Here is a 71,735-nt window from a genome sequence, read left to right as displayed (position 1 = left end):
GGAGGATGAGCGAGCAGCCCTACATTTATGCAGAATCAATGGGAATATGCACTTACCTTTAACCGGAAATGGGTCTCTACTAAAAAGCAGAACTTTTGCTCACAGAGGTCAGATGTAATGAACACTTTTGAGGCCTGTGAATTTTTCTCCCTGCAATAGATACATAAATGCAGTAACTGTCAGCACTGGTTCAAAAATCTACCAAGGTAACTATTAGAAGTATTAAAGTATTCTGTAAAAAAACCTAAAAACTACATGGGCCAAGCAATAACCTTGAAGACCCAAAAACACTTCTAGGATTTCAATTTCATGATGCTGAGATTCCTTTCAGCTATTTGCATCTGAGTCCACTCCACAGCTTTTGGGGGATGAAAATCACAATAAATTTAATCAACATTAATCCACTTTCCACTTCCATAGTACGAAAGTCACCTGCTGCTCAAGTAACACAGATGTGAATTCCTATCCCTTCAAGGAATCAGACCTTCCCCAGCATGCCCTTCCTATCTCTCCTCTCTCTCAGATTGGGTTCTACTTCCTTACTCTTTGTCAAGCCATACCTCTAACTGCCAAAGATGTCTTCATAGAATGGTGCAGAAAACCAGAAATCTGTAAAATAGGGATCTGCAGTATATTCAACTTACCAATAGGTCTTAAAAGGTTGGAATTTTTTATTTTATATATGAGGACCGAAACAGAGACTCTACTTCAACAGTGTATTCTCACCTCTACTTTCTTCCAAAGCCCCTCTAAGAACATGCATTTGCCTCTGTCTCAGACAAGAGGCTCAGCCCCTGCCTGTCTGATAAACATTGCCTTTTCTCCCCAGGCCAACCTCTCCACCTGTGCTCCTTGCTGGTTCCTTACCCATCGGCCATTTCCTCTCCTCTGTATGTTCAATGCTTTCCCTGCTTTGGGTATGCTCCTTAAAAGCTACTCTCTCATATTCAGATAAAAGTCTTAAAATATGAAGATGGGCTATTAGATGACATGAAGGACTTACTGTTAATTCACTAGGTGTAACAATGGTATTGTGGTTGGGTAAGGAATTGTCCTTACATTTTAGACACACACACGGAGGTACCTAGTCATCAAGACAAACTTTCTGTAAGTTGGTCAGCATAAACAAAGCTCTCCCTTGACCCAAAGACTCTGTCTGGCTGGTTTTGTATCCCCATGGCCATTCAAAGGCAATCTCCCTAAAACAGTACCTATGTCCATGTTCACTTCCTCAGCCCCACTTACTTCCTCCACCCCATTCAACTCTACCACCTTGCTCCCCAAGTGTTCTAGCCAAAGTCACCAGTGAAATCACTGCCCTCCAGGTATGTCTTAAGCCACACTTTACCAGCAACAAGCAATATTGGCACTTTCTTTGTAAAGCCTCTTTTCTTGGGTTCCACGACATTTCTTTCCTGCTGCTTCTCCCATCTGACCTCTCTTGCTTTGCTCTCTGCAACAACTCTCTCTTTTCTTTTTTTCACCTCCAAAAGTTTAAGTCTCTAAGCCTTCAGTCCCTAGCTCTCTTCTGATTCCACATCACCAGGTTTTAACTATATGGAGGTCACAGGCCCACTATGAGACTCTAATGAATGTGAAACTCTATCCTTAGGAAAAGGCCTACACACTACACATACACACAACTACTATGCACAGTTCTAGGGGTTTACCAGACCTTCTGCAACCCCAACCTCATCCACAGGCCCCCAGGAACCTGACCCCTACAAGCAGCCTCCATCCCCAGTAGGGGGCATGCAGGAGGCAGCCTGCCAATCAATGACTCTCACCATTGATGTTTCTCTCTCTCTCTCTCTCTGAAATTAATAAAAACTTTTTTTTTTTTAAAAAAAACACACCTTCCTACAGCTCTTATCAAAGGGAACAGCCCTAAAGGGAATCTCTTTCTGAGTATCTCCTCTTTCTCTCGGCACTGGCACAAGCAGCGTGAACACATCTGTGGTTTCCTGAACATTCCAAACACTCCTCCTTCTGAACTTCTGTTCTGATGCCCTCTGACCACTGTGCCTTCTCCATCTTTCCAAAGCCCTACCTGCAGAATAGGGACTGTCTCCTGTGTCACCAACCTTCCATGTCTGAGGACATGGACAGTGACTAATCTGCCTGCTAACCCACAGCCACTAGCACACACACTGAGATTGGCAGAATTAAAAAATGCATAGTTAACGAGAACATAAAAAGAGAAAGGTCACAGGGAACAGAGATCTGAACTGTGTTTCCTAAAAGGAACAGCCAACACTCAACTAACATTTTTTTTTTTTAATGCTTTTTAACTGCCAATAATAAAAAAGAACGTTTAATGTATTGTTCAGTCATAGCCAATGTTTTCAAATGATGCTGTTTTGCTGTGCCCACCAAACATCAGAAAATGAGGAAGCATTTTCCAAAGGGAGGCTTTTGGTTCTGAATTTCTATAAACCTTGCTGCCTTTTTTGCCCCTGTGTTTTCTCAAAGGTGCTTTCATATCCCTACATTCCTTGGTCTGTATCTGATTCTTGTGAACTCAGCAAAGATTCTTGAGCAGTGCTAGGATTTAAAAGGGGCCTTAAATAGCTGAATATAACATAGCCTCCTACTTGAAGGGGCTTAGGCTTCAGAAAGTATGGATAAAACAAGCATATTATATCTATGGCAGAAATATAAATTATGGAAGACATGAGCATGGCACAGTGTGGTTTTGGGAATTTGGAACTAAAATGACAGCACACCTATTTGGGGAAGATTGCAGAGAACTTTGTGGAGGAAAAAAAAAAACATTTGAGATGGGCTTTGAATGACAGTGTGTCGTTGCTTGTTAATAAATGCTTAGTGAATGTCTAAAAAAAAAAAAAATGTTACCAAAACCCCAAGTTCCCTACTCTACAGAAATTAGTTGGTTCTCCCTATACCATCAAACACCTCCATCTGAGAGATTATCACTAAGTTAAAAAAATAACAAAAAAATTTATTTTTAAGATCACTTTAATATAATTTATGACCTCTACTGAAAAAGAGGTGACTTCAATACATGTCTATATGTTTTTAAAAGTATTAATAACTGAATATACTAAGAGAGAGTTTAAGCAAAATACCAAGTATGTTCTAAAACTTTTAGCAACATTTTTCTTTGAATATAAAAATATGTACTCCAAACCTTGTATTAGTAATCGCCTCTGTCCATAAATGGTCAATACAAAGTTCAGGGACAATTCGCTCAGTTTCTGGTGCAAGAAGAGAGCTATTTGAATTACCATCTAGAGAACGAGAAATACTGTGTCTCCATGGAGATTGATTGTCTTGAAAGGTTGAAGCTTTGCACCCTGGTGAAAGAGTGGACTCCTAAGGCAGGGGAATGATCACAACTACAAAACAAACAGAGAGAGAGCATCACAGCCAATATAAAAATATTTCTGCAACCAATATTCATCAAACTGCTGCCACTTAGTACAAATGAGATAACCAATTTTATGACAAACGCAGGCAGCCTCCAAATATGACTCCTTGAGAAAGAGTAACAGTACAGACCTGGAAGTCTTACTAATACAACTGGAGTAACAGGTATCTTCCCCATAAGCTACCCAAGGGCAAGCTACAGAAATTTCAAATCCCTCAAATCTAAGAGAAAGTTTCAAAAAGGTTATCTTCTTCTTGGGCTATCTTGGTAAAACTAGGAAACACCCCACACTGGATTCCCACACTGGAGCCACCATGTTGTAGATAGAAGGAGAGCGAGAGTGCAGACGGGGAGAGGAGGTGGAGCGACTCTGACTGGATGTTGGAGTCATTCTGGAAAGGGGAGGTCACGGGGAATCTCCTTTGAAGAGGCTGCTGAGGTTCCCTGTAAGGGAGCTACTCAGGGCCACATTCTGAGGCGTTCACCCAGGTTCAGAGAATTTTAAAACAGCATTCTCCTCAAGACAAAATGATAAGGGAGGAAAGATAATAATTAGATAAAAAGGGCAATTTCCTTGTGAAAGTTACAGGTAGATTCGAGTTGTTACAGACGCAATCTTTCTTTTTCCCTAAGAAGCTCTATTTCACAAAAATATGCCAAGGGTTTCAGTATTAACTACCATTTATCCTTACCTCTGCTTTGACTTTCCGGAGAACCCACACAGAATGCAAACTCTAAACAGTGTCATAGGTCATTACAATGGAGGGGTCAGTGCTGAGATAAACTATTTTTGTCGCATGGTCTACAACATATCGCACCCGTGATGAACCAAAAAGACCTTAGAGATAAAATAGAAATGATCAGATTTTAAACAATGGACTTTACAAAACTTTCTTTATAAGAAGACTTCTTGCAGTTCCTAAAGATCAAGAGAAACCAGGCGAATGAAGGCACAATATCCACTACTATATTAATTCATTAACCCTGTATTGTTAATATATGTACTTTGGACATCAACTTCTTCAGAATACACTAAAGATGAGAGTGCTACCAGTTTCAATTTCACATACACGCTATTAAAAGGTGAAGATGTGTGCTCATCCACCATCAAATTTATGAGCCATGGGTAAACGATCCACAACTCCAATAACCAACTTATTTACCAATTTCAATCAACTATTCTTCAAATTTTGACTTCCTTTACTGGTTCTCTTCTTCTGTATGAAGTCTGTCCTCTATAATCACCATTCGAACAGTGCTGAATAGTACACCTGTTCCTGCTTTTGTGACTATACACACAAAAGAAGGCTTTCCTAGTGAGCTCAGTTTATCCCTCTATAGTACCATGAATTGACTTCTCTGTCCCTATCTGACAACCTCCTAAATGTTCCCCTTTTAGTTAAATTAGAAAATAAAAATATACAATTATTTTATAAAACTAAGTATTTCATTAAAAAGCTTAAAATCACTCATAATCCCACCATCTCAAAATAGCCACTTCTTAGGTCTTTACACAATCAAAATCGATTTGTATTGTTTTATATCCTACTTAACGTTATGAATAAGCAATTCCTAAGGATATTAAACGTTATTCAAAAACATGATCAATAATGGCTACATACAATTCAGTCACAGGTGCTAACATGTTTATTTAGTTTGTCTATAATAGTTAGCAATATAATATAGAATTATCAAACTATTTTCTGTAAAAGACCAAAGAGTGATAACTAGTTTAGGCTTTGTGGACCACATACTGACTCTGCTGCAGAATCTTTTCTGTTGTTTTCTACACCCTTTAAAAAGGCAAAAAACAATCTCAGCTCTTAAGCCTTACAGGCCACGGTTTGCAAGCCCTGACATAGAAGACAAACACCTCTGTGATATTCCAGAATATGTGCTTGGGATAAAGTCCTAAAAGTAAGAGGTAAAACATGAATTTTTTTTAGCTTTCTATCCTTGTTAGCCATGATTATCTATCATATTTGGCCACAATGAAAATTTTAAAATACACATCCAAAAATGCCTGCAGCAAATATTGAAAGTTCTGAGCCCTAGGAAATCAGGGTATTATGAGCAGGGAAAATGAAGTATTAACATTTACACACTATAGGCCTAAGAATCTATTTCTTCAAATAAAGTAACAAAGAATTTTAATTTGTCTAAGTATCATTCATTCACTTATTAATCACTGAGGAACAGAGTCTAGCAATTAGAAACCTACCCTCTCAAAAAGAAAACCTCTATACTTTCTACATACTGTTTTTCACAGTCTCTTCTACTTCATTCCTAGAAATCCCTCTTATGCAAGAGATTCTACACATACACACACCCAGGGGAATCAATGCAGCCCAGGGAACAGCAGAACCAATGGGGTAATGGGCATAAGGCCGTCTGTTTTTTGTAACTTCTCTTAGGAGCACTGTGTCTTTGGAAGCTAAGAGACCAATTTTGTCTCCTATACCTATTTACACAGGAGTGCATTTAAAAAGAAAAAAAAAAAAATTCAAGTCAATAAAGAGTGTGCATGTTTTTAAGGAGTGGTTGAAAAAGGGAAAGGGGCAGGCCTTCTACCTAAACACAGAAAGAAATTAAAATCTGTAAGCAATTTTCTAAAAATATAGCATGACACTGTTAATGAGGCACTGTATGCCCCTTCCCTTCAGTGACCTCATAACTGATTCCAGAGGCAGGAAAACATACCATCAATGAGCACCTACCATTTCTTGTGCTTCTAATGCCTACTAAGCCCCGTATCAAAGGTTATACACATTAGCTCATTGAATCCTTCATAAATTCTAAGAGTTGAGTGATAGTATTTCTTCTTCTTTTTTAATCCTCACCCAAGGACCTTTGTCCATTTACTTTTTAGAGTGTGGAAGCAAGGAAGGGGGCGGGGGAGAGACATCAATATGAGAGACACTGTGCCAAACAGGCCAAGACAGTGATAGTATTTCTGTAACAGATAATGAAACTAAAGCCAACAAAGCTCTAATGTTTTACTCAAAGCAGCACAAGATGGCAGAACAAGAACTGAGTATTGTTACCTTTAAGCCTTATGCTTGTTCAATTTTGCAACTTGTTGGGAAAAGCTGTAGATGGCTCAGTATCAAGTGAGGAGTAGAACTCAAGAGTGTGCATCACTGAGATGAGGGAAAATGGCATAGGTCTACTTTGGTACCATGGAAATTATCATCATCTCACACTCATAGGGAAGCATTTTCACCTCAAAACCAACACAAAAAAGCCCAAGTAATAATACTGGGAACTGAGTAAACTGGATACCTGGGTGGACCTGAGGTACCTCATGTGCAGAACTGATTCGTTCGAACAACAATCCATATCTGGTGGGTCAAACATTTGCAACCTGCCAGGTAAAAGGGCGGGAAAAACAGAAGTAAAGAAAGTTACTCTTTGTAACATGTTTTCAGGAAACAATATAGAACATTAAATGTTCTTCCAATTTAATAAGAGCTTCACAAAATAACATGACCGTTAACTATAGCATTTTTAAAAAGTAATTCTAATGAGCAAATGTAAGACAAACTCAAATCTAAGGAAAAATTCAATCTAAATTTCCTGCCAGAGTCAGCAAGTATCAGAAACAAAGTGACAATGTGATAAAACTTCAACATTAGCCCTAGGCATGAAAAAGGTGATGAGAAAGAGGAAAAAGACGAATACTGTCATGTGCTTACTATAACCAAACTTATTTCCTATGAATCACTTCAGATGAAAAGAAACCTCAGAAAAGACTTCATAATTCACACCACTAAATTACTTTTTCTGCAAATGGAAAAATGGTAAGCACTAAATCTGCTAAATTTTATTAGAGAAAAATTACATTCTTGATAAGACATAATACTAGCAAAAGTTCTGAAATCAATTAATTCAAGAATATTCTCCAACCAAACACAAAAACATGGAAACACTCAAGTTTACCTGAAAACGTAAAGAAGCTACGTAATCCTTTCCTTCTATGCTATGCATATTGATACATGAGTTTATGCATGTTGATACATGAGCTTTGCAATACACATATACATTTTTCTACTTCAGCACTACCTGCAAGAAAGGATATAACAAGGTGTATGCTTTTTCCCCCCTCACAAAATCCCAGCAATCACAAAATACACTTCCCAATAACACAAATTCTTTAATAAGCAATAAAAAATGCTTTGGCAAAACCACTATTATTAGTGGCTACTTATTTTGAACAAACAAACAAAAAAATGAGATACACATTGGGAATCAAAAAGTACAATAAAATTTCAAAAAGAAACTTACTGTAGGCTTTTTCAGACTTATCCTGTGATATAACGAAGTAACAACACAATGCCTAAAATTAAAACAAAATTCTTACCTAAGAAATCTGTATATAAATAATAACCCATTAATGAATGATATCTAAATAATAATGACAACTACATGAAAACTGTCTCCTCATCAGCTCAACACATGCACATGGGAACAAAAAAGAGCAAGATTAAATAAAGTTAGACTAATTAATAATAATATAAGGAAAGATAAACTATGTGTGCAATAAATTTTATGAAAAGGGAAGGCTTCTGTGTAGTAGATAAAAATCTACAAATGTGGCCTCAAACAGTGGATCAACCTGTATTAGACTGTATGTCTTATATAAAACTAAAGATTATCAGAAGAGCTATTTTATAATCTCCAGACTTACTTAATGGTCTTATCATTCTTAGACATTCCTAGGCTCACTTTAGAAAAATATTTAGAGAAACTACCCTTTCTCTTTCACCTTACAAAATATAAACTGGGAGATGCCATTCACTTTCACTGGCACGCCTGACAAGCAATTACTAGTTATTTCATGGCATTTTATGGTGGGTTTTTAATTGTGGTTAAAGATACATAACATAAAATTTACCATTTTAACCATTTAGGTGTACAAATTCAGTAGCATTAAGTACATTCACAAAGTTGTGCAACCTGTTTGCTATCCATTTCCGGAACTTTTGACTGGCTGAAAATACTAATAAAATAATAAAAGCCTTTTAAACATTGATTCCTCTCTAGAAGAGTTCTATCAATGATTTAATGGACCACTTTGTCTCATTCCCTGGAGACTCCTCCACCAGGAAGCAGTAACCTTCTCTAGAAGGACAAGCACAGTAAAAGGCAATGCAAATGAGCATCTCACTTTGTTTCTACCAAGTAACAGCAGTCTGACACTGGGTAGTTTACCTAACCCTTCTCAGGGTTACATCTGGTTCCCAGCCATATATAACCAACAGCCTTACCTCCTGAGGACCAGATGGCTTATACCATGGAAACGGATTTGCCCAAAGTAGGTTAGCTGGTTCCATAATCGCCTATGCTATGGTTTACAGACAGAATTAACCTAGTTATTGCTAGAAGTAGGACACTTTGGCCCTGTAGCTTCTTTGAGCATCCATCCTTCAGCATCCTCCAGCTTAGATCAAGGACCCTGAGCTGAAAACCACAGGGAGCAAGTGGTCACCTCCCTGTGAGGAAGGGGTCTGTAACAGGGCCAACTTAGAGTCCACGGATGCTGGTTGATCCCGAGTTTACAAGAATGAACCCAAAACCTAAAGACCTTCTATGGGCTCTTACTGAAGGCTGTTGCTGTCAATCAGTTTCTAAGACATCCCGACATATTCATTCTTTGGATGAGATACTTGAGGTTCCTGTCCTTCCCCAACAAATCCCCTACTGTCTGGATCGTCCCCTTTCCAATAGTTGCATAACAAATGACCACAACTAGTGGCTTAAAACATTTACTACCTCACAGTCACCCCGGGTGATACGTCCAGCTTGGTTTTACCTGGTTCTCTGCTGGGGGTCTAATACAGCTGAAATATAGGGGTGTCCAGCCCGCTCGTACTGGAGGGTCTATGTCAGAAGCCACCTCCAAGATCCTGAGCTGCGGGCAGGGTTCAGCTCCCGGTCAGAACTGAGGTCGGCACTGCTGGACCTGACGACTGCCCACCTTTCTCGCCATCATGGCCCCTCCATCTAAAAGACAGCTTCAGGGCCCCCTGGCGTGTCACAGATCCTCACGGCATGGCAGCCCCTCCCGGGGTGGCACCTCCCAGTGGGTCAGAGCTCTGACCTCCTCTGGAGCCCGCCAGGGAAACCCCGCTTCTGAAGGCCCCCCGGTCCTGGCTCAGGGCCACCCAGGGAACCCCTGTACCTCAAGCTGAACGCATTTGGGACTTTAAGCTTTCAAAACCTTCCGCAGCAGGTTTCTGTGCAGCGCCGCCTCCAGGACGCCCCACCTCAGCTCACGGGTGGGGCACGCCGCTCCTTCCCGGGCGTGATTTCGGCCATGCCCTGGCCTGGCCTTTCCTCCTGGAGCTGCCCAGATGTAATTGTTCTCTCCCTGGGAAGTGCCTGCGTCGCCGGAAGACCCCTGTTCCCTCAGGCCCCACCCTCGGGCTCCCCTGACCCGCGTTCCCCACAAGCTCTGAAAGGAGCCACTGAACCAGCAGGTAAGTACACGCGGGACACTTTAGGGACTGTACCTGAGTGGAGTCCTGTGGGTCCGGCTTCAGGACAGAAGCGCCGCTGGGGCCAGGCCGCAGGGCAAGGCCAGGGCGGAAACGGAACCGCAGGGAGTGGGTCAGAGGTCGCGGGAAGTGGGCCTCCGGAAGGGAGCCTGTGGCGCCCGGGCTGCAGTCAGGCCGGGGAGGGCGTGGAGGCGCTTCCAAACCGTAGCCTCCGCGCTGGCCCAGGAGGGCGGCCAAGCGCTGCTCCTCCATCCTGAGGCCCTATAACCGGTGGGTTTTTCACAGAAGGGGCCCTTTAAACACCCGGCCCTTTCAGCAGGTGGGCCATTTAAGCCGTGGGCCCCTTAAATGCGGGGCTCTGGATGCTCAGCCTCCCAGCGCCCTGCAGCCCAGCTCGGACTTTTCTCATTTCCTGTGGGCAGAGCCGCAGGCTTTCCGAGCCAGGTGTTTGGTGAGTGCCTGTCTCAGGGGAAGGTCTCACAGGTCTGCTGTTCTACCCTTTGCTCTCCAGGCAGCAGCTCCGCAGCTTGGGACTTGGGTGGGTTCTGGGGAGATCTTGCCCCTGCCCCGCAGGCTCCCACGCGGTGTCCTCCCCTCACTCAGGGGCAGGATCCCGGGTGCTGCTGCTGGCCTTTCTCAGGGGACCTTGTTCCCGTTTCAGCAGTGGGTGCGGGGCGGCCTGGGAGCAGGTGAGCTCAGCCGGAGGGGAGCCCCTTGTTATTTGCAATGTGACTTCGGAGGACAACACCCGTGATGGAAACGGGGTTGACACCTTCTTACTGCACCTAACACTCGTTCTGCAGCAGGTCCACCTAGCGAGGCTTTTGAATGCACGTCAGATACGTTGGTTCGGGGCTAAGTTCGCACTAATCGACTCCTTGGCTTTTGCACACAAGTTGAGAAATCCTGGTCGCAGACATTGCTCTGTGGACCTTTGTATTTCCAGGCAGTTCCCCCGTGTCTTCTCCCCACTTTGAGTTCCACAGTTACAGTTGCACACACCTGAGTAGCATCCTCCCCAAACTCAAGGATGCCCCGGAGCTCAGAGGGGGATCCTATTTGAAAGTACAGTGTTTGCAGATGGCATTAGTTAACACTAATTAGTACTGCATTAGGCACAGTCCTCTGTCACTGCCATCCTTAAGAGAAGGCCTCCTGGGGACACTTAGACTTGGGGAAGTTTAGGTGCCGGACTTGGCTTTGCTGACAGGGCTGAGAGGCGGAGCCCAGGCTTCTCCGTGTGTTTGTGTGGAGCAGGTCGGTTATTGTCTAAAAGGTTTCTCCCTTGTTAGGCTATCCCCTTCCTGATCCTTTGCTCAGGGAGAGCAGTATTTCTTGGGCCTAGTTTTTTGGCTGTTCCTATGATGAGATTGTGCCTGAACTTACCTGAAACCCAGAGCCCAGTCTGAAACCCGAATGGTGTTACAGAGCAGTGTTTAGTTCTCATATCTTTTACTGTGTCCTTGTTGTTAGTTTCACACAAGGAACTTGGGCCTGCCCAGGATTTCATGCACATATTTAGAAACTCCTTTTGTCCATTTCCTTCCCTCCATTTCCCCCTTATGCCCTTCAGCACGCAGGTTGATGCTCTTAACTACTGAGCTAAATTGCCAAGGCATGGTACAGAGGTTTTTGTTGTAGTAATTAGTGGGAAGAATAGCATGGAATGTTCTTACTCCATATTTTCATTAGTGGAGTTCTCTGATAGCTTGTTAAAAACATTATATGTATACACTGTGGGACAAAAGTAGACTTACAGTTGTTCGTACAGAAAATAATACAATAATAAATAAAAATACAAAAATAAACTTTATGTAATCACAGGTGTAAATGTACTTTTACAGCATCCTGTATGCATGAGTTTTCATCGTAATTTTGTTTTTTAATTCTATGGATTTTCTTTGGGCACTTTTGGAATTTTATTAGCTTTGGGGAAGCATATTGACATAGATATGTATATTGATAAAATTTCTCTTTAGTTTTGAGTATTTTCCCCTAATTCAAAAACATATGTGAGCATAGCTGGTTTAACTCAGTGGTTAGACCCTTGGCCCCAAAACTCAAGGGTTCCGGGTTCGATTCCAGCCAAGGGCACATCCTTCAGTTGCAGGCTTCACTCAGTGCGAGGTGTGTGAGGGAAGCAACCAATTGGTGTGCATCTCTCACATCAATGGTTCACTCTCTCTTTCTGTCTCCTTCCCTCTCTTCCACTCTTTCTAAAAAGAAAGGAAAAGAAATCCTTAGTTGAGCATTTAAAAATACAAAATAGATATATGTATCCCTGTGTTTACTGCAACGTTATTTACAATAACAAATATGTAGAAGCAACCTAAGTGTCCATTGATAGACAACTGGATAAATAAGATGTGGTACATACACAATAGAATATTATCCATCCACGAAAAAGAATGGCATTTTGATATTTGGAACAAAATAGGTGGTCTTTGAGGGCATGATGCTGAGTGAAATAAGTCAGATAGAGAAAGGCAAATACCGTATGATCTTGCTTCTATGGGGAGCCTCAAAAATAAACAACCTCATAGATACAGAGAAGAGATTAGTGGCTGCCAGGGGTGAGGGGTGGTAAAAATGGGGAAGAGGGGGGAAAAGGGAAAAAAGTACAGGGCACTACTGAGCAAGAGCAGAAAATCTTACTATTGGCTAGTGATTTGTGACAAAACCCAAAAAATCTGTCAAAGAAGAAAAACAAACTCAAATGTGGTGTCAGTTACTTATATTCTGAAACTAAGCAGTGGCACCAGAGCCAGACCTCAAGTCCTAAAGGTACCTGCCAGGAAATACATAAGTTATCCCCAGCAGTTTCCCTCCGTCCTAGAGTCAGAGGGCACGTAACCGCCTGAATGAGGGTTCTAAGGAAGGGCCCTGGCAGGGTGATGATTTTTTAAAGGGAACACAGGAAACTTGGATTAACTTCACATCATATAAACTATTGAACCAGTGGGTGTGGGTCTCTGATAGTAATTATCTCTCTCCATAGTCCAATAGCTTGAAAGCTGTAGCATACATACTGGGCCTCATGGAAACCCAGAGAGCCCCCTGTTCCTGCACTGATGGCAGTGTGCCATCCTTTCATTTCTCTAAGGCAGATTCATCCATCTGTGTAGTGTGGGAAGGACAGGAGAGGAGCAGGGCCCCCAGGTGGGCCCCAGTGGCCACTGACAGTTGACAGTTGGACAAAGTTCTGAGCAGGAAAAACCATGGAACAATTGAACTTGTTCATTTATCTGCTTATCTATCAGGGAGACAAGGCTTCCTGAGCTGTGCTGTGGACGTGACATGGCTCTTTCCATCACACGTATCACTCAGGGGACTCAGCACCAGCTGCCACATCCTCAGCCCGGTGAAGGGAATTTCAGGAGCAATTTAACTGGATGGGGTTGCACGTCACCAGGAGCTCTGTGAGTACAAAGGAACCCCTGTGCTTCACTTTATTTTCTGTGAGAAGTGTTTAGTCTAAAGTGAACACTAACTTTGTTCCTGTAAAAGGACCTGGTATGTGCTTATAAAGGTGGCTGTTTCTGAGGCTGTTCTATCTAAGTTTTCATTTCCCAGTCAGCAGGTGAAAAGGAGAATGAAGCTGTGGGTGTTCCTTAAACATTTTGATGCCAGAGGGACTCCTGATCCTGTAAAGTAAGTTGGCTATATGTTCCTTCCAAGTGGGTAACTTGGTAGAAATTCAGTCTTTAGGATCTAGATACCTCATCTTTGCCAAACATGCTCTGTTAGCATTTCAGTAACTTGCGGGGAGAGGGCTTTCAATGCTGATTTTATGGCCCCTTAGGCAGTGTGTGAAAACAGCATGTACAGTCTCATGCTAGGGCAGAGAAGTGCCACATGAAAAAGGGATGTAGAGAGATGTTTGCACCACTGCCTGCTGAGAATATTCTCAGTGGGATTAGCAATTTCCATGGCACTGAAACAGCCCAGTTCCCTCCAAAGAGAGGGAAAGCTAAGTTGGAGTCCCGAGGGCCTCTGTGACTCTGCCTTTCTTCTGTAGGTGGGATGGTGACATTGTCATGGCAGCCACTGTAAGCATATTTAAAAGTTAGGCCTGAAATTCAAACTTGTAGCAAAAATTTTGCAATTTGTACATTACAGAAGATTTCAATCCCTGATATAAAAAGAGCCCTCAAATATTGAAGAGACAATCTAAATTCTAAAATAAGCACACACAGAGACATCTATCTGTAAAGTGGGCACACACACAGACATCTAAGTCTAGGATATGAACAGGAAACTCAAAGGGATATAGGTGGGCACATGGGAAGAGAGTGATGAAGATCCAGATTTGCATAAAATTCAGGGCTCTAGTTCCCCTGGGTGTTTTTATCTCAATCCCCAAGCCCCAGTTTTCCCAATTACAGAATGGGGATTATCATAGTCTCTAACCCAAAGGTTTAATTCAGGTCATTCCCTCCCTTCACCACTGCTGAGGTCACAGGGTGGATGGGACCTCATTCATAAATGATCCTGTTTAGTCATCTCTTGCTGTGGAGCAATATCACCACTAACCTAGTGACAATACACACTCCTGCCTATCTGACAGCCTCTACAGCCAGGAGGAGGGCATGGCATCAGTGGTTCCACTGACTCGTGTCACACAAGACCATGATTTGGCTGAGAATGTGCTCCCTTCTCAGGTCTACGAGGCAATGTCCCTACGGGTGTGGATACAATCCAGTTTCCTGCAGGTGGAGGACTGAGAGTTTGGATTTTTTGCTGGCTGGGGCTACAGGCCGCCCTCAGCTCCCAGAGTCCACAGGAAGCTTCATGACTCATGGGGCTCCCCAATATGGCCACTTGCTATTCCACAGTCCACAAAGGATGGGGCCAGCAACCCAGCAAAATGGGCTCTGCAGGGTTTGTGAGTGAACCTCGTCACTGTGTCAGTGCCATCATGGGGCACATGTGCTTTCCTGCTGGCTTCAGATGTGTTCCTGGGCAGGGTGAATGGGTTCAGGTAACTGGGGTGGGTTCTAAGGTATCTTATCAGGAGCCACCATTGGGGTTGAGTGACAGTGTTTGAGGAGGGTGCGAGCATGAGGTGCCCGTGGACTTTGAAGCTTGAGGAGTAGCTGCCCAGTTGTCATTTGGATGATCTCACTGGGTCTGTCTCTGTCCTGGAGCTGACCCAATGCTCTGAAAGTTGGCAAGTAGAGCAGGGTCCCAGGACAGGAAACACTTACTGAGCTTTCTCCCCAAAGGCCTTGGATGCGATCCCAGTGTCACAGTCCATGGAAGCACTAGGGAGAAGGTGTGTTCTCCTGAGATCTGGGGCTGCATCTTGAATTGTTGGGGGCAGGAGTCCTGTAGCTGGTCGGTACATGGTTTGGGCTTCCTCCAGGTCACACTCTAACGCCCAGAAGAACTGTCCCTGACCCAGGCCTTCATGGACGTCAGCCCTCTGCTTTGTCCACAGATGCATACCCAGGCCCAGTGCAGCCCACTCCAGGTCCCTGGAGCCACCCCAGGGAAGTTCCTGTGCCTTGGAGAGCAATGGGTGAAATATTTCTGCCTCAGCTCCAGGGGCCAGGGATGTCTAGGACATGTCCTCCCAGATGGGTATCCATGTGGCTACAGCTTCTGAGAGGTCCAGATCATTAGTTTTAATAAAAAATAATTGTGGGGAGACAAGAAGATGGAAGCTAGGTAACTGCAGAACCCACCGCCTCTCGCAACCACATCAAGATTACAAGTAAAATACAGAACCACCCTCACTCAGAATCTCCTGCTATCTAGCTGAAGAGAAGTCCTACAACCAGGGAACTGAAGAAGCATTGAGAACAGTCAGAGGGGGGAGACGCGGGCAGATTGGGGCTGAATCCGAGAGAGGTGCCACAGGCCCACGCAGGATGCCTTGGTTTAAAACCAGGAGGGACAACTCAGTTGTGGAAGTTTCCTGGATGAGTGGGGATCACAGCCCCATGCCAGGTTTCCAGCCCAGGGTTCCAGGGCTGAAAAGAGGAGTCCCACAACTTCGGTCTGTGAAAACCAGGGGGGATTGTGGCTGAGGGAGCAGAGGCTGCGGGAGTCCCAGACAGTTCTTCTTAAGGGGCCTAAACACTAACTCGGACATGCTCCCTCTGAGCTCCAGTGTCATGCAGAAGCTGGAAAGAAATCTGGGACATTCAGGGAGGAACTAACTTGCCTGGAGCCAGGGGGAGAGGTGGAGGGGCAGCTTGCCCCCAGGCAGAACAGCTGGCAGAGGCCATTGCTCCTTTGGCAAGCCCTCCCCCCACAGAGCCAGCAGGCAGTCAGGCAGGCAAGCACTTCTCTGAATCTCCAGCACCTGACTCACAACTTTGGCCCCACTCTGGTGATTCCCAGAGACCCCGCCCCTCCCTACTTGCAAGCTCATCCAAGCCATTTCCAGTGGCTTTTCTATGCAAGTGACCTCTCTAGCCTCATTTTTATGACTTTCTTAAAATCTCTCAAACAAGCAACAGTGGGCCTTTGTGTACCCCATACCTCTCAATAAGTGACCCCAGGCCTGGCACTAGTGGAAGCCTGCACTAGTTCATAGCTTGGACTCTCTTGGACACCTCCAAGCCCAGCACAATAGCAGCCATCTACAGCTTGCTGTGTAGCTCAAGTTGAGTGGCCCTGGTCAAGACTCAGGCAGAGGCTAACTTTGCATCTCTCAGGAGGCCCCAGAGACAATGCACCTGGTGGTCAGCTTTGACCATGCTACAGTACAACCCTACCACATTTATGAGTGACACATTCAAGGGGTGGACTCGGTGAACACCAAAGGTCCACTGAAGTAAATCCTGCTCTATAGGTGTGTGTTCAGCACACCAGCTCTTCAGCTGTAGCTGCAGATTGTTCTCAAGGTCGATTGGCCTGAGGGTGAATTCCTCCCAGGGACGCCAATAGCAACCAAGGATCAACTACAGCAGGAAATTGCACAGAGCCCACACAAGAAAGCACCTAGAAGGGCCAGCTTAGGTAGCTGGGGAGGCTAAGCCACTGGACCCTACAGAACATCTACTACACAAAGCCATTCTACCAATTTCGGGGGATATAGCAGCTCTTCCTAAGACATAGAAACAAACACCAGGAAGTAGCTCAAATGGGGAGGAAAGAAAGATGTCGCAAAGGAAAGAAGCGAAGAAATCTCCAGAAAGAGAACTAATTGGAGCCAAGCAAGCTACTAGGGTTCAAAATAATAGTTAGAAGGATGTTCAGGGATCTTAGTAAGACTATTAAGAAAACCACTGAGATCATCAATGACATAATAAAGAACCAGTCAGAAAGGAAGGCTACACAAAATGAAATGAAGAATAATTTATAGGGAATCAACAGTAGGGTAGAGGACACTGAATATCAAATCAGCAATTTGGAATATGAGAAAGAAAAAACCACCCAACCAGAAGGGCAAAAATGAAGACCATTGACCCTTTCCGCCTGCCTCCCACACCCACCCAAGGCCTTCACCACATATGAAGATAGTCTAAGGAATCTGGGAGAACTTTAAGTAGCCCAACATTCACATTATGGGGAAGTTAGAAGGAGAAGAAAGAGAGCAAGAAATCATATAGCTATTTGAAAAGATAATAACAGAAAACTTCCCTTAACTGGCAAGAATGAAATAGACTTACAAGTCCAGGAAGCACAGAGAGTCCCAAAACGAGGAAACCAAAGAAGCCCATACCAAGACACATGAGGAAAATACTAAAGTTTAAAGACAAAGAGAATGTTAAAAGCAACAAGAAAAAAGTAGTTAGTTACCTACATGGGAGCTCCCATAAGACTGTCACCTGATTTCTTAACAAACGTTGCAGGCCAGAAGGGAGTAGCAAGAAATATTCAAAGTGATGAAAAGCAAGAACATACAACCAAAATTACTCTACCCAGCAAAACTATCATTTAGAGCTGAAGGTCAGATAAAGAGCTTCAAAGATAAGAAAAAGCTAAAGGAGCCCATTACCACCAAAGCAGTATTACATGAAAAGTTAAAGTGTCTTCTTTAAGAAGAAGGCAAGGAACAAAAGAATCTGACAAACAAAATAGATCCAGAGATATTGAAGCATGCAACAGATGTTTATATCTCAGAGGGAAGAGGGAACGTGCTTGGGAGGTGGTAACACATTAATCAAAGAAATTATATGCATATATGCATAACTCATGGACACACAGACAATAATGGGATGAAGGCCTGGGGTGGGGGTGGGAGTGAGGTGTTGGGGTAAATGGGGGGGGGGATGGGACACATAATACTTTTAACAATGAAGTTAAATTAAGAAATAATAATAATTGTAGCCCAGCTGGCACTGCTCAGTGGTAAGCACCGACCTTTGATCCAGGAGATCATGATTCGATCCCCGGTCAGGGCACATACCCAAGTTGTGGGCTAGATCCTCAGCAGAGGGAGTACAGGAGGCAGCTGATCAATGACTTGCTCTTATCATTGATGTTTCTTGTTCTCTCTCCCTCTCCCTTCCTCTCTCTGTGACCAATAAAAGCATATTTTAAACATAATACTTGGGGTTAAATACATGTAATACAAAACTGATCATCTTAGTCATTTTTAAGTCTACAATTCACTGGTATGCAGTATATTCAATCTGCTGTGCAGCCATCATGACCCCCACCTGCACAAATCTTTTCATCTTGCAAAATGAAACACTAACTACCCATTCCTTCTCCTCCCATCTTCTGGCAGCTTCCCTTCCACTTTTCATGCCTGGGACTGTGATGCAAATAGGATGCCATGAAAGTAGGATCATCTGTATTTGTCCTTTTGTGGTAGGTTCACTTCCCTTAGCATAGTGTCCTCCAGATGCATGCATTCGGTCCTGGCGTCTATCCGAATTCCACTCCTTTTAGGGCTTAGTAATACTGTGGGAGAAAGTAGTTTTAAGGTGGAGAGGGTGAAGGGGCTGGCAGCTGCCTCCCCACTGAACCTGTTTTGGGCTCCTTCCTTGGGGGCTTCGGTTTGCTCCTGCAGGGATTCAGGTTCCCATCCAGCAGATAAAGATCCTGGTCTGGGTATTAGGAACAGAGCTCCCGCTCCCCTGGGAGAGGAGGTCCTTGCTCTGGGCCCCCTGACAGCCCTGCAGCTTTCACTCAGCTAGTTTAAATATTAGGCACATGTGTAATTTTAAACAAAAGTTGAATTTCTAGCATCAAAGGGGGTCATTTAAATATCTCTGCCCAGGTCCTTCCATGTGGCAGGAGTAGCTGGTGAAATGGAACCCAAAAGTCTCCTCCTAGCCACTACCTGTTCCATCTGAGCATCCTGGGCAGTGTCTGATTCCTTTCTTGGTTTCCAGGCCCAGGGCTGGGGCAGGTTCTGTCTTCAGCTCAGTGCTCCTGCCCTCCCCCAAGAAGGCTTGGTTGACCCTGATGACCACCCCCACCCCCACCCAGGGGGTCCCACCTTTCTCCATAGGTCCTTGGGACCCTGAGAAGTTCTGGCCTCAAACCATGAACAGACACACACAGATCTGTGGTCTGACCCAGCTGTTCACATGGGCGATGTGAAGCCAGGGCAGGAGGGAACGTTTGCAAGGCTTCCAAAGTGTCTCCCATTCATGTATTCATTGTATGTTGAGGAGTGCTTCCTACCTTGGGCCAGGCGCTAGTCCCCACCCTAGGGTGCTTCCAGACACTGGAAGAGGAATGTTCAAACTGATTTATAACATGTAACCACCACCCTTGTGATTTGCCAGGTGTTCCCACCATTAATTCTTAACACTTTCCATAACCTCAGAGAGTGTAAAGTTTTTATTATTGCTGAGTTCAGATGGGAAACCGAGGCACAAATAAGACTGCTCTCAAATTTGCATCTGTAAAGTACAAGTATTGACACCTCATAACTGCTATGGACCAGGCTTCTGGGCACGGTTTGGTGGGGTACCTCTGCCTCAAGGTCTCTGTGAGTCAGGAGATGGGTTTCAACTGCAGTTCGACTGGGGAGAGATCTCCCAGGATCACTCGCCTGGTGTTCATCAGGGTGCAGTTTGGACTGAGAGCCCGGGTTCCTGCCTGTTGGCCTGGACCCTCCCTTGATTCTCTCCTAAGGGGCCTCTACATAGGGCAGCTCAAACCATGGGTGCTTTCTCTCCCTGTTCCAGAGATATGACAGACAGAGACAGAGAGACAGAGAGACACATCCAGAGAGGAAGTGAAATAGAGGCTGAGAGAAAGGAAGGTAACTCAAGGATAAGAGTACAAGAGAAGTGACAGGACCTCACATCCCATCACCTGGGTTGTGCTGTATGTTGTTCAGAAGCCAGTTACTGAGCCCTCAGCTGATACACAAGGGTGTTCCTAGCAAGAGGCTGGAATCACTAGAAGCCGCTGTGAAGGCTCCACCACATGAGAGCCTCCGAGTAAGTCATGAGGCACTTGGTCTGATTCTGGGCCTAACAAGAGGCCACTGGAAGGTTTTAAGACAGTGAATGACAATGTCTGAATTTCCTGTCATTTCAGCCTCTTAAAGGAGCAGACTTGAAAGTGAGGCCAAAGTGGGCAGTGACTCCCCCAAAACCACAAGCTAGACCCAAGGCTGTTTGGCGAGGAGTTCCGTTCCATGTCCCCTCATTCATGTCCCTCTTCCACCTCTCCACTTTGCAGCAGATTCATGGGAGACCAGCCCACAGGTATTAAGGACATTATGTCATCCACACCTGATGGTGTCCTTGGGACATGGTGTTTAGCGCCATCCTCACTGTGTGGGTTGGGAGACTGGGGAGGCCCTGAGAGGCAAAGAGGCTTCCCCAGGACACGGAACTTGGGGGGAAAGGAGCTGCGAGCTAAGATTTCTCCTCCCAGCCAGGCCCTGGCCCATCCCCAGGGAGCTGTGGGAGGGCTGGGTAGGTGCTGGTGTGCAGGTGTGGACATGACATGTGCGAGGAAGGTGAGTGGTCAGAAGCCCAGAGGTTCTTTGGATGGCTCTGATTGGAGGAAGGGGCCCAGGTCACGGAACCTTGAGAGGTGACCTCACTTCCTTGGTGACAGGTCCCCAATAGTATGTAGGGCTCTGGTAACCAGGTACCCACATTCTGGAGACAACTGCCTTTCCTACTCACTTGACTGGAGCAGTCAGGAGACTAGGATGTCTCTCTGTTGCTTCCCGTGCTTCCGAGGCTCTGGGCACAAAAATGCCCAGAGTAAGAGATGTTTCCATTGCTGTAGAAATTGGTGCAAGTGCCACTGCGAACACTCCTCACCCTCTGGCCTGAGGCACCCTCAGGTAGCCAGGGACAGCCCAGGGCAGGCCCATCCAGGCCAGTCCCCAAGTGGGTTCCCACCTTGGGCCCCACAAATCTTACCCCTCATCCTGGGTATGTGTGTGTTTCGGGGGTGGTGACGGGTGCTCATCCTAAGCAGGAGCAGGTTGTTGGGTGTTAGAAGCCTCGAGGGTCTGTCATGTTCATGGCCCAGGTCATGGCTGACAGGAAGGGAAGCTGAGAGCTGTGGACCAAGCTCCTCTACCCACTTGTTACTCAGAAGTCCTCCAGGGGTCATCGTGCTCCCTCCCATCCTGGAGGCCTTTGCAGATGGCACTCTGTGCCTGATCTGGGGAGCAGCTTTTGTGGTAGGCATGTCCCCCACTGGCAGTGCCCTGGGAGGCCCCTCATGCCCCTGGTCCGGGACCGGCCTCTGTCTCAGCAGAGCTTCACGGAGGGTGCCATAGAAGAGCTGGCTGATGGGTTCACTTATGCCATCAACTGGTACCAGGTTCAGGAGCACCAGGCTAGGAAAACCATCCAGTGCCAGTGCTGGTCTGAGGTGAGAGCTGGCCCACACCCAGGGCCTCCAGGTGGCTGGGGTGGGACCAGAACCCAGGCTCAAATCTGGGGCCTCAGTGTTTCCACAGGCCCACTCCCAAAGACATCTGTACCTCCAGCCCTCCCGATCACGTCTCTGGTAGGGTAGAAATTCAGGCTTCACGTATTTCCTGGAGTAGTGGAGAAAATATTCTTCTGTCCTTGCTTTTTGCTCCTTTCATTGTTTAACTGCCTGCCCCAGGGATCCTGGGGAGCAGTCAGCACGACTGTCCTTGGAGACTGTCTCTGAGCCTCACACATCATCACACTGACAGATGCTGTGTATTTAAACAAATGGAAAGGGATGCAGGCACTGCATAGATTTCTCTGCCATTTGTCATCTCAGAGAGCACGGCCAACCAGTGGAGGAGGCCAGGTCAGGAGCTGTGGCCTCACTCACCGCCCTCACATCCCATTAGGAGGGAGTTTTCCTCAGTGACCCAGCCTTTCACTGCTGTAGACCTTGACGGGATTCAGTTCTTGCTAGTGCAGCAGGGCTGTCAGGAACATCCTCACTGTGTCCTAACAGACGGTGTTAGTTTGCCAGGGCTGCTGTTACACAGGACCACAGATGGGGCTGGAGGTTCCTGATGCCTCCTGGCTCAGTTCCCGCTCTGTCTTTGCAGAGCTCCGAGGATGACACCATCGAAGTGCTGGACCACGGGCCCCACTACACCACCAACTGGGTCAGGGTGCAGGTGCACCAGGCTGACAACCATGTCCAGTGCTGGTCTGAGGTGAGAGTTGGCCCAGGTTGGTCTCCACATTCAGGACCCCAAGATGACCAGGGAGGGCCTAGAACCCAGACTCACATCTGGGGGTCTCCAGGGCTTTTCCTCCAGAGTGTCCTTAGTCCCATGACAAAAGAATCTGGACCTACACTCCTCCCTCCAGCAACATGGGAGAGTGAAAAATCTCTCCTCACATACTTGTAGGAATATTAGAGAGAGAAAATCTGTAGTTTCATTTGCCAGTAGGCCACAAGCACATTTACATTTGCTGTTTTCTTGTTTGAACTCTCTGCCCGAGTACCCTAGGGAGCAGTCAGCTCCAATGTCCAAGGAGACCTCTGAGCCTCACACATCATCACACTTGACTGGGTGGTTTGTCAAAAAGATGGGAGGAACAAAGTATTGGATACCTTTCTCTGCAACTTGTCTTCTCCCAGAGCTCAGCAAAGTTCTGTAGGCCGGCTGGTCAGGAGCCGTCACCTCACTCATCTCCCTATCACCCCATAAAGGTCGTAGTTTTCCTCAGTGACCCAGCCTTTCACTGCTGTAGACCTTGATGTGATTCAGTTCTTCCAAGTTAAGCAGGGCTGAGGGGAGCATCCTCACTGTGTCCTAATGGACTGTATCAGGTTGCCAGGGCTGCTGTGAGATAGAACCACAGAGGGGCTGGAGGGTTCCTGATGCCTCCTGGCTCGGTACCGGGCTCTGTCTCTGTAGGGCTCCAACAAGGACATTGTCAAAAAGATGCTCCATGGGTTCAACTACTCCACCTCCCTAGACCAGGGGAAGGTGCATCAGGCCACAGACACCATCCAGTGCTTGACTCAGGTGAGAACTCACCTCAAAGGTCTCTGCACCCACAACCCCGAAATGACCTGGCAGTGCCCAGAACCCAGACCCAAGTGTTGGGACTCCCAGGAGCCCAACCAGTGCTCTCCCTAGAGTGTCCACAGTCCTATGACAAAGGAATCCGGACCTCCACTCCTCCCTCCAGCTACATGGGAGGCTAGAAAGACACTCCTCACATATTTGTAGGAATATTAAAAAAGAAAAAAACACTGTTTCACTTCATAGTAGACCATGAGCCCATTTGTGTTTTGCTGATTGTGTTGTATAAACTACCTGCCCCAATATCCTATGGAGCAGTCAGCTCCACTGTCCTTGTCCAGTGATGGAGGTCGTTTGTCACAGGGATGCAGCCTTTCAGTGCTGTGGACATCGCCCTAATTCAGGTCAGCTGCCACGTCGGCAGTGCTGCCAGGGACACTTCAGTGTGTCCCTGTGGACTGTGCTAGGTGCTCGGGCTGCCAGGACACAGGACCACACTGGGTGGTGTGAACAGCAGACATTCATTTTCTCACAGTTCAAGAGGCTAGAAGTTAGGGCTGAGGACATCAGCAGGGCTGTTTCCCTGAGGGGTCTCTCCTGGGCTTGTCATCAGCCACCTTCTCTCTCTGTCACATGGGCTCCCCTCTGTGCTTCCACGTGTCCCCCCTCCTCTTCCAAAGACACTGGTCCTATTGGATTAAGACCCACCCCACTGAACCCACTTAACCTTAACTACGTGCTTAAATTCAGGCATGTTCTGAAGTTCCAAGGGTTCCAAAGTCATGGAATTTGGGGGACATAAGTCAGAGCACCATGTCTACTTTGCCCCGCTGGAGATAGACGCCCCCTGCTGGTGGAAGAACATGCACATGTAAAACCTGCCCAGCTGCAGGCCGATTCCAAATCCAAAGGGCTGTGGCAGTGAGGTTGTCAACAGCACTCTGTGATGATGGCTGCTGCCTTGCTCGCAGATGGCCCAGGGATTTCTCACTCACTGAAATTTTTATCTATCCCATAACAAGTTGTCCAAGGCCATTGCAGTGCTCCTTCATTGGCAATGGCCTCCCGGGGACTTTGGCTCACCTGGCAGCTTTGCACTGGCCACCTGGATTTGCGCCTTCCTGAGTCACCTGCTCAGACTCCTACCTGGTGATCGCCTTTCTCCAGTCTGGGGTCTCCATAATGAGGGTCCCAAAATGCCCCTGAATGTAAAATGAGGGGAAATAAGTGTCTTTTTGGAAGTCAGTGCTTTTCATAGGCCATGTCTAGCGTGTACACTTTCCCCAAAGTGGGGGGGACAATATTCCCAGGTGCTTTTTATCCATGTGAGGAGTAGGTAAGTCTCAGCTAGCTGAGTGGGGATGTCACCCAGGGCATTTCTCAGTTCTGACCTGCATGATCTTGGGACAGTTGACATCCCTAAGCCTCTGTGACCTCATCTCTATAATGGGGATGTTTCTTGAGGACTCACAGGGACAATGCTCTTCGTACAGCTATTAATGCGAGGAGGTCTGATGTTCCTCAGCTAAAAAAATGAAAACATGCCTAGAAGGTAACAGTTGTATGAAAATCCCCCCACACACCAAACTTAAGTGGTGCTTTGAAAACCTAGAACCTCGTTCAGCCTGGGCACTGCTGTCCCTCCTCTTGCTCACATACCTGATGGGCTGGGACTTCCTGGGGAGCTCCAGACCTCCATCCTACTGGGATTCATGGTGATGTCACTGACTGAATCTCCCTCCTTGTCCCACTCAGTGTGCGGCTGAGTTAACTCTTAACCTACATGAGGCCTGCAGGATGTGGGCCTTCCAGGAAAACATCCTGGAGAAGTTGACGACATCCACGGCACAAGTTTTCCCAGGTGGAAACATCCCCCACTTCTGCAGCTTCATGCCCGTGCACCCGGCCTTCTCCAGAGCCCAGCAGTTCCTGGATGATCTGTTTGCTAGGTAAGCATGTGCCCCGTCTTTGGCAGAGCGGTGATTCTGCCCACTGCTAGCTGTGTGTCTTGAAAATATCACCACATCTGTCTGAGCCTCAGTTTGTTCCTCTGACAAGTGGGGTCATAGAGGATGAACCTCGTAAGGTGCTTGTAGGGACTACTGTGGGAGAATCCATGGCTGGTCTTACCTGCTGTCAGCTCTGCAGAAAGGGCTGCTGGACATGCTGCAGTTGTTCATGGCAATTTCTTTCCTGTCCCATGAATAGTCCCCTGACTCACCCATTGGCAGCCTGTGGCATCTGAGTTTGGAAAAGCACATAGAAAAGAGCCTGCCAAGCAGTTTGAGATTTTGCCTAGCTGGTCCTTGTCCTGGTCCTTGGTGAAGTCAGATTAGGGACCTCTAGGGGCAGATAGTAGGGGGCCCCAGGCCCACTCAGACATTTGGGATGGTTCTGGTTAGAGTTCATTTACTGGACAATGTGTATTAGGCTCTTACTATCAGCAGGCACTTTTAGAGACACTTAGCCTAACTCAGTGAATGAAGCAGACACAATCCCTGGGCCTTAGTCCAAGTCAGCGAGTCAGACAGTCACACTGCACATCATTCACAGGTCCCGTCCACCATCCGTCAGATCGGATGTCATCAAGGTGTTCACCAGATGTGGAGATAAAGAACCATATTACAACCAGAGTGACACACCAGAGGAACAAATCAAAAAGTGAGTGGCCCTTGGGTCCAGAAGAAGGAGGCCTCCTGTGTCTATGGGATTGGGGCTTAGGGTGAACAGTCCTGGCAGAGCCCTGATCTTCCACATCAGCTGATTCCCAAGGGAGGGCTGAGGTCTGGAGGCTTCTACTCCAGGAGGACAGGGGTCAAAGAGAACTGTGAATTGGGTCTCAGCTTCCCTAGAAGGCGAGGCTGGAATGAGTTGTCCCCTGGACTCCGATCCCAAACACAGGCCCATCCAGCTCTGCCTGTCCCTCTCCACATGCATCTCTCCTGAGGGCCATGGCCAGGACAGAAGAACACTCTGGTGTGCGGGCTGCTCACATGCCTGTCTGAGTCGTCAGCCAGATGCCCAGGGGCATGGAGGTCTGAGCTGGCAGTGTACAGGAACTTCAACCCAGCTGTCACTGGGAGGAAGGGACTCACAGACTCGGTGTTAAACTTGCTTGGTCACCAGGCTGCTACTCTTAGGACAGTCACACAGGGGTTGGAGTAGCAAGGGGCTGTCCCATGAATGGGTGGGAGCAGCCATAGAGGCTCAGTCCCAAACAACAGTGCCATGGGAGGGCAGTGTGGAAGGAAAAACCAGGACTCTGTCTCTTATGCCCACCTGACTCTCTGCAGGGCCATAGCTTCTGTGATGGGAACCTGGCCAGACCAGGAGCAATGTTTCAGGCAGCCCCTACATTTTCCTTGGTTGATCCTGAAGCAGGCCTTTGTGCAGGAGAAACATGCTGTATCACACCTGGTGCACAGCACCCAAAGTGACTGTGTAGAGTTGGAGCATCTTGAGCCCACTGAGGCAGAGTTGGAAGGTGAGGGAGCTGCAGTCTGGGAAGATGAACTGGGGGTTGTGGGGTCAGGGTTTCATGGGCTGGAGGACCCTCAAAGGCAGTGGCATCTTTCCTGTCTCTGGGAAGACACTGGAAAGTGAGGCATGTGCATGAACCAGTCTCTCTAACCTGCTTCAGAACCACCTCCAGAGCTCGAGAGTACTCAGGAGCCAGAAAAAGGGCCTTCTCCAGGGCTAGAGCCTGGTCCAGCTGTGCCAGTGCTGGAGCCAGTGACACCTCCATCAACCCCTCCAGACATGGAGCAAGAACCAACCTCAACTTCAGCCCCAGGGCCAGCTGTGGAGGTGGAGCCACCTAGGCCACCAGCTCTAATCTTTGCTCCAACAAGCACTGAGCTAGCTTCAGCCCCAGCACCCAACTTCCCCCGGTCTGTGACCACAGAACACCTGGGAAGGGAGGGGAAGTGTACCATCCTGACCTTCCCTCCAAGGCTGGTGGCAGAACAACTAACAGCTATGGATTTGGTGAGCAGAAGGCTCTCAGGCCGGGGTAGGGGGGACCCTGCCTTTCCCTGATCTGAACTCCTGTGATCTGGATGCAAATCACAGCTCCATCTATTACCACCCATGGGTCCTGGACAACCTTCTAAACCCCCAAGCCTTCGCTGTCCACCTGCGGACGGTGAAGGTAGACACTCAGGAGACCAGCTGCACAGAGGGGCTGTGCAGAGTAGATGAGGGGGATCACAGAGAAAGCTGGGTGTGGCCTGGCCAGGTGGGAGGGGAGCTCACTGTGTGTAGCCAGGTGCGTGGTCGCCCAGCCCTATGCCCATGAGACTCAGCGACCTCAGCACTTATTAGGCACCTGATATGTGCTTTACTACAAGGGAGACAAACAGCCTGTGGTTGTAGCTGCTACAGGGGAATATGCACAGAATGGGGATTTGGATGAGATTGGTGATCAGGTCATGTTTGATGTCCCTTGGGGTGAGCAGACTTAAGCAGCATCCTGCAGCTAGTCATTAGGATGGGCTGGAGGCAGGGGCTCGCGTCCCTTCCCTTCCAGTCTTGGGTCCTGTGCAGGGGGCCCTTTGTGAATAGAGAATGAATCCCAGGGACCCCAAGGCTCAGGGCACATCCTCAGCTTCCTAGCCTTCAGTCCTGACCAGTGGCTCCTGAAAGAGGTTAGGGACCCTGACCTGGGGTGTGGAAGGGCTGGGTGACACTCCCTTTTCTCCCAGGAGCTGTTCAAAAAGGTGCTGCCATACCAGTGCCTGGGCTCCATCTGGTCCCAGAGGGACAAGCCTGGCAACGAACACACGGCATCTACTGTGCGTGCCACAATCACACAGTTCAATTCTGTGACCGCCTGTGTGATCACCACCTGCCTTGGAGACCCAAGCATGAGGGCCCAGGACAGGGCCAAAGTCCTGAACCACTGGATTAAGGTGGCCAGGGTATGTTATGGGAGGCCCAGTGGAGTCCCTACACGGAGCCTTGCAAAAGGCCTCTACTGCTTTGTCAGCTCTCAAGACTGAGGCCTCAGGTCTGAGCCCCAACAGTCTCTAGGTCCTCTCTTCTAGGGGCATGGTGACCTTGACTCTCAGGTCCCAGTGGTGGGAGGCTCACTTCCTACCTGGCTCCTTCCTTGGATTGAGCTAAGACCCTCCTTTCTGTGAGTGTTGGTCTTTGGGTGCTAAACGTGCCTACCCTGAGCATCTGACTCACCCAAGAGGGGGGTGCCAATTGAGGGGGACTGAAACTAGAGCTCCAGTTCCCCACCTCACAGTGCATCTCCCCCCTTCCCAGGAGTGCCGATCCCTGAGGAATTTTTCCTCCCTACATGGGATCCTGTCAGCCCTTCAGAGTGTGTCCATCTATCGTCTGAAGAAGACATGGGAGAAAGTTTCCAGGTGTGTAGGCTTCTCCCATCATAGGCCCAGAGTGGGGGGGGGGGTGTCTCCCATATGTCTCCAAATGTATCCTCATATCCTGGAATGCAGGCAACCCTCAGGGCAGGGATTTGTTGGTGGGCAGAGTCTCTAGGCCTCCCTGGGACCTCAGGCCACCAGCTCTACTTCAGGAGTCAGTTTCCTTCAATGTCAGAGACAGCACTGAGCCAAATAGCAGATTGGCAAGTGTTTCCAGAAACAGAACCCTATGCCCAGCTGAAACCAGAAGTGGTAAAAACTGCTCAGTAGCAATGGGAATGGGGGCCCTGGTGACCAGCATGAGTGTTTCCCAAGTTCCATGGAGACTTTTCTGCTCAGAGGAAGCCATCAAGACCCTCACCTTAGGAGTTTGAAACTTTAGATTGTCAAAAGGAATTTGCCCTCAGTGCCTCTCTCCTATCATTCCTAGACATGTCTTTCTTCTGTCCCTCCCCTCAGGAAAAGCAGAGTCACACTAAAAAAACTATGCAAGGAGGACAATCCAGCGAGCAGGGAGCAGCTTATGAAGGTAGAGCAGGCTGGAGGTCTGGAAAGAGAGGAAGGGGTGAGGGAAGCGGGGATGGTGCAGGATGTGGCTTTGGTAGTTTGTTCCCTAAAGATTCTCTGAAAATTTTCACCCTCTGTCATGATGAACAGGAAGATCTGTTTGGTCCCTGGTCAGGTGGGGGGCAGTTTCAGGGGCAAGAGGCCCAGTCACTGCACAGAGTGGTGGTGGCTGGGCTGCTCCAGGACAGGGTGCAGGGCTGGCAGACTGAGTGCATCTCTGGCTTTCATGCGGGTCCATTTCACTGGGACTTAGTTTCTTCCAGGCTGTGGGGTGAATGGGGTGGGTGGGCACTTTTTCGCCCCAAACCAGCCCAGCCTGTCCTCAGGAAGCCAGGGCCTGCTGCTCCTTCTGTCTTCATCACACCTCCAAGGAGAGCGAGCCTGCCTGCCCCAGGGAGGGGCCCTGCTGGGGATTCCCAAGGGGCAGGTGAACAAAAGGTCTGGCTGGCCTCGGGCCCCAATTGCTGGACTAGAGACAGAGAGGTGTGCATTCTGTGACTTCCCACTGGCCCCTGGAGCACTCACTGCCAGTCAGTCCCTGTCAGGATTTTCACCTGGTGCCTGGTGGGCACTAACACAGGCCAGGGTGCTTCTGAGAAGTGTCTGGGGAACTGGGGCATTGTTAGTGGACCCTTCCTGCACAGACCTCAGATCCTACATGTCAACTAGGAGGCAAAGTGCCCTGACACCCACTACCCTGCCAGTCAGATGGGGCACCTTGAGGGTCCCTATTTGAGGATGGAGAAAGACTGCTGCCCAGGGGAAGGTTTTGGGCATTTGGGGAGGTGAAGGCTAGGCATGGTCTTGGTTCTGGTCTGGTGGACAGGGACTCCAGTGGGGTGGGGCAGGCAGGGCAACTCTGCCAGGTTCCCGAGACACATATTCGTTGACGGCTCGGTCCAGTGGGGACCTGCATAAACCTGAGAGCCAGAGGACTGGGTCTGGACAGTGATGGGGCTGGGGGTGAGATGAGGGCAGAAGGGACAAAGCCTCTGGCTGGGAGAGACAAGTGGTGTCTCCTGTGTGGGCCCTGAGCCAGTCACTGTTCCTCTCTGGGCCCCTTGCCTGCTAGTGAGAGAAAAGGAGGAATGACCATCCTGTGTCGCAGGCATCACGGGGTGCTCACGAGGTTCAGGAAAGAAAGGCCTTTGCAGAGCCCCTGCACTGCTCCATCTGGAAGGGTAGGGCGAGATCAGTGATGACAGTAATGACACTGAGTCCCTAAGAGGACCTGTGAGTTAGGTGGAGGTCTCACACTTTGAGAGGAGGAAGCAGGTCAGAAAGGCCAGGCCCCTGCCCAAGGTCACACACTGAGTGAGTGTTGTAGCTGGGAGCCATCTAGAATCAGACATGCTGGAGGGACAGTAGCCCTGGTACCAGCTGGGGTGGGTCACATGTCCAGGGTCTGAGGTTGGGGTGGAGGGGGAAGTGGGGTGAAGGGAGTATGACCTCAATGACCCTGTCCTGGACCCTGGCAGAAGCGGCCTTCCAGGCTTGTCACTCTGATGCTGACCCTCTGTGGAGCTCAGAAGAGGCTGCAGCAGAAGGTGAGTGAGCCTTTCTGGTGAGTGCTCCAGGGGCAGAGGACAGGGGGCACTGTCCTCCCAGCTGAAGGCCACCAAGCGAAGAGAGGGAGGTCTTCCTCCTGCATCTGCCCCATTCCCACAGAACCCAAGACCAGTCATTAGAGGTGACCAAGAGGAGGGACTGGGAGAGCTGGGTGCAGCTAGGATATGGGGTGGGGCTGGCCTCTAACCACAGACCTTTGATTTGCTAAATGCAGGCCCTGGCAGGTGATTAGGAGGAGTTCTTGGAGAGTGAGGGAAGGGACCATTGAGGGGAGGCTCTAACGGTCCTTGTGGGATCCCTGGGGTGGGCCAGGAGACTGAGGGTGGCAGGCTCTGAGGGGAGGGTCTGTGAGGACACCTGAGAGCAGGGGTTCATCCCACTTTTACTCTGTTTGCCCAGTGTGTCCCCTTCCTTGGGAAGTTTCTGACTGACCTGCAGATGCTGGACACGGTGATGGAGCATTATATGGAGGTAGGTGATTGGGAGCCAGGCTGGGATCGCCGGGATTGACCTTTGGGGAGAGAGCCCCAGTACTGAGCCCTGAGTTCTCAGCAGAGCCGCCCTTTGAAGCTGGGGTGTCTTCCCCATCATACCGATCCATGTGCCCCTCCTCTGCAGCTCAGAGACTGGGCTGGGTCCAAGTCCAGACTTTCCATGTTTCCCACCCCCTCCTGGGACCTGGCAGTAGTTCAACATAAGAAGGGGTGGGCACAGGGGTAGCCATGGATGGGGAGCTCTTTCTGATGGACTTGGGATCTCTGCCTTACAGGGGAGTCGGATCCACAAAGAAAACCAGAGGAAGGTGAGCAGCTGTGGCACTTCCTGGGGACAGGGGAGGGGTGAAGATCAGGGACGCCCAGGCCAGCACACTCCTGGGCTCCATCCCCTGCATCTTACATCTATTGGGAGGCTTTTATAACAGAGGTGGGAGACCCCTCCAGTTGGTGGCTGAGGTAGGGGGATGGCATCAAGGACAGCTTTCTGGAGGAAGGGCTGTCAATGCTCATCTCTGAGCCCAGGTAGGGCCTGGATGGAATTAGGGGAAGGACAGTGCCCATGTCAGCAAAGACCCAGGACTCTTCCCTTGCCCCATTCCCCGCCCCCAAACGGCACTGTGTCTGCACCCTCTCCCTCTGGACCCAGGAACTGGAGGTAATGCAGGAGATCGTGGAGCTGCAGGAGGCTGCTGAGAATTATGAAATAGAGCCCGAGGAGCAATTCAGGACCTGGTTCCGGACGCTGGAGCAGCTCAGCGAGAAGGAGAGGTGAGGTCTGGCAGGAGTTGGCGAGGGCAGGGGTGGGCTTTCCCTGTGGCCAGTCCAGGGAACCTGTGTCCATGGCTCCCTGGTCAGCCCCAGGCCTTGTTGTGTAGCACCTCCTAGGGCACCTGACACTGGGAGGGACACCTGAGGTGTGGCTCCAGGGAGCTCACAGGTGGCACTCTGTCCTGCAGTTACCTCCTGTCCTGCCAGCTGGAGCCCCAGTCCTAGTTGGCCAGCTGAACACTCAGAACTTATTCTGAGACCAAAGGAAGCCAGTGAATGACAGACAGCAAGAGGAAATGAATCTTAACAGGATCCCATTTTCATGGGCTTTGCCCTCTCTGAAAGCACAGAAGGATGGAACAGACGCCATGATCACAGAGGGAAGGGGGTGGGGGTGGGGGGTGAGAGATTAAGCAAATAATTTATTTGGAGACGTGTAACCTAAGGATCCAGACAACACTGTGGCGAAGGCCTGGGGGGGATTGGGGGCAGGGGGGGAGGCATCATGGGTGATATAAGGGGACCTCTGTTATAGTGTCAGTAATAAATTGTTTTAAAAAGTAAGAAAACATGTTTGAATACAAAATCTCTCTTCACGGAAACTCTTAGGTCTTAGGTGGAAGTTTATTAAAGTCAGACAACACAAAAATTCCTCTTACGAGCAGCACAACACGTAGCAGACATTTTGCCTGATATGTGTCCATTCCTAGCAGTGAAATTGTACAAAGGAAACGTAAGAACTAAAATAAGTGGGAAGTTGTGACTTTTTATAGGACATGAATTTTTTTTCTCAACTATGTTCCAATGAGATTTAAAGACAAGAAAAACATGAAGAAAGAATAGCAAGAAGCTTAAAAATGGACAGACAAGGTTGGATACAGTGGAGATAGAAATAAATATAAAATAGTAAGTGGAGAGCAAGGCACAGAGGATCCTAAAACTATGCTGAGAACCAAACAAAGCAGACAAACCTGCAGAGAAATGAGAAAGCCTGCGAGGGGGTGAAGGAGGGACCAGAACCCAGGGGTCTGTGTGTCTGTACTTTGCTGCACTCATGTCCTGTCCTACAGTTAGTCGAGTGTATGTACTTCCGAATCGGGTTTCTTGCCACAATGCAATTTGCTTGCTAGGCATGTGATTTATTTCAAGTACAATTTGGTTCAGATAAAATTAAAACAATCCCCAACTTTCAGGCAAAACCGAAGTTGCTTGTCTTCCCAGGTGAGTTGTACTGGACAAAATTTTCTGTCCCCACCTTCAATACACAAATGCACACAATTCATAACCTTTACAATAAAGCAATTGGAACTGATTTTACTTTTCAAAAATAGAGTTTTTATTATAAAAATAACAGGGTTATAGGCAGAAAAGGTCAAGGTTTAAAATAAGTAATTATGCACACACTAAATTGGAAATAATAGTACAGATCTTTATATATTCTTTCATATGTGCTAGTCATGTAGGTGAATATACACCTATCCATATTTGTAATATATCCGTTATATTTTTATGTGACAATATATTCTAATATTAAAAATATTTCTAAAAAGAATACCTCCTAGTGTCTTTTCTCCTGCTGCGTCATGAATTACGTTATTTGGCTCTAGTTAATGGACTTAATGTTATTTAGCTTTCTGCTTTAGGAATAATTCTCTGATGATCATCACTGTATAGGTGTCGCTGAACAGGTATTCAATCATTTTTTAATAACTTCTTGCAAATAAAATTTGTTTAAAAAATACACACATTCTAAATTTTAGTATGTATGAACTTTGAATCACTTGAACGAGTTCCCTTGGAATTCCAATTGGGATCTCCTTGAATTTGTAGATTGTGTTAAGAGGACGTGGTGCACTCCCTCCCCTAACAGGTGTGTGCAGAGCGCCTCCTATGGTCAGGCTCTAGAAGCTCAGTGCTCAACCCAAAGGGCTTGTGAGGATGGCGAGTTTGCAGGAAAGAGTCACAGCAGCCAGCACATACATAACGTGAAATAAGGACATGCCGGGGGCTCTGAACAAAAGGTACAGAGAGAGACAAGTGGGATGAGTCCATGCTGGATATAAGATGATGTGAAGGTTTGTGTGGTCGAGGTGATCGTTGGGGCCAACCTGGGGATGCGCACAGATGACCAGCAAGATATAAACATCCCCAGTTGAGCCCCCTTTTGGGTTCCGGGTCTGAAGTGTTCTAGGCAAGTCCCGACTGAGAGGGAAAGTGTCCCCAGTGTCCTTACAGAAGGGAAGTCAAAGACCCAGCCCCGGGCCTCTCTGGAGCCCTTACCATGAAACATCTTTCACTGTGCTGCACATTCTCACCTTACTGCTGGCGCCATTGTGTCCCCCTCCTGTAACTAACTGGGCAGCATGTGTCCCTGTATAGCTGGCCTTAGTTAATCAAGTGCAGCGCACCGTGTTCATTCCATGCTCTAGAGGGGCCACCTGCCTGCAACAGGGCCATGCACCTGTCCGCCCAGGACCCAGGCCAGCACTGCGAATGGGGGCTCTTCCAGACACCGCCTGTGCTGCCCAGGAAACTACAATTGTTGTGCTTCCCTTGAGATCGGGGCATTTGAGTGGACTCTCCCACGGGCACCATCCCAGTCCCCCAGCTGGGCAGGAGCTGGGCACTTGCATTTCCATCGTGTTGCCCTTCACTGAATGGAGGCCACGAGGCTCAGGGGCTTAGAATCTGTAAGTGCTGGAGGGTCATGACAGGCACTGAACCAAGGGTTATGACGAAGACGGGGTAAAGGGGGTGCCAGCGATGCAAGTACTGAAATCTTCAAAGACGAGAGAGACCTCGGGTTCTGTGGGTGCCCGCAGCAGGCAGGGCTGGTACAGTCTGGGAACATAAGATTTAAAGATGGAGACATTGGGGTGGAGGGACACGGAATGGTCTTAGGCAGCAAGGAGAACCCAAACTCCAGGCTCTGGGGCAGGAGGGCATGTGCATGCGGGAGTCACGGTTCAGCTGAAGGACACCAGAGTGCTTGACTGCAGAGCCCTGCCGTGGCTCCTGGGTGGCTGAGAGCCAAAGTGGTCAGACCCTTGACTGGCACTAGGGTCCTTGACGGAGGTGCCATGCATTGGCTCAGCGACATGTCCCGGGTCCTGGTCTCATGTGTGGATTCCAGCACATGCTGTCAGTCTCTGCAGAATGGGAAATGAACGCATGGCCCTCTGGCCCTGAAACTGGGATGAGGCCACTTCACGGCACACTGTCCGTCACAGGGTATCCTGGGGCCAACCAGGTGTCTGAATATTGGGCAGTCTGTGTGAAGTCAGAGTGGATGGGAGGGGGCCAGGTCTGAAGTGGGTCTGGGTGGTGGACTGGGGGCAGGAGGGGGAAGCATATTATAAACCACTGCTGGGGACAAGGCTGAAAGGGGCAAAAGGGGCGGGGTGGTAGGAGAAGAAAGCGTGATGGATGTGGGTTAAAATGGGGTCACTGAGGACACTCTACACATTTCACGTGTGCTCATAGGGCCTGCAATGGGAAGTCTTAAATCCTGTCACTGGTATGTTGAACCGGATGGACTGTAAAAACAATGCCATTTGGTTTGGGCATAAGCCCTTCTGCACTTGAATCAGTGGGCGTCGTGTTCCTGAGCCACTGCAGGCCCTGGACAGTCCCTCTTTTTGTTAAAAGTGAACAGTATCTAACAGTGTCTTGGCAGGTCCTGGAGAGGAAGCGTGGTGGTCCTCTCAGCATGGGCTCTAGGTCACTGTTGCCCTGCTGAAGTTGAATAAATGTAGCCTTTTGGGGTGCAGGTCTTACCAGCATGGAAAGAGATGTAGAACAAGGGATCTGAGGAGGGCGTGTTTTTGCTCACATTTTTCTTCCCATATTTTGATCACATAAATAATTAAGATATTAAGTTTCAATGTTGCCAACCGATACGGTTCAGTGGTTGCTCATCAACCTATGAACCAAGAGGTCACTGTTCAACTCCCAGGCAGGGGGAACATGCCCAGGTTGAGGGCTCCATCCTCAGCAGGAGGAGTGTGGGAGGCAGCGAATAGATGACTCTCGTCCTTGATGTGTGTCTCTCTCTCTGTCTCTCTGAAATCAATAAAAACATATTTCTAAAATAATTACAATGTTATTTTGACACAGGTCAAATATGAAATTAATACAGTGGAGCTGATACCCTTAATTTTAGCTAAGTTTTATTGTTTGTGGAAGTTATAAAACATAACTACAAATTCTTTGACACATCCATCAACAAGAAACAAAGATGAAATAAGAAATACCTTGAGACAAAAGGAAATTCAAATGTAAAGCTCGAAAATCTATGAAATACAGCAAAAGCAGCTCTAAAGAGGAATTTTATAACCCATACAGCCGACCTGAAGAAGCAAAAAGAAGTCTCAAGTAAACAATGTAACTTTAAACCAAAAGAAACTTGAAAAAGAAGAACAAAGTAGAAGAAAGGAAATAAAGATCAGCATGGAAAAAAGACAATTAAAAATTCAATGAAACTAAGAGCTGCTGCTTTCCAAAAAGTTTACAAACCTTTTTCTAGACTAACTAAAAGAAAGACACAAATAAATAAAATCATAAAAGTTACAACTGATATCAAAGAAATACAAAGAATCATACAATGCCACCATGACCAATTATACACCAACAAACTGAACAACTATAAAGAAAATGCTAAATACCTAAAAACATATATTTTCTTAGGCTGAATCATGAAAAACACAGAAAACCTGATCAGACTAATTACTAGTAAGGAGACTGAATCAGTAATAAAAAAATCTGTTACCAAAAATATATCCAGGAAGAGATTCAAAATGGTGTTAGAGTAGGTGGAAGCTACACTCATCTTAAATAATGAACTGAAGACTAGATGAGGAGAACTCTTATAACCAAGGGTTTACAGAAAAACCATATCGAGACTGTTAGAAGTGTGGAGACAAAAATGGGCTGGCCCCATTCCCATGGGTGGTGGCTGAGGTTCTGGAGGGATATCTCAGTAGCAGGAGTGCCCCTGAGAAGCATGCAGTCTCAACCCCATGCCGGGTACCCCGGCTATAATACCTGAGCTAGGAAAAGGCACCGGCATAACCTCTGGCTGTGAAAAGCATGGGGTTTCTGTCCTTCAGACAGAGAAAGGAGCCCACCAGAGACACAAATACCCTCTAAAAGGGCAAATGCACAAAATCTCATTCACAGGCACTCACCCTAGGCTCTGGAAGAGGAAGAGGCAAAGCAGACTTGAATCCCATGAGGCAAGACTGGAATTTGTAGCTCTGCGGAGAGAGCTGGAGGAACAGCCACCAGAAGAGTTCCCTGAGAAGAGTTCCTCTCCCACACTGCAGACTCCATCTGCTTGGGAGGAACACTCTCTACCATATGACATCAGCCACATGGAATGCAACAGCCCTACTCTCTGGACTCCACATTGGCCCACTCTGAGGAGCTTGTGGCCTGCTGAGTAGTCAACCCCATGGGCTGGGGTGTAGATGTCTGGGCAGACTCAGGGAGTGTCAGTGATTGAGTTGTGTGGGTCTGAGGCAGGGGCCATTCAATCCACTTTCCCGTGAACCTGACTGGTACTTACCTTCATGGGAGATCCACGAGCCTCACTCTATGGGCTCCTAGTGGCCTCACTTTCTAGATTCCTGCTGGCTCTGCCCTGCCTAGATCTGGACAGGATCTTTGCAGAGTGACTTCTGTGGCTCTGGCAAGCAGGCCACTCCCCTCACCTTCCCCATCCTGATCAGCACTTCTCAGACATAAGAAATCCAGTGGCCCCATCCTCCCAACCCACAACAGCTGCTTCTAGCTCAGTATCTACCCAGCACAAGTTGTGACGTGCTGAGTGTATGGCTCTAGCATATGGGCCATTTTTCCCTTGCAATGCAACTGGAGCAGAGCCTTCCATTCGCAAGGCCAAATCGTGGTCTCTTTGGGCCTGAAAAACTCTGCTGGCCTCACCCTGATCACTCTGAGACCTTTCCCCAACACAAAGGCGTGTAAGCACCCAGCAGGTGGCAGCTGGGTATAGTATACTCTAGGACATTTGCTGAGTGGCCTGAGACCCAGCACTGGAACCAAGTTTGATCCTGAATCAATCTGGTGAACACCATTCACCCCTACCTGGTAACTCACTGAGAACCTAACTCATGCAACTCAAGTAGTACCAGAGGCTCTTTCAATGTCTAAAGCTTAATAGGCAGCCGAAGGCAGAGGCAGGTGGAGGTGAATCTCAGGGTGCCTTAAGTCTTTTGATAACCTGCCCTCAGGCCTAGTTCTGATAAAAGCTTGCCTTGGTGCAAAATTTGGTCCTTCCTGCACACATTCAGGCCAATCAGAGGCCAGAACAAACTACATCATTTGTTGTTCCAAAACGTTGTCCATGGCTCGTCATAGGTGGCATCTAACATTGGCATGCAATACAGTCCATCCCAAGAGGCCCCGGAACCAACACAACCAGTGGCCAGATTCAGATGACATCAGAACAGCATCCAATTAGTTTCACAAGTGACAAATCCAAAGGGAGATCTCTGCAGGCAACAGACCCTGCTGAGGTGAATTCTGCTACATGGAATCAGTACCTGCACAGCATGTCCTAACTGTGGTCAAGGCTGATCCTCAGTCATCCAGACTCAGGGCTGACACCACACATGAATGAGCCAATAGCAATCAAGACTCAATTACAACAGGAGGGCTCACATAACCTACAAAAGGGACATTCCTGGAGCAGCTAAGGTGATCAAGAAAACTGCGCCACTAGACCCACAGCATACCTACAAAGTAAGACCACCCTCCCAAGACTAAAATATAGAAACAAACACAAAGATCCAGCCAAAATGGGAGACAAAGAAGCATGCCACAAATGAAAGAATAGGAAAAATCACCCCAAAAAGAGCTAAATAAAATGTAGGTAAACAATTTATCAGGTATAGAGTAATAAAAAATAGTTATGAGGATATTTAAGAAACTTAGTGGAACTGCAACAACATGAAAAAGGACATAAAAACCATAAAAAAAGAACCAGTCAGATATTAGGAACACAATATATAAAATGAAGAATTAATTTCACATTCATTCTAATACTAGAAGAAATTCAGATTAATTCGTAACACTGGAGGGAATGAACAGTAAGTTGATGAAGCAGACAATCAAGTCACTGATTTGAAAGAGAAGAAAAACCAGCCAATCAGAGGAACAACAACAACAACAACAAAATTTTTTAAATAAAACTAGTTTATCCTGGTCGGGTGTGGCTCAGCAGTTGAACATCAACATAGGTTCCAGGAGATCAAGGTTCAATTCCTGGTCAGGGCACAGGCCTGGGTGTGGGCTTGAGCCCCAGTTGGGGGCGTGAAGGAGGCAGCCAATCAACGACTTTCTCATCATTGATTTTTCTCTCACTCCCCCACTCCCTTCCTCTCTCTGAAATTAATAAAGATATATTTAAAAAAAAAAGTTTAATGATTCTTAGAGACAACATGAAGTGTAACAACATTCACATCATGCTGGTGGCAGAAGGAAAATACAGAGAGCACAGAAGGGAGAAACTATTAGAATAAATGACTGAAAATCATCTTTCCTGGTGAAAGAAAAAGACACACAAGTCTAGGAAGCACAGACAATCCCAACAAGGTGAACCTAATGAGGCCAACACCACCACCACATCATAATTAAAATGGCAAGCTTAAAGACAAAGACAGAATCTTAAAAGTAGCAAGAGAATAAAAGTTACTTACCTACCAAGGAGCTCCCATAATACTGTTAGCTCATTTCTAAACTGAAACAAGTCAGGCCAGAAGGGAGTGGAGTGGTATATTCAAAGTGATGAAAGGGAAGGACCTACAAAACCTACAAAAAGACTACTTTACCCAGCAAAACTAGCATATAAAATAGAAGAAACACAGAGCTTCCAAAACAAATGAAACCTAAATATTGCTTTGTTATGACCAAACCCGTATTACAAGAAAGGTTAAAAGGCAAAGAAAGAGAATGAGAAAAAAGCAAAACGCAAAGACTCATAGTTTAAAAAAGAAATTGGCAATAAATACATACCTACCAATAATTATTTTAAATGTATATAGTGTAAGTTCTTCAATGAAAAGACATAGGGTAGCTGAATGAATAAGAAAACAAGACCCATATATATGCTGTCTACAAGAGATGCACCTGAGAACGAAAGATACACATAGACTAAAGGCAAAGGAACAGAAAAAGATATGTCATGCAAATGGAAAGAGAAAAAAAAGCTGGGATACCGATATATCTGACAAACTGGAGTTCATTTTTACTTTTATTTGTTTTGGTTGATTTCAGAGAGAGGAAGGCAGAGGGAGATAGAGAGACAGAAACATTGATGAGAAGAAACATCAACTGGCTGCCTCAAGCATGCCCCATACTGACGATCAAACGCACAACCAGAATGTGCCCAGAATGGGAATGAACCGGCAACCGCCAGGTACATTGGACAGCACTCAACCAACCGAGACAAACCAGCATGGCTGACTTTAAAACAAAGGCTATAATAAGAGACGAAGAAGGACATTACATAATGATAAAGGTAGCAATCCAACAGGAGGATACAGTCCTTGTAAACACGTATGAAGGCAACATAGGAGACCTTAAGTATTTAAAGCAAATACTGATGGACATAAAAGGACAGCGTTATACTAGGGAATTTTAACACCCCACTTATTTCAATGGCTAACTCTGCCCAGACAGGAAATCCACAGGGAAATGGAGGCTTTAAATGACACCACAGATCAGATGGATTTTACTGATATCTCTTGAGCACTTCACCCTAAAGTAGAACATACAGTCTTTCCAAGAGCTCATGGGATGTTTTCTAGTATAGATCACATGTTATGACACAAAATAAGCATCAATAAGTTTAAGAACACTGAAATCATACCAAGCATCTTCACCGACTGTAACAGTATAACGTAGAAATCAGCCTGGCCAGCATGTCTCAGCGGTTGAGCAGCAACCTAGCAACTAGGAGAACGCAGTTCAATTGTCGGTCAGGGCACATGCCCAGGCTGTGGGATCCATTCCCAGTACGGAGTGTGCCGGAGGCAGCCAATCAATGACTCTCTCATCAGTGATGTTTCTATCTCCCTCCTTCTCTCTGAAATCAATAAAAATATATATTGTTTAAAAACATAGAAATCAATGAAAAAAAATGTTGAAAAATACAAAGACATGGAGACTAAATAACATGTTACTAAACAATGAATGGGTTAACAAAGAGATCAAAAAAGGAATCTAAGGATATGCTGAAACAATAAAAGTTAGAATAAAACAACACAAAATCTATGAGACTCAGTGAAAGCAGTCCTCAGCAGGGGGCAATTCATAGCATTACAGGCCTACCTCAAGAAACAAGAAAAATCACAAACAAACAATCTAACTTTTCATGTTAAGGAACTAGAAAAACGACAACTGGCAAAGTGAGTAGAAGAAAAGAAATAACAAAGATCAAAGCAGAAAAAAAGAAAATAGAGTTTAACAATACAAAAGATCAATGAAACCAAAGGCTGGTTCTTTGAAAAGATAAACAAGATTGCCCTAGCTAGTGTGGGCGTCGTCTTGTGCACCAAAGGGTTGCAGATTTGATTACCAGTCAGAGTACATGTCTGGGTTGGAGACTCAATCACCATGTTAGCGGGAGTGTAGAAGGCAGCTCATCAACATCCAACACTATTCAGCTCTCACATTAATGTTTCTCTTTCTCTTCCCCTCTCCGTTTTTCTCTCTCTCTAAAAATCAATAAAAATATTTTTTCAAAAAAGACCGACACACCTATATAACCAGAGTCATCAAGAAAAAAAGAGGACCCAAATAAATAAAATTAGATATAAAAGAGGAGAAGTAACAACTAACTCCAAAGAAATACAAAGGATTTCATAAAAACACATTATGAAAAACTATATGCCAACAAATTGGACAAACTGGAAGAAATGGATAAATTCCTAAGAGGATACAATCTTACAAGACTGAATCAAGAAGAAACAGAAAATCTGGATATAGCGATTACTGCTAACAAAACAGAATCAGTAATCAAAAACCTCCCAACAAACAAGAGTCCTGGACCAAATAGCTTCACAGGAAAATCTTACGGAACCGCAAAAGAACTAACACCTACCCTTCTGAAACTAGTTGAAATATTCAAGAAGAAAAAAGGCTCCTAAGCTCTTTGTACAAGACCAGCATTATCCTGATTCCAAAATCATATAAGATACTACAAAAAAGAAAATTACAGGCCAATATCCTTGATGAACACAGATACTAAGATCCTCAACAAAATATTAGCAAATTGGATCCAGCAATACATTAGGAACATGCAACATGACCAAGTGGGATTTACTCCAGGGACACAAAGCTGGTACAATATTCACAAATCAATAAACACGATAAATCATTTAAAAAATAAAGGATAAAAATCATATCATATCATTAGATAGCAGAAAAAGCATTCAACAAAATCTAGCACCCATTTATGATAAACACTCTCAACAAAGTGGGAACAGAGAGATCACACCTCAACATAATAAAGGTCATATATGACATACCTATAACCTACATCATACTCAATTGGCAAAACCAGAAAGTGTCTCCCTTAAGATCAAGAACAAGACAGGAATGTCCACTTTCATGACTCTTATTCAACATATTACTGGAAGTCCTAGTCATGGCATTTAGAAAACAAAAAGAAAAGTCATCCAAATTGGAAAGGAGGAAGAAAATCAGTCATTATTCGCAGATGACATGATACTCTATACAAAAAACCCTAAAGACTGCACCAAAAGACTGCTAGATTTAATAAATAAATTCGGCAAAATAGCTGAATACAAAATTAACATCCAGAAATCAATGGCATATTTATACACCAATAATGAACTCTCAGAAAGAGAAACTAAAAAATAATCCCATTTACCACTGCAACAACAACAACAAAAGATACCTGGGAATCAATCAAGGATTTAAGAGAACTGTACTTGGAAAAGCATAGGACTTTGAAAAGGGAAACAGAGGAAGATACAAACGAGTGGATGCATATACAATGTTCATGGGTTGGAAGAACTAACATCATTACAATGTCGATACTACACAAAGCAATCTATAGATTTAATGCTATTCTTATTAAAATACCAACAGCATATATCACAGACCTAGAACTATTATTTCAAAAACTTATATCGAAATTAAAAAGGCCCCAAAGAGCTACAGCAATCTTGGGAAAGAAGAAGTTGGAAGGAATCATAGTACTGGATATCAAGTTATACCACAAAGCCACTGTCATCAAAATAGCCTGGTAACTGGCACAAAATAGGCATATAGACCAATGGAACAGAACAGAGCACCCAGAAATCAACCCATGCCAGTATGGTCAATTAATATTTGACAAAGAAGGCAAGAGCACACAATGGAGTAAAAACAGTCTCTTTAATAAATGGTGCTAGGAAAACTGAACAGGCACATGCAAAAAAATAAAACTAGACCACCAACTTACCCCATACAGAAGAATAAAATCAAAATGGATAAAAGACTTAAATGTAAGTGATGAAACCATAAAAATCCTAGAAGAAAATGTAGACAGTCAAATCTTAGACATCACTTAGAGTAGAATTTTCACTGATAGATCACCAAGGGCAAGAGAAACAAAGGGAAAAACAAACAGATGGGGCTACATCCAACTAAAAATCTTCTACACAGCAAAAGAGACTACCAACAAAATGAAAAAGGAACCCACTGTACGGAAGAATATATTTTACAATGATACATCTGGTTACGGGTTAATTTCCAAAATATACAAAGAACACATACAACACAACATCAGGAAACAATCCAGTTAAAAAATGGGCAAGGGAACTGAATAGATACTTCTCCAAAGAGGATAAACAGATGCCAGGAGACGTATGAAAAAATGCTCAATGTCACTAATCATCAGAAAGACTCAAATTAAAACTACAATGAGGTATCACCATACACCTGTCAGAATGGCTACCATCAATAAATCAACAAACAACAAGTGCTGTCAAGGATGTGGAGAAAAGGCAACCCTACTACTCTGCTGGTTGGAATGAAGACTGGTACAGCCACTGTAAAAACAGTGTGGAGTTTCCTCAAAAAATTAAACATGAACTGCCATTTGACCCGTGATCCCACTTCTGAAAATATATACAAAGAAACCTGAAACACCAAGAACTTATGCACCCCTAAGGTCATAGAAGCGCTATTTACACTAGCTGAGATCTGGAAGCAGCCCAAATGCCCATCAGTAGATGAGTGAATAAGAAAGCTGTGGTACATTTACAGATGGAATATGACTTGGCCATAAACAAGACAGAAATCTTACCCTTTGCAGCAGCATGGATGGAGGTGGAGAGCATTATGCTAAGTGAAATAACACAGTTAGAGAAAGACAACTACCATATGATTCCACTCACACGTGGAATCTAATGAACAAAATAAACAAACAAAATAGAAACAGACTCAGAGAATGGACTGTAAGCTGTCAGGGTTGAGGAGAGGGATGAAATGTGTACAGATATTAAGGGGGGAAAATACAACTTATAGCCCCAGCCAGTGTCGCTCTGTTGGTTGAGTGTTTTCCTGTGCACAACAAGGTCACCAGTTCGACTCCCAGTCAGGGTACATAGCCCATTTATGGGTTTGATTCCTGACTGAGGTGCATATGGAAAGCAACTGATCAATGTTTCTCTCTCACATTGATGTTTCTCTCTCTCCTTTCCTCTATCTTTAAGAAAAATATCAATGAGAAGAAAAACATAAATTTTAAAAACACACACAACGGAGCTTATACTCAAAGAAGACATTACTGTGAATATCAGGGGGAAAGTGTAGTAGGGGGAAGTAGAAGAGGGTGCAGGGGGGTAAATGGTGTTGGAAGGAGACACTGTCTAGGATGGTGAACACACAATACAATATACAGATAATGTATTATATAATCATACACCTGAAACATGTATTTTTAATAACCAATGTCACCCCAATATATCCCAAAAACATTTTAATAACTTTTTTAAAAGTCCAGAAACAGCTGTGGCTGGTGGCTCAGTGGTTACAGCGTGGGCCACACAATGAAGGGCCTCGGGTTCAAGTCCCAGTCTAAGGCACTTAACCTGGGTTGCAGGTTCCACCTCTGGCCCCAGTGGGGGCTCATGCGGGAGGCAACCAATCAATGTGTCTCCCTCATATTGATGTTTCTCTCTCTCTCCCATCCCCATCCTTTCCTCCCTTCCACTCTCTAATAATCAATGGAAAAATATCCTCAGGTGAGGATTAACAAAAAATGAAAATAAAATAAAAAATAAGAAGTCTAGGAAGAGATGGCTTCACTGATGAACTCTCTCAAACATTCAAAAAAGATTTAACACCCATGTTCCTCAAGCTCTTCTAAAAAATTGGAGAATAGAAAGTTTACAAAGTCATTTTAGGAGGCCTAAATTACTCCGATTATAAAACCTGAAAAGGACACCACAAAAAAGAAAAGTACAGGCCAATATACCTGATGAATACATTTGTAAAAATCCTCAGCAAAATAATAGCAAACTTAGTTTAACAATACATTAAAATGATCACTCATCATGATGAAGTGGAAATTCCAGGGAATCCAGGATGGGTCCACACCCACAAATTAATCAACATGATCCACCACATTAACAAAATAAAAGACAAAAATCACATGATGATATCAAGCATTTGATAAAATTCAACATCCATTTACAAAGAAAATGTCTTAATAAAGTGGGCACAGTTGAAACTCACCTCTACATAATAAAGGCCTCAAATGGCAAGCCCACACCTACATCAGAGTCAATGCTGGAAGGGTGAAAGCTGTTTCTGTAATACAAGGAACAGGACAAGGATGCCCACTCTTCCCAGTTTCATTCAACATAGTGTTGGATGTTCTAGACAGCAATTGGGTACAAAAAAGAAATAAAATGCACATAGACAGGGAAGGAAGATGTAAAACTGTCACTATTTATAGATGACATGTTTTATAAATACAAAACCCTAAACACCACTATAAACTGTTAGAATAAATAAATTTGGTAAAGTTGCAGGGAACAAATTAAAAATGCAAAAATCTCTTCCTTTTTTATACATTAACAATGAATAGTAGCCAGAAAGAGAAACTCAGAAAACAAGCCCATTTACAACTCCAATAAAAGAATAAAATAACAAGGAATAAATTTAATCAAGGAGGTGAAAGACATGTACTCTGAAAACTGTAACACAATAATGAAAGAAACTGAAGACACGAATAAATGGAAAGATATTCCATGTGCATGGACTGGAAGACTTCATAGTGTTAAAATAGCCATATTACCCCAAACAAGCTACAGTCAATGTAATCTCTATCAAAATTTCAATGACATTTATCACAGAAATAAAACAATCCAAAATTTTATGGATCCACAAAAGGTCACAAGTAGCCAAAGCAATCTTGAAAAAGAACAAAGGTGGAGGCATCATGCTCCCTAATAATTAAACTATACTACAACGCTATAATAATTAAAACAGTATGGCACTGGCATAAAAACAGACACAAATAAATGGAACACAATAGAGGCAAGAAATAAACACAAGAATATATGGTCAATCAATTTAGGACAAGGAGGAAAGAATATACAATGAAAAACAGACAATCTTTTCAATAAATGGTATTGGGGAAACTGAAGTGCAACATGTAAAAAAGAAAAAAAAAAAGGAAAAAGGACCACTATCTAACACCACAGACAAAAACCAACTCAAAATGGACTGAAGACTTGAAGGAAAACCTGGACCCTTAAAACTCCTAGAAGAAAATACAGGCAGTAAGCTCTCTAATATTGGTCTTGGCAATTATTTCTGGGATCTGACTCCAAAATCAATGGCAACTAAAGCAAAAATAAATAAAATAGGGTTTCAAACTAAAAAGCTTCTGTACAGCAAATGAATCCAACAATAAAATGAAAAGGATACCAACAAAAGGGGAGCTATTTGCAAATCATATCTCTGATAGGGGATTAAATACAAAATATAAAAAGAATTCATACAACTCAGTAAAAAAACACACCAACCAATTAAAAAATCTGCAGAGTATATGAAAATGAATAGTTATTTTTCAAGAGAAGACCTACAGATGGCCAGCAGGGACATGAAAATATGCTCAATGTCACTAGTCATCAGAGGAATGAAACTCAAAGGCACAATGAGGTTTCACCCATACCTGTCAGAATGGCTATTCTCAAAAAGACTGATAAGTGTTGGGGAGGGTATGGAGAATGGTTGTGCACTGTTGATGGAAAAGTAAACTGGAGCGGCCACTGTGGAAAATAGTATGGAGCTGCTCCCAAAATTAAAAGTAGAAACACTATGTGATTAAGCAATTCCACTTCTAGGTATTTATCCTAAAACAATGAAAAACACGAATTAAAAGATATATGCACCCCTATGTTCACTGCAGCATTATTTCCAATAGCCATGATATGAAAACAATAGATGAATATAAAAAGAAGTTGCGGTGCATATATACAATGCAATACTACTCAGCCATAAGAAAGAGTGAAATCTCACCATCTGTGACAACAGGAATGGGCCCTGAGAGTATTATGCTAAGTGAAATAAGTCAAGCAGAGAAAGGTAAATACTGTGTGATTTCACTGATATGTGGAATCTAAAAAAACAGAACAAAAGTCATACATAGAACGCACTGATGTCTGACAGACGGGAAGGGGGTTTGGGCTTGGGTGTAATGGGGGCAGGGGTTCAATTGCACATGGGATAGATGTTAACTACATTCACTGTGGTGATCACTCTGTAGTGTACATAAACACTGAATTATTAAGTTGTGCACCTAAACTGATAAAATATTATGTGCCAAGTTTATCACAATTTTTTAAAATTACAAAGAATATCAAGAAAGTATCAAAGAGAATTCTATAATTCTCAAACTTAAAGATATCATGTGTGTAAGCCATTGCCTTATAAGGAAATAATCTAATTCATTCACTTTTCACAGATAAATAAATATTATTCTCTAAATAAAATGATTGCTTGTGGACAGATTATTTTTTTAGGGGGGACAAACATAAAGCCTGTAGTGGGTTATTTCTATTTTTTTAAGCTTCAATTAAAATCTCAAATTATGCCAGTCATTGAAGACAGAAATTCTGGCTCTCATCCCATGGAATTATACAAGCAGCATAATTCCAGCACCAAATCATGGCAAAAGTGATTTAAAGCACAAATAAGAGTATTTTGTAACTAACTGAATCTGTTAAAAATACAATTTTTATTCCAGTAAAAGCTGACATTAATAGTTTTTCTGACTACATATAAGCTACCGATTAAAGACAAGAAGGAAATGAATAAACACATTTTGATTATAAAAAAAAAAAATACAGAAACTTTAATGAATGTTATCAATTTTCTTTTGTAAACCTCTAAGACCCAACTGTTACTCCAGAAACATAGTTCTCCAAATACAGTCAAGGAAAAAGTCATAGTGCCTGAAGCTCAACTGTTTAAGACAGAGAGGAAAATTGCAACAGAACCACCAACGCAAAGGGTGAGGAGAAATCTTCTTTGCAATCTGATTTAAATCAAGTTCCCACCATAGGACACAATTCTTCACTGCCTCGCTCATTACCTGGACTGAATTCTGAAAACTTCCTGATGTATTTTGGTGATAAAAGCAAATAAATGGCTCAACATGATATCACAGACCATAACTTCTTATAGAACTTAACATATGGTACTTGGTTTTATACCCTCTAAAATATTTTCTTGTTTTGGAAATAATTCTCTTAGAATAATTAATATAGGCTAGAAACCATCTGACCGCCTTGCAAAAGTTAAGACACAGGCTCAGCCTCACTTAAATGTAATTAAATTGCAGGAATTTAGGAATGCACAGGGTTTAGAAAAGAAGGATTTCAACAGACCCAGACTGTCTCTTCTACCAATGTTCTGACTACTTGGGTATTACTCAAATGGGGAAAAACAAAAACATTTATATAGACATTGGCTTAGATCATCATAGTTTGTAAGAATCAAACTCACAGAGTCTTTGGAGGAAGAACTTTTTAGATAGGATCTTTGGTTGGGCTTCACAAAGACCCCTGAAAAAATAAATTAAAATAAATCCACACATGCATCTACACATACATACATACATACATACATACACCCATGATCTTCCGCGATGGAGAGAATCCATAGCTTTCATCATAAATCGTTCTTGACAGCCCTGGCCAGGTGGCTCAGTTGGTGGGAGCATCGTCCTGATGCAAGAGCGTTGTGGGTTGGCTGCCCCGTCAGGGCACATCCAAGAATCAACCAGTGAATGTACACAGAAGTGGAATAACACATCAAGGTTTCTCTCTCCCTCTCTTTCTTCTTTCCTCTCTCTGTCTCTAAAATAATCAATTCAAACAACTTCTAAAAGAAAAACAGTTCTTGACAAGTAAACTATAGAAAAACTGTCATTCACAACAGCCTAAAATCTGACTGAATGGAAATCCTACAATTAAGGAATTAAAAAAGCAGCCACATCAAGACTGGTAGGAGGGGCGAAGATGTAGAACAGGCTGGTTAGACACCCACCTGCAGTGAATAAAAATTGCGAGGGATATCGCAGTTCCACAGGTCCCCCCCTAAAGAATAAAGGGTCCCAGCCCACACCAGGCCCCCCAGCCCAGGGTTCCAATTCCAGGAGAAGTCCCCAGAACTTCTGGCTGTAAAAAACAGTGGGAAGTGTGGTGAGTGAGCCAGACGCTTCAGGAGTCCTAGGCAGTCACTTCCAAAGGGACTAATTCAGACTCACAGCTCTTGAGCTACAGCACTGAGAGACAGCAGCTTGAAAGGAACCAGGGACATATGGGTAGGAACTGAGTTGTCTGGCATCAGGGTGAGAGTTTGGGGGGGGCAGCTTTCTCCCAGACTGAAGTGCTGGGAGAGGCCACTATTCCTTTTCTGAGAACACCCCCATAGAGCTGGCAGGCAGGTTCTATATCAGGTTCTATAGCCGTCAACATGGCTAACACTGTTTGCACCTCTTTGGAGATTCCCTGAGGTCCCAACCTGGCCAACTTTCAGGCCCACCCAAGCTGTTTTCAGTGGCTTTTCCATATGAATGGCCTGTCTTGGCTCATGCTTCAGATCATCCTAAAATCTCTCAAACAAGCAGTATCAGCCTCCTATCTCTTGGTAAGAGACAGGCCCAGCAGTAGCAGCAGCCAGTCTTGGCTCACTGGTTTGACTCACCAGGGCACCTCCAAGGCCAGCACAAGTCACAGCCATCTGCAGATCATTTTGTAGCTCATGCTGGATGGCCCCAGGCAGAACACAGGTGACGGCTGACCTTGGCCTGCACCTACAGAGAGGCCACAGAGCAGGTGTACCCAGTGGACAGTTTTATACCATGTTAAAGGACCCCCTCAACCACATCTGTAAGTGACATGCTCAGGGGGCAGACTAAGTGGGCACCAGAGCCTGGCTGAAGTAAGTACTGCTCTGTGGGTGGGCCCCTGTACTGCTGATCCTCCACCACGGTCTGAGGACAGAGGTAGGTGGTTGCAGCCAGTCCTTGCAGCTGATCAGTTCACACGTAAAGGCCTCCCACTGACATGCGAAGAGCAATCCAGGCTCAACAAGAGGAGAGTGTACACAGCCCACACAGAAGGCACACCTTGGATGAGCTCAGCTTGGATGATCAGTTAGTCTCTGTCATTGGACCTTACAGAACATTTATAAGCCTCTCTACCAAGATAGAGACATAGAAGCTCAAGCTAATACATAGAAACAAACAGAGGGACACTGCCAAAATGAGGAGGCAAACATGTTCCAAAAGAAACAACAGAACAAAACTCCAGAAAAATAACTAAAAAAATGGTGACAAGTAATTTACTAGATGCAGAGTTCAAAACGCTGGTTATAAGGATGCTCAATGAACTTAGTGACAACCTCAACAGCACAAAAAAGGACCAGTCAGAAATGAAGGATAAACTAACTGAAATGAAGGATAATTTACAGGAAATCAACAGTATAGTAAATGAAGCCATGAAGCAAATCAGTGACTTGCAATATAAGGAAAAAGCACCCAATCAGAACAGTAAAAGGAGAAAGGAATCCAAAAAAAATGAGAATTCTTTAAGAGCCTTGGGACAGCTTCAAGCAAACCAACGTTCACATCATGGGAATGCCAGAAGCAGAAAAGAGAAAGCAAAAAAATCAAAACCTATTTGTAAAAACAATGACAGAAAACTTTCTTATCAAGGTGAAGGCAATAGACATCCAAGTCCAGGAAGTGCAGAGTGTCTCAAACAAGATGAACCCAAAGAGCCCCACACCAAAACACATCATAATTAAAATGCCGAAGTTTAAAGACAGAGAATCTTAAAAGCAGCAGGAGAAAAGCAGTTACCCTGTAGTTACCTAAAAGGGAGCTCCCATAATTATGTCAGCTGATTTCTCAACAGAAATTTTGCAGGTCAAAAGGGAATGGCAAGAAATATTCAAAGTGATGAAAAGCAAGGACCTATAACCAAGGTTATTCTACCCAGCAAAGCTATTACTTACAATCAAAGGACATATAATGAGCTTCCTAGACAAAAAAAATCTAAAGGAGGTCATCACCACCAAACCAGATTATATGAAGTGTTAAAGGGTATTCTTTAAGAAGAAATAAGATTACAAAAATGAACAATAAAATAGCAATAAATACATGCCTATCAACAGTTGAATCTAAAAAACAAAATAAGCAAACAAGCAGAGATATAGAATATTTTGATGACTGCCAGATGGGAGGAGGTTCGGAGATGGGTGCAAAAGGTGAAGAGATTAAGAAATACAAATTGGCTGTTACAGAATAGTCATGGGGATGTAAAATACAGCATAAGGAATATAGTCAATAATATATATATATATATATATTTTTAATCCTCACCTAAGGCTGTTTTATCCATTGCTTTTCAGAGAGAGTAGAAGGGGGGAGGGAGACAGAGAGACAGAGAGAGAGAGGAACATTAATGTGAGAGAGACACATCGATTGGTTCCCTCCCGTGCCCTGGGGATCAAGCCTGCAACCAACTGGCTAGGACTAGTCAATAATATTCTAATAACTACGTACAGTGTCAGATGGGTGCTATATTTATCAGGATGATCACTTAGTAAGCTATGTGATGTCTTATTGCTGGGGTGTACATCTGAAACTAATATAATAATGTATATGAGCTGTAATAAAAAATAAAAAATAATAATTTAAAATAAAATAGTTCTTAATTGCAAAAGAAAAAAAGGTTTAAAAAACACTGCATCCAAAGTTTAGAGTAAAAATTTACCTTGTGGTAAAAAGGTTCTTGTCTTGACAGTGCCGTATATTTATCATACTAAGGAATTACTCAGCTGAGATAAACATATAAGACATAAACCTTTTCCTAAAGCAAAACAAAAAGTATACATACCTTTTTTCCCAACCTCTTATTTTCAAAGTGGTTCAACAATCTAAAACAAAAATAACCGGTATCAGTTCTAAAGCAAAAACACAGTGCTCCACCACTTTCCCCTCACTCTGATGTTCCAGATAGGCATGGCGGATTTCAATTCCTCCTATAATTTGCTTCTTGTCTGAAATTAAGTTATAACACTTCAATCACAACTCTAAAATCAAGAGAGTTAAATGCACATTGGAATTATTCTCCACAGATGCATAAGTCTCTGAGAAAAATAACCTTTTTACTTTCCCAACTTACTATGAACAATATTAAAGGTGGTTCAGGCTCAAAAAATAGGCAGCTCACCACCACTGGTCTCTTTTCAGAAATGAAAAAACCCCTAATGGCTGCCCACAAAAGCTTAACATCTTGCTTCTGCATATTATCTCCAAGGGATCAGCTCCAGCAGAGAAATCACAGGCTATGAGGCAATCCCCATCTATGTGTGTTAACACCATGAGCTTGGACAGAACAAGGGCTTCCCCAGGAATCCAGCACCTGGCTTCAAATGAAAATGAGGAACTCCTCATCCCCTCCCAGGTGCACGGTACAATGGCCTATCCATATCTACACTTACTTGACTAAAACATAAGAAATTACTTTAAAATAGAAGGTGTATTGCCAACCAGAGGAGCTAGCTATCAGTGAGGGAGGTGTGTGACTTTCCCATCTGTGCCTATGGACACCCTGAGTCTGAGCATCTGAGATGGGCATTTTTCCTTATAGCATCTGCTCACGTGAGTGAATGCTGGCACTGGCCTCCATCCCTTGAACAGGTAGGTAATCACTTCCCTTGCTCTAAGAAATTCTGGAAAGGTTCACCCAAAAAAAATCACATAAAAGTTTAAACTCCTTTTCCCTTTAAGACTTATAAAATGGACAAAGACTGACACAAAGATGTATCTGTAGCATAACAAGAATTATTAACCCTCCTATTAAATAAGGGAGCAGCCCGGCCGACATGGCTCAGTGGTTGAGCACAGACCTATGAACCAGGAGGTGACAGTTGGATTCCTGGTCAGGACACATTCCTGGGTTGTGGGCTAGATCCCCAGTAGGGGGACTGTAGGAGGCAGCCGATCAATGATTCTCTCTCATCAGTGATGTTTGTAGCTCTCTCTCCCTCTCCCTTCCTCTGAGAGGAAAAAAAAATCCATAAATAAGGGATCTTTTCTTTTAACCCTTACCTGAGGACACGTTAGAGAGTGGAAGGGGAGAGACAGAAACATCGCTATGAAAGAGAATCACTGATCAGTTGCCTTCTGTGTGTGCCCCAACTGGGGATCGAACCAGTAACCCACGTATGTGCCCTGACTAGGAATAGAACTGGCAACCTTTTGGTGCACAGGATGACACTCAACCAACTGAGCCACTATGGCTGGGCAGGGATCATTTTTGAGAGATTGTCTCAAAATTGTGGATAAGCATCAAGCTGCTACAATAAACACATCAGTACAAGGAAAGCAACAAAAGTAGATAAATATATAGAAAAAATAGAATCAAAATATGGACGAGACTAACCTCTTCAATCTTCCTTTCAATTTTTATTTCACCATTTTCCTGGATGGACCTGTTGAATAGAAAGCTACAAAGCTGAGATTAATTGAAAGGCTTTATGACTTTAATAGTTATTTCTGAACAAATTTCCACAACACAAATCAAAGGCTGCAGACCACCTCCCTATCCTTCCCAAATATCAGTCATATGTGCCAGTTCCCTCAGGAAGGGGGTGCACTAGTGGAAAATAGGTCAACCAGGGAAAGGAAATACCCTAAATCCATCTCGCATGCTCACTACTGCCTTAGTGTTATTTCTATTAAATAAAATAATCTTGCTTTCACATAATACCCTACAAGGGATTTCAAAACAGGGGTGTGTCTACAGGAGTACAATTCTGACTGCTGGGCTTTCCTGGGATTTAATACAAAATGGAGTTTTTCCAATTAAATAAACAGAGAGCCTTTAAATGGGGTGGGAACAACCCACCTAGCCACACACAGAAGCCTTAGGAGACAAACACAAGCCCTGGTACATGGATCAGCTCAACAAGGCCCTGTCTGCAAAACCAACCCAGTATGAAAGGCGTGGCCTTGTTGAGCTGATCCATGCACCAGGGCTCACCAACTTGCCATAGTGATGTTAGTGTTTACTGAATGGGGGAACCCATGGGGGACTCGCCTTCTTTTTTCTGTGTTTCCTAAAATCCGTCCTCACTCATCTACCAGCCATCCACCTAATAAAGTTGGTGCCTACGGATGCACGCAGGGTAAGACCCTGAGCAAAAAACATCATGCTTGTGGTAAGCAACGTGCATGTAAGGTACAGGGAGGACCCCAAGAGCAGTTGCCAGAAAAGACTGATCCCAAAGGAGGTAAGGCGTGGGTGACTAGAAACAGTAGGGGTCCACCTGGGACTACAGGGAAGAAACAGCTTAACACCCCCACCCCCCAGCAGGAAAAGGTGGGGCACTGGACACCAATGAGACACTAGGGAACTTGACCAGATCACAAAGATACAGTCCTTCCGGATGGGGAGCAACGGCAGGCTGCACAGTGGTGACAGAGACAGTCACCCCCACAAACACAGGTCTCTTTTTCAAAATGGGAACACTTATTATTGAGTCACTGCCAGGGGCCACATAGCCTGTGGTGTTACAGCAAAGGCTCCTAACCCACGGTGCCCTTTAGCTCGAAAAGGCTCTCAGGACCTAACAATGCCAAGAATGAGGTGAGGGTGGAGCAGTGCAGGGGGGTTCTGCATTCTCCAGTCCCAACTGATAAAACCCAGGCAGGCCTCCTCATTCAGAATCCCAGGACAGGGGCCAGGGCTGTCAGTATTCTTTAAGTGTCCCAGGTGACTCTGACACCTGGGGAAGATGAGACCCTTCCACCCTGAGGGATGTAGTAACCAGTCACAGCCACACCTGACTCTCCAGAGCTTATCATCTGTGTAACCATCCATAAATTTTCCCAATTTGTCTCCACTTTAATTTTCTCACTTCTAAATAGGGAATAATCACAGTACCTACTTCCTAGTAGTGTTGAGATAATTAAATGACACAATGAAAGAGACTCATGCCTGCACATACACGGGAAGCACTAAGCAAATTTTGGTATTATTATTGTCATAACAATAATTAGGCAGCTTTAAGTGGTCTTTCCCCTCAGGTGCCAGCTCTTTTAAAATTGAACACACACTTCCTCCCTTGCAAACTCCCCACAGCTAACACCCACCCCAGCCTGAAACCTTGCCTAGCAACCAGAAGCCCTGCTAGAGTCCTCAGCTCCATCTCCCAAGCAGCTGGGCTCCACTAGACAGACAGGGTCTAATCACACAAGTCTTCCTAGTGCTTTCCCAGGTCCCCTCTCACCTCTGGAATCAGATCTTGTAACTCAACCCGTTAGCAGGTGGTTTTATTTCAGTGTGTGTCCCGTGACCAGGATTCAAAGAGCTCACATTGGGAGCTACTTCTGGTTCCATTTTTGTACTTGGTAAGGTATTAATAACAACAATTAAAATATCCTCCAATCAAATAGATGTTTAAAATAAACTCCCATCAAACAGCTCCTAAATTTTAAAAAAACACAACGGTTTCTGCCTCTAAGACACAGGGTCCAACAGCTGCCCTAGCTCGGGTGCCACCCTGAGTGACCACAGCGATGAGAACCGCACATGGGGAAGCGCCTGCGCGCTGGGCAAGGAGAGCCCACAGCGGAGCCCCTGAACCGGCGCCCACACACCTGGGAGCTGCTGCTGGCCGGGGAGGGTCGGCAATACTTGGCTCCCCAACAGTTAAATGCTGAGTAATTTTCCTGCGGAGCAAAGTCTAGCAGGGTCTATCCCAGAGGCAACAGTATTTTTATCCTGCTTAACCAGCAGGGCAGGGCAGCGCATTCCCCAGGGTGTCCCCGCGCAGCAGGCTCCCCTAGGGCTGGCAGACTCCCGGGCGATGGGGACAGCAGCCCCACACCTCCAGGAGCGGGTATTTGGGGCAGTGGACTGGGGCTTCGGTTCAGGAGGTTGCCCAAGGACAGCCGCGCCTCGACCAAGTGGGATCGCAGTCACTGCGCTCAGGACAGGGGCCCGCAGCCGCGCAGCCAGGAGTCCGCACTGGGCCTAACCCGTCGAAGGTCTTGACCCAAGTTGGACAGCTGCTTTGCCGGGAAAGTGGAAAGGACAAGAACCCAAAGCCCCCGGAAAAGGGTGGGAGCATAAAGCGCACCTCCCGGCGGGGAGGCCTCCGGGGCAGCAGGGCCACCCTTGGGGCCGCACACAGCGCTCCCACCCCCGCACCGCATCCAGCGGCCCACGAATGAAAGAGCCCCTCTCCCCTGCTGCAGGGGCTCACTCACAGGCTACAGAGGCGAGCCGCGCGATGCCCAGGAGCAGCTTCCTCCTCCTGCGGTGCAGGGCACACTCCAGGCTCAGCAGCGCCTCGCTCACCCTCCTGCACAAGGCGCGGCCACTGCGGCTGCTGAGAGGCCCCGCCTCCGAGCCCGGGGTTTCCTGCAGAGGGAACCACTGCGGGGGCGCGGCTCCGCCCCCCACAGGCCTCATTCACTCTTCAAATGTCCACCCTGTGCTTCCATCCCCGCAGGCGCACTGAGGGGTCTCGCTTCCTTTTTCTAAGAATGTAGCTGGAGGGGTGGGGCGGGCGCAGGGCATGGGCCTGAGGCGTGTTTCCCCAGGGCAGCTGTTGGTGCCCGAGCGGGAAGGTGCATCTCCAGTCTGAGGGCAGCACCTGGGTCACCAGGTTTCCGAGCCCAACTCACCTGATGGCACATGGTGGGCAGTCAAATGATGCCTGAAAAGAAGCATTTGTGCTAAATTAAGCCGTGCCTCTGATGGTATTTGCAGGCCTCCCCTCAGAGAGTTGAGCAAGGGATACAGAACCTTAAAAGTAATAATGACTGAAAACTTCCCAACTCTGGTGAAGAAAAAGGACACACAAGTCCAAAAAGTGCAGAGTCCCAAACAAGATGAACCCAAAGAGGCCGGCACCAAGGCACATCAAAATGAAAATGGCAAAGGCGAAAGACACAAAGAATCTTAAAAGCAGCAAGAGAAAGGCTGTCAGTTACCAACTGACTCATGGAAGGGCCAGTTCCCCACCAGAAGCCAGGTCAGCCCAGCACCCACGTGTGTCTGTGGGGGACGGGTTCCCAGGGGCTGTGTGGACAATGCTGGAAAACGCCATCACCTCAGCTCCGGCCAGCGAGTGACGTGGCTGCTATACAGGGGCCATCGCCCACTCTGGTCCCAGCCATCAGGACACCCCCACTGCAGGCCTGCACCCTCTACTTGGGTGACTCAGAGCCCCAGAGGTCACCTGCCTCCAGATCACAGCCCCAGGCTGCAGGCACACCTCTCCAACGCTGCAGGGAACCCCATGACCTCCCTGACAGGACAGGGTCCCTGCCCAGGGCCTTCCCGTGAGCGAGAATCCCCCACCCCCTGAAAAGGGCCTTAATTTAGCAGACACACACAGTCCCAGCTGGGAAGCTGGGTGCAGGACAGCAGCCACTGCAGGAAGCCCAGACACAGGCTGGGGAGCCCTGAAAGCACCTGAGTAGGGCCATGTGGCCCTGCTGAACAGCCTGTGGACTATACCTGCCACTGCAGACTTTGGAGACCAAGTGATGGCCCTGATGGCCCGGCTCCAGGTGACACAGCCAGAAGATCGGGAGCCTGGCCGGAGCTGCCCTAGGGTCAGCCTGGACAGGGTGTAGGCGATGCCTTCCTTGGGCTTCTTGCCAGTCTACCATCTCCAGTCCCTCCTCCAACTTCTGATTGGGCACAGGGGAGGGTTAGGAGGAGTGCGGGATGCTCGGGGACGGGCCTGGAAGCAGGAACCCCATTTTCCGGCTCCACAAACATTCAGCTATCCTGAGGGTTCAGAGAGCCGGCCCACCTCACCCCCAGTACAGCCTGTCCCAGGCACATTCCCAGGCCGCACTGGCAATAACCAGACTTCCTTCTAAGGACACCCAGTACCCAGCCCGGTCAACATAGTAGTGGGACTCTATGAGGACCAGGAGGCAGGGCGCACGGCATCCTCCAGAGAGCCAGTGCACCTGTGCCAAGCAGAGCCACCCTGGGGCACCTGGGAAGGGGCAGCCTCTCAGGCACCCTCTCCTGGTGAGTCAGGGCAGAGCAGAACTGGCCCCTCTGGCTTTGGGGGCATGGCCATCGGGGAGACACTAGGTGACCTTGTGTCAGACACGGAGGTGAGAAGGAAGGTTCGACAGAACCAGGGACAGCAGGCAGTCGGAGGGGGAGCAGACAAGGCTGGCAGGGAAAGGGGGCTGCCATGCATCTCTATGACATCTACATATGGTCTACAAGGGCCTCAGCCCAGCTCACAAGGCTGCAGGCCCACTGTACGCTGGGGCTCTGGGGGTCACAGGCTCTACACAGGTGAGAAACCACAATGCTGCCCTCACGTGCTGTGCCACCTCCAAGTGGCTGGACCACCATTCTCACTTATACTAGCCCTAAGCTCTGCCACTACCACCCCCTGGCCACTCTGCACCTGAGATGCTGGACACAGCCAGCCCAAGTCCAGGGACATTAGGCCCCTCTCCTCCACTCGAGGGACCACCCTCACATCCCTGCCTCCCCGGCTCCACATTTGCTATGCTGAAAAACAAGTGATGGGGGGACAGTAGGTTCTTGCTCCCACCTGTAAACACATGGCATTCATCCTGGCCTGCACCCAAACAGCAGAAGCCCCACACAGCACGCAAACCCTGATACCAGCCACATCCAGCCACCCAGCTCCCAACCTCTCCCAGACAGCCACCCCCCTCCCGGCCCCTCCTCTCCGATTCTCCTGTGTACACAGACCACCAAGCTCCACACGCATCACTGATAACACCCCTCGGTGTTCTCAAAATTGGGATCCAGTCACCACACACTTCACCAGCAGCTGGTCTTTCCTCTAGAAGCCTGGATGGGGCTCCTGGCTGTCAGCCGTCTCACCCTTCAACCACATGTGCTGTGGAGCTCAGGGATGAGGGGGCCTCTCTTGTCAGCCACTCCAGGGCCCTCAGGCCACCCCAACAAGGTGGTCCTGTGTGCCTGGGCTTCACTGGTGAGGGACAGGGTCCCACCAAGGTGGTGTTAGAGCTCACTTCCACCACCTGCATGGGCACAGCGGTCCCCTGTCGGGACCCCTGGCTTTCCCACCCTGAAATCAGAATCCTGCCTGGTGCTGTCCATGGGTGCTGAGTGGCTGAGCAACTGATCTGGGATCCTGCCTCAGCCCATCCTCTCTTGAGGGGACATCTGTGTGGCTGGAGCCTCCTCTCCCCATGCTGAGTGGCAGTGCAGACAAGTGGGGGGGGCACTCACTTCCCTCTGAACCCACCCAGGTCCCAGGGGTAATAGTTTGACTACAGAGGTTCTTGCCCATTTGGGCTATGAACCCACCCTGGAATGCAGGCTCACCTCCAAAGAGGGGTACAACAGGCCCCGTCTGTCACCAGAGCTACAGGTCCGGGAAGGCCCCTGCAGGAGTGTCTTCCGCTGTGCCCCAAACAGAGGGGCTATCTGGATCTCAAATAGCCACTACATGAGCCCTGGGAATGGGTGCCGGCCTGAGGGAGCAGAGGCCTTGCCACATGCCTACCACCAGAGGCCCCCCAAGGATATTCAGGCCCCTGGTGTGTGGCACTGCAGAGGCGGGGCAAGGCGGAGCACCCCAGACTTGCCTAGACCTCCTGAGGGCCTGTGTTACCCCCTCGACCACGTACCAGTCGAGTCCTGTGGATGGTGCTGGCTGGAGGGAGCAGCAGGCAGAGGAGAGCAAGCTGGGCCTGGTTCTGGGGGCTTCTGTCCAGGCAGGGAAAGCGACAGTAGCTAGGAAGCAAATCTTGAATAACAAAGTAAGTGCCAAGCCTGGCACAGGACATGCAAGAGGCCAGGAGAAGGTCTGGACGGGCAGTTTGGGCAAGGGATCACCCCAGGACCCCTGCAAACCCCAGCCTCCTGCTGCCCCCACTCTGAGAGGCTGGAGGAGAGACTGCCCAGGGGTGGGACCTGGAGCCTGAGGCAAGAAGAAAACAGCACTTGGTGCCTCATCCAGTGTGAAGGTGATGGCAGGTCCTGAGTGAAGTCACTTCCACAGCTAAAGCATCTGCGATGCTCAATACTGGCTCCCTGTGACACCTGAGGCCCTCTGGTCATTAACATGCAGAACAGGGAAACCCTCAGGAAGCTCAGCAGAACTGAGTGCGGGAGGAAGTCCAGCTGGACCCTGCCAAGGGCCTGGGCAACCACACTTTCTCATTCCTAAGGAAAGTGGCTATGGGACCTCCCACCTACGCTGCTGCACCTGCCCACACTCAGGGTTCTGCACTGTGCCTGCCCCCACCACCGGGCCCACATCTCCACTGAGAGGCAGCCCTGGCACAGGACAGGCAGACGACTCAGCTTTTGGGTGACCATGAGCCCAGTGCACTGTCTGAGATGCATTGGAGGGTCGTGGCAGCTGTCCAGCCCCCGTGGGCCCCTGTGGTGGTGGCAGAGGGATGGAATGTCAGTCAGTCCAGGGCCAAAGTGCTGAGTGCCCTGAGGCTGTGGAAGGGGAGGGATGTCTGTGAGCAGCCAGCCTCTGCCTTTTCCAGGGAGCCTTCTCCAGGAAAGAGGGAAACCAGGAGTGAATGTCTCTCCCTTGGGCCCAGGACAGGTACTCAGCCCCCCAGAGTCACTCCTTGTCTGTGCCAGGTGTCTGAGGACGACCTTTACAGTCACCCGGAGCCACCCCAGCATGTCCCATTCAGTCTTCCTGTCAAGAGCAGGGAAGTAGGAGGGGGGCCGACACAAAAGATGGCCCCAAGCCCAGGCCTCAACTCAGATACCCCAGCTGATGGGCAGCCTCGTGTCCCTTGCGGGGACCTGCAGCAAGGCACCTCCCTCCACTGGATCGCGGCTGCCACCCCACAGGGCCCAGGTGAATGTATCAAGTGCCCATCACCTGGGAGCGCCAGGTTCAGAAAGAGGGCCGGCTCCTGGCATCTCCCACCACCCACTCTGCCCTCATTTACCAGGCCCCGCCCAAGGGACTCACCCTGCAGATGACCCTCAATGGCAGATTTGGACTCCAGGTGATGACCACCAGGCCAGGAGGCACTGCTTTTACACCCTGGGCAATGCTCCCTCAAGTGAACAAGGGCTGATGGTCACTGGAGATGCTCAGAAACACAAAGTAGACTTCCAGACAATTGTCAAGACAGAGGTGTTCTCACTGTGCGCTATGCCGTTTCCAAGTCGCCTGGACCAAGGCCATACCCATGGTGCCACCTCTGGGGCAGGAGGAACCTGACTCTGAATTCGGGCAAGTGCTACTTTCAGGGCTGCTCTGTGGAGTCACTGTCCAGCGATGTGCCGGAGCCCACCAGGCATACACACTCCACTCCTGCACCGGGCGTTCAGGAAATGAGGACAGTGAACTGGCCCCCAAAGATGAGATGCTGTAGCAGCACGAGTCCCATAGAGACCAATGCCCAGTTCTAGCACCAGGGAGGTGCAGACTGGCCCAGGAGTGTGCACAGCAATGGACAAGAGGGTAGCAGTACAGCCAGGCCTCCAGTCACACTCAGCCCACAGGCGGTGCACCCCAAATCAATGTCTTCAGTCTCTCCCTTCGGGCAGCGCCCATCCCCCAAAGGCTACCAACACCATACCCAGCTTGAACCCCGCACTCCGCACCGATTCACTTGCCCCTGCATGCAGCCAGCCCAACCTCAGCTCCAGCACCCTTTTCCCAAACACACACCCTCAAAATAGATCAGCAATTTCCCCAAACTTAAACCCACATCCTGAACCCAACATCTTTGTTCAACTACAGGTTCCTCTGCAGGAACTCTGGGCAGAAGGAGGGGTGCTGGACTCCGCCCCTCAACCAAGCCCCTGCCTGCCACAGCGCCTTGCATACTGGCGGGGCAATGGGATGCAGATAGTTGGGGAGAAAGGGCTGAGAACTGCCCACTGCTCCAGGAACATGAAGAGCCTGCCCAGTGAGAAGGCTCCACATGTCTGGTCGTTGTTCTTGAGGTGGGGAGACAGAGAACAGAGTAGACACACAACTGAAGGAAGTGGCCGAGAACTTCCCAGAACTAATCAAAATGACCCGTCCACAATCCAGAGCCTATGACATGGACACAGGCAGTAACAAGAGAAGCCACACACAGACCAGACAGAAAGGGCTTCCCAGAGCCGCAAAGGTCAAAGGATAGGCTTTCAAATGAGTCACACCTGTCTGATGCTTATTCTCAACAGCAAAAACCAAGAGCAAAGTCAAGGAGGAGCATCCTCCAGGTGCAGACAGTGAACCTGCACCTGGAACTCCACAGCCAGCAGAGCACCTGCTCATGCAGAGGGGACCTGCACCTGGAACTCCACACCAGGACACCCTCCCAGGAGTGAGGTTGATCGTTTTCTGCTGAAAGAGCAGGTTCTCACTAAAGGAAACCCTGAAGATGCACTTTCATGCAGAAGGAAGAGGGATATGCCCCCAGTTTGGAGATGACAACACGCACATTAAACAAAAGCCTATAAACATGAAGGGGCTGGTCAGAACGGCAAGCACCATAGTCCCTGTGTCATCCAGGAAGAAAGTAAAGACACAATTCACTTTTCAACTTAACAACCAGGACACAAATTACCATTTACAGAGTAGCCACTGAAGACAGAGATAGTGACACCTGTAGCTAATGGAGGGAAATGGAGTAAGAAAATCAATGCAAAATCAGGAGAGACAAAGAAAAACACACAGGATGGCAATGTAGATGTGGGGCCTTCTGTCACCAATTAGGTAAATGACAGAGGACTGAAGGTTCTGGGTAAAAAAATAAAGATCCTCAGACTGAGTAAAAACAGAATCTTAATTCACATCAAGTAACCAGACACATCTAGATGTGTAAGGACACAGGGAAGCTGACAGGTGAAAGGGAGTGAGGCCAGCGCTGTCCAGGGGCAGCGCACAGAGCTGCCGCCGTCCAGTCCACGTCCAGACAGAAGGCGTCATGGATCGGGAGTCACAGCCGCTCAGGCTCACATTGGGAAGGCAGTGTAGTTCTAAATGTCTGTGTACCTGGTAACTTGGTCTCAAAGTCACAGAGCCGCCAGAAAAGTGGACAAACCTGCCGTCAGTGAGAAGACGTGAACACAAAGGATGCAGACAGAGGGGCACAGAAAACCTCGGGGGTCTTGACCGAGTGCAGACACCAAAGACCCGTCCTCGTCAATACGAACAGAGCAGAGCGCACACCGGAAGCAACCTCCAGCTCAGCCACGGAGAAGGTCCAACATGTCTGAAGGACTTGGAGTCACAATGACCATCATCTCTGACCCCAACATAACTAAGTCAGAAATCTATAATGGAAAATGGACAAGCACAAATTTGACACTGGAAAAATATCTAGGAAAAAATCTGTATGTTTGGATACACCTTGCTGGTTGGTCACGAGTATGCATGTGTTTTCCATGTCCAAACGTTGCTGACCAGTCATGGGAAAACTTGTGCCTGCACTTATTTTAAGTAACTTTAAGCCCCTTGCTGACGGAAAAGTAGCCAGCCACACTAGGTAGCCGGTCAGCAAGGTGTTAAGAAACTTTGAAATATCTCATCACATTAAAGAAAGAATCATGGGGAAGATGTTACAATACTTTAAATGGAGCATAAAAGCATGTGAGGTGCAGCTAAAGCGTTACTTTGCAGCTACACAAGCATTTGCACAAGGAAAGGGGGAAAGACAATAAGCTGTGTGTGTATCCTAAGAAATCAGAGCAGGAACAGCAAAGTCAACCTAAGGAGAAAAAAAAACCGGAAGGCAATAAAAGACGAATTTCACTTCAAAAGCTGATGAGCCCGTGGTGAGACCGATCGATTGGGGTGTCTACCTGCAGAAAGAGTCAATGTAGGGATTAAAGAGGACATCCCGGCCCCGCAGATACCTCAGAAATAAAACAACATAACGGGTGGTTGAGTTGGTTGGAGCATCGGCCATATGTCAAAAAGGCTGCGGATTTGATCCCCGACCTGGGCACATATGGGAGGCAGCTGACCGATGTTTCCCTCCCACATCCATATTTCTCTCTCTTCTTCCCTTACCCTTTCTCTCGGTTCAATAAACATACCCTCAGCTGAGGATTCAAAAACAGCTTTATGCCAATAAACCTGAAAATCTAGACAAAGTGGTCAAATTCCTAGACAAATTTCTGAAAGTAACCCGCAGGGACCGAGAACATGCTCTACAACCAAAGCAACCGAATCCAGGGGCAAACCTCCCACAAAGCAACTCCCGGCTCAGGCTATTTTATAGGTGACTTCTCCCAAACACTCCTGGGACACACAATTACGATTTTACACAAATGACACAGTGGCTCAGTGAGAGACGACACAGTCATCAACTTATTCCACAAGTTGTCCCAGCACCAGAATCTGACATGGGCAGCAGATGACAGGGATCACAAACCCCAGACGCAGACGCCTGAGCAGACATCTATACCCTAAGGCACACCAATGAATGCACGAGATGCAGTTATGCTTCCAAGAACAGAAGGCCAGTTTAAAACCAGGAAACCCATGTATGTAATTACCAGATCAGCAACTAAAGGAGCATCACATGAGGTCAATTTGGTAAGTGTCTGATTGCATTCAGTGTCCACAGTAAGCACAGAACAAAACCCTAAGGAGCAACCATCACACAGCCATCAGAAGAGCTAGAATTACAAAGATGACGAGCCCTGACCTGTCTGGCTCAGTGGTTACAGCATCGGTCTGCAGACTGAAGGGTCCTGGGTTCAATTCTGGCCCCAGTCAGGGCACCTACAGGAGGCAACCAATCGATGTCTCTCTCACTCATCAATGTTTCTCTCTCTCCCTTCCATGCTCCCTGAAAAGCAATGGAAAGAATATCCTCGTGTGAGGATTAAAAAAAAAAATAAAAATAAAAAAGATGCTGACAAGGAAGGTAATATAGCTGGAGGCAGCGGATGGTGATGCCACTACTTTGAAAAATGGGGCAGTTTCTTATGACGCTGACAGCCACCCACCAGCCCTGTGGCCAGTTCTTGCTGAAGAGAAGACACATTCCCACAGCCTGTGCCGAATGGTCATAGCAGTTCTGAACACAATAGCCCCGACCTGGAAACAACCCAGACGCCTACCACCAGCAGCAGGTTTAAACAGAGTGTGTCTTGTTCCTGCAACGGGATGGCCTACAGCAGGGAAAAGGAAGAGTCCCTGGGCTACAGTGCAGACAGGGCAAGGTCAGGCCCCAGAGCCCCCTCCAGCCATGCACCTGAAGTCCCTGGACAGGTGAGACAGGCGGGACATGCTGGGGTGCTGAGCCGAGATGCAGACCTTCTGGCCTGCTGGGGTGGCCGATGGGCATGCAGCTGTCAACATCCACACCTCCAGGTGAAGAACCTTCTGTCTGTGTAAATAGAACCCCCATGACCTCCCTCAATGGGCGATGGGACATAAAGGAGGTTGGGGAAAACTGTGTGGGAACACCCAGGCCAGGGGGCTCAGTGGATTGAGTGTCGGCCTGTGCACTGAAAGGTCAAAGGTTCGACTCCTGGCCATGGCATATGCCCAGGTTGTGGGTCTCGATCCCAGTTGGAGTGTGTGTAGGAGGCAACTGATGGGTGTTTCTCTGTCAAATCGATGTTTCCCTTTCTCCCTCACTCCCTCTCTCAAAACATCAAAACATATTTTTAAAATGTGTACAGGGACAGTAAGATGCAAACATATGTCCGACCTCAGAAACTAACAATTAACTTGTGACCCTCAGCGGCGGTAAGTGCAAGGGACTATATAAGTGACCCAGACCCTGCTGGAGCACAGGGACAAGGGACACGAGGGGGGGCGAGGGTGGGCCCTGGTGCAGGAGGCTCGGGGCCAGCAGGGAGGAACCCTGTGTAACCACAAGAAAATACACAAAACCGAACCACCCTGCCACCCAAGAGGGAAGAGCAGGAAGGAGTCGATGTTGACAATGAGACTGAAGAGGCTCATATCTCGGGAGCATCACAGGCTGTGCAGCCAATGCCACCTCATCTGAAGAGGGGCCCCAACACATCTAGGCAAAACAGGGTTTCCACCCCTCAAACAAGCTGCTGAGACCAACTCAGCGAAAGAAGGTAAACCTGGTAAAAGAAAGGAAAACATTTAACTGATGAGGACAGACAAGTGGACTAAGTGGCCTACATTAGGAATCAGAGAGATTCAAATGAAAACCACAACACATCACACCTACCAGACGAGCAAAAATTAAAAGTCAGGCCGTGCCAGCAAAAATGCCCGAGGGGGCCGGAGCTGGCACAGCACCCTGGGGAGCTGCCCAGTAGTAACGCTGGGCACACCCCCCAAAACCCCACTGCCGACAGGTGTTCACAACAGGCCTGCCCACCCACCCACAGGAGGTGGATGTGAGGGACAGGGACCGCATGCCGTGGGCAACAAGATCGTCACTGGTCCAAAACTGGAAACAAGCCACAGGTCCCAACAGAAGCAGGCTGCCTTCTGATGGGGCACCAGGCAGCAGCGACAGACATCAGCACCGACACCACTCAGACACTTAGAGATCAGGCACAACAGAGAACAGAGAAAACATGACCCTTGCACACAAGTCCCCACAGGGCACAACTAAGACCACCCTGGAGGGACCACCTCTGGCAGCAGCGAGGGGGACTCAGCAGAGCCCGCGTTCAGTGCAGCTGACCATCAACTCTGTTCCTGACCACTGCAACAGCAGCTCCCCGACACCCGGTGCTGAGCAGCCCCACATCCCCACATGCACACCAAGTGGGCTTCCTATTGCGGCTCTACGGGGTGCAGACCCCATACAGCCCTGGCCTCTCCTGCATTTCCCCTCTCCCAGTTAAACCTTCATGGTCTTTTGTGGAGCCCAGGAAGGCGGTGGAGAGGCACAGCACAGGTAGACTACAACATGCCTATGTGCACATGCCCAGGAGGGGGCAAGCACAGATGACAGGAGCGCTGATTGAACACAGCCTTGCAAAGGTCCATGGTGTTCTGATGACAATGCAGAGAGACAGACAGGAGAAGCCTGCCCAGGTCGGGGGAGGGCAGAGGGTCCAGGATGACCCCTGGCTGTGGGACTGCCCACCGGGGCAGCTGCCAAAACAGGAAAAGGAGAGGTCAGACTGGGGGTCAACTCCACAGCACCACCACGACGCTGAGCTCTGGGCCCTGCACTCCAGGAATGCAAACCCTCTGCATCCCCAACACTTCACTCCAAGACACCTTCTTAAGGAGACTGGTAGAGTGCGTGGCCGCCATGCTGCACACCAGCCACTTTCTGTGCCAGGGTGTCACTCCTGAGGTCCCGGCCAGTAGGTCTCCCCAGGGAGAGCTCCTTCCCGCAGCCCACTCAGCAGCCCCTGCAGCCTGCTGTCTATTCCAGAACCAGGCCCTGGTGCAAGAGCATGTCCCTCCCCCTCAGCCTGAAGCTTCATCAGCAGAACAACAGAATGGGGAAGAAACCAGAAGAGCCAGGAGCCAATGGGAGAAATGGGGAAGTTGGGAGTCTGAGTGGAGGAGCTGGCCACAATGCTGGCCTGCCGATAAGCTTGGTCCAGCTGTTACCACCGGGTGAAGGGGCTTCCCCAAGTTGGGGGGCAGTGTCTTCTGCGATGACAAAATTAACAGCAGGACTCAGAGTAGTGGTTCTATGCAAGTAGATGTCTCTAAGTTACCAAGCACAGTGCACACGGGGAAAGGGCCCTGGCACCAACCAGAGGGCAGGCGGGAAGGCCCAGACCCCAGGACAGGGATGAAGAAGGCCCGGGCGTAAAGGAATACAAACGTGGTCACAGGTCCCTGTGTCCTCCGGACCTGAGGCCGCTCAGACCTCACAGTGTGGTGGGGTGCAAAAGGAAAGACGGGGTACCCAGTGGAAGGAGGAGACACCCAGGTCAACTTTGCGTGCACATCACTAGGCAGGAGCAAGGACGCCCGCTGGCAGACACCCGGGTGAGCGCCAGGGACAGCCCAGGAGATGTGGGCTTGAGGCACCCTCTGCGTGCAGGGGTTACTCGCAGGGGCCGCGTGTGCCTGCCCAAGGAGGGGCACAGACGCCGGGGCCCCCGCCTGAGATCCCGGCGGAGCCCTGGGCGGCTGGTGAGGGTGCAGTTCCCAGATGGCGACACCGGGTGGGCGGCCCAGGGTGAGGGTCCCGGCGCGAGGGCCCAGGTGGGGCGGGCGGCCGGCAGGTGGGCGGGAAGAAAGCAGCCAGTGGGCGCGACCTACCTGGGCACGCAGCTGGGGCTGGAGCCGTCCACGTCCCAGGTAGCGAACAGGTTCACGGGCACCGGCATGTTGAGCGCGGAGGGCGCGCGAGCCAGGTCCAGGCAGCGCAGGTCGGACTCCCGGTCCTCGGCGGCCTGGGGCTGCGGCCGGGCCACGGACACGCGGCGGGCGGGCGGGCGGCGGGCAGGCCAAGCACGCGGAAGGCGGCGGCGCGGACAGCGGGAGGATGCGAGGCTGGAAAGCCCCAGAGAGCGGCGGGTTGGTCTACGGGCGGCGAGGAAGCTGCGGCCGGCCCGCCCCGCGCTCCCCCACGCTCAGACGAGGCAGCCGCCGTCGCAGCGGATTGGCTGGGCCGGAACGCGCTCACTACCTGAGGCCCAATCACGGCCCGCGGAGTGCCTGACGGGTGAGGTCACGCAACCCTTCTCAGCAGGCGCCAGGCCAGGCAGCCCCGCCCGCGGCCCCGAGAGCCCGCGCACGCCCGCGCCTGCGCACAGGCCCCGCCCCTCGTGCCCCGCCTGGACTGTTGGGAGCGGACTCCAGGGGGTACATAGGGCCGCCTGTGCGCTGCGCCCGCCCTGCGCGCTTCCCGGCCCTCCTGTTGCGCAGCCCCGAGGAGCACTGGTCCCCATGCACCATCCCGGCTTCTGCACGGGGGACAGAGAGTCTCCCCGTCCCCCGCGCCCTCCCTGGGTCCCCTGGCGCCCTCCTGTCCCTGTCATCCCGTGTCATCTCCCCATCCCCCTGGGTCCCCGCACCCCGCCTGTTCCCCGCAGGGCCTCGAGGGCGCCCCAAGATGGGGTACAATACAGGGACCGGGGTCGGGAGGTGCACAGCCTGCTGCCACCTCTGCCACCCATGGGGTTTCCAATTGCCCGGGCCCTGGGGCGCCCCCCAAGCTCAGGGTGTGGAATTGAGCCTCCGTAAATCCCCCCTGGGGTGTCTTTCTGCCGGACACTCCTTAATGTCCAGCAATGCCCTGTCTGCGTTTTTTACACAGGACAATGGAGCACAAATGCCTGGGCGCAGGGTGGGCTCCTGACCCCCCCCCCAGTGACCTTGGGGACCCAGGCTAGTGGGAAGGAGGCGATGGGCAGAGCTGCCCACTGAGCCCACAGGATACGGAAGGCGGGAATTCCCCCTCCCTGTACATCCCGGAGGGGTCAGGTGTTAGCCAAACTGCCCAGCCACTAGGGGCGCCTCCCCCGCCTCCCAACCCCGCTCAGCGTCCCCTCCCCCAGCCCCCCTCCCGCTTCCAGCCCAGACTCACCAGCCCCCGCCTGATAGCGGGGAATCCGGGCGGGACCTGCAGGACCCAGGTCTCCTGCCCCCTTCCCCAAACCCCGCCTGTGCGTCCAGACCCCCCGGGGCCACTCACCCCTCTCTAGAGCGGGGACCAGGAGCCCCTGGGCGGCACCAGCGGGGCTGCACCCTCGGGACTGTGGGTCTGGAAATTCCTCCCACGGGGCGGAGCGGACGGGGAGCAGCACAGTCCCTCCCCCAGCAGGCGGCGCCCCAGTGCGACCCCCAAGTGCTGAGCTCGGGGAGGGGCGCCCCGGACAGGAAGGGAGGGAGACCCAGGGGAGCAGAGCGGAGGTGGTTGTGTGAGGTTTACTTGTAAGAAACTTACAAATGTTAACCTAGGTGTTTGTCCAGTGAGAGGAGCAGACCCATAGTATAATCAGTGGACCTCACCTGGGAGTGAGCTTGCTCCCCAGGGCACGTGGGGCAATGTCTGGACAAAATGTCTTTTTGATTTTCATGACTGCGGGAGGGGTTGCTGCTGGCATCCAGTGGGCAGAGGTCAGGGATGCTGCTAAGATCCTACAATGTACAGCAGACCCCACAATGAAGAATTTTCTGGCCCAGAACGTCCATAGGCTGAGGCAGGAAAGTGGTCTCAGTGGCGACACAGGAAGGGCCAGTTCAGGTGTTTCCTCTCACTCAGCTCCCCCTGGCTGGGCGGCTACAGAGCTGGGCTGAGATCCTGGCTACACGATTGACAGGCTGGCCTCTCTGAGTCTCAGTTTACTCATCTGTGAAATGGGGTAGCCATACAAATTCATGGATTTAAAAAAGCAAGGCTTCATTAACGATGGAAGGAATGAGTGAAAGTATTGGGAACCAAGCTTAGCACCTATTTGGTATTCAATATAAAAATAAGTAAAGCTTTGAGTAAAAGGAAGTTTAGAGAGTGTCTGTGACTTGCTGAAGGTCACCCAGGACAGAAGGGCACTTGGAACGGGCCTGGGAACTCCTGCCTGGTGCTTCCTGCACCACCGGCCCCTCTCCCTGATAGTATTTAATGCTGAGGGGCCGGCTTCCACCCTTAGCCCCAAGGAAGCTCTTCTGGGTACCAGAGGCCCACCCTGGCCCTGCAGAGGTCTGGAAACATGTTTTAGGCTGTTCGGCTGACTGGAGAGAGACAGGGTTGAGGGGAGGGAGGTGACCTGGAAGGGCCTGACATGCACCTTCCATAATCTCACATGCCCTGACCATTGATCTTTTCACACCGGCTCCCAGGGACCTTGAGAAGGGGTTGGCAGGTCACACCGGTACGTGCTCATGGCACTGGGAGGAACCACTTGATTGAGGCACCAGGAGTAAATCAATGGCCTCCAGGTGCAGTGTGCTGAGCTGTAGGTTCTCTCCCTGGGCCAGAGGAAAACCAGAAAGCTAGGTGTGTCCCCCCGGACCCTGCCAGTGGTGTCCTGGGAAATGATTAACAACTGGCTCTCCTGTTGTCCCCAGACTGCCGCCCCCCCCCCCCCGCCACACGACTGTATAGGTTTATTGTAAATTTTACTGATATAAAGGATTCAAAGCACATAATTTACAAATAATGGTAAAATATACAATGGTCTTTACTCTAAATCCCATATAGCCAACTGGTGCTCACAAAAACACTTTTACTAATTATTTGCCTAACTT

The 71,735-nt window shown here is 47.8% G+C and overlaps 1 protein-coding gene and 1 long non-coding RNA gene across 3 annotated transcripts; one reads left to right on the top strand and one right to left on the bottom strand.

The window, feature by feature from the left end:
* Positions 1-21,495: 21,495 nt before the first annotated feature.
* On the top strand, positions 21,496-32,264 carry LOC148091737 (ral guanine nucleotide dissociation stimulator-like). Its single transcript, XM_087823792.1, has 13 exons — positions 21,496-21,648; positions 25,001-25,194; positions 25,799-25,906; positions 26,539-26,729; positions 26,877-27,232; positions 27,949-28,164; positions 28,517-28,620; positions 29,098-29,167; positions 30,684-30,752; positions 31,174-31,245; positions 31,544-31,576; positions 31,918-32,039; positions 32,228-32,264. The coding sequence occupies exons 1-13, from the start codon at positions 21,496-21,498 to the stop codon at positions 32,262-32,264; spliced, it is 1,725 nt and encodes a 574-aa protein (XP_087679918.1).
* A 9,450-nt stretch (positions 32,265-41,714) lies between these two features.
* On the bottom strand, positions 41,715-52,534 carry LOC148091736 (uncharacterized). 2 transcript variants are annotated; one of them, XR_015715565.1, is made up of 4 exons: positions 52,493-52,534; positions 51,976-51,996; positions 45,810-45,952; positions 41,715-41,772 (listed from the first exon to the last, which is right to left on the bottom strand). It is a non-coding gene; the product is annotated as an uncharacterized LOC148091736 (long non-coding RNA). The 2 variants fall into 2 exon arrangements; XR_015715566.1 differs by lacking the exons at positions 51,976-51,996; positions 52,493-52,534 and adding an exon at positions 50,295-50,382.
* Between the last annotated feature and the right edge of the window lie 19,201 nt (positions 52,535-71,735).

Source organism: Miniopterus natalensis, chromosome 13, assembly GCF_054644295.1.
Source record: "Miniopterus natalensis isolate mMinNat1 chromosome 13, mMinNat1.hap1, whole genome shotgun sequence".
In the NCBI taxonomy this organism is placed as follows: domain Eukaryota; kingdom Metazoa; phylum Chordata; class Mammalia; order Chiroptera; family Miniopteridae; genus Miniopterus; species Miniopterus natalensis.
Note: the sequence above shows the minus strand (reverse complement) of the source record. Positions and strands in the feature narration are given on the sequence as shown.

What these genes read in the sequence shown, in the direction of transcription:
- LOC148091737 (XM_087823792.1), top strand. Translation starts at nt 21,496, where the DNA reads ATGCCCCTGGTCCGGGACCGGCCTCTGTCTCAGCAGAGCTTCACGGAG. An exon ending in CCAGAGGAACAAATCAAAAA is followed by an intron (nt 25,907 to 26,538) that starts GTGAGTGGCCCT and finishes GACTCTCTGCAG; the next exon opens with GGCCATAGCTTCTGTGATGG. An exon ending in AACTAACAGCTATGGATTTG is followed by an intron (nt 27,233 to 27,948) that starts GTGAGCAGAAGG and finishes CTTTTCTCCCAG; the next exon opens with GAGCTGTTCAAAAAGGTGCT.